At 34.0% G+C, this 71,340-nt stretch overlaps 7 protein-coding genes and 1 long non-coding RNA gene across 11 annotated transcripts; 3 read left to right on the top strand and 5 right to left on the bottom strand.

The window, feature by feature from the left end:
• Positions 1-739: 739 nt before the first annotated feature.
• On the bottom strand, positions 740-6,048 carry LOC121244574 (protein S-acyltransferase 8-like). The gene is made up of 5 exons (XM_041142706.1): positions 5,639-6,048; positions 2,688-2,873; positions 2,248-2,553; positions 1,909-2,145; positions 740-1,558 (listed from the first exon to the last, which is right to left on the bottom strand). The coding sequence occupies exons 1-5, from the start codon at positions 5,675-5,677 to the stop codon at positions 1,046-1,048; spliced, it is 1,281 nt and encodes a 426-aa protein (XP_040998640.1). The 5' UTR covers positions 5,678-6,048; the 3' UTR covers positions 740-1,045.
• Positions 6,049-14,782: 8,734 nt separating this feature from the next.
• On the top strand, positions 14,783-16,520 carry LOC121244684 (phytosulfokine receptor 2). The gene has a single exon (XM_041142856.1). The coding sequence runs from the start codon at positions 15,122-15,124 to the stop codon at positions 16,250-16,252; it is 1,131 nt and encodes a 376-aa protein (XP_040998790.1). The 5' UTR covers positions 14,783-15,121; the 3' UTR covers positions 16,253-16,520.
• A 13,048-nt stretch (positions 16,521-29,568) lies between these two features.
• LOC121244465 (peroxidase 12-like) lies at positions 29,569-32,318 on the top strand. The gene is made up of 3 exons (XM_041142542.1): positions 29,569-29,995; positions 30,479-30,673; positions 31,551-32,318. The coding sequence occupies exons 1-3, from the start codon at positions 29,750-29,752 to the stop codon at positions 32,175-32,177; spliced, it is 1,068 nt and encodes a 355-aa protein (XP_040998476.1). The 5' UTR covers positions 29,569-29,749; the 3' UTR covers positions 32,178-32,318.
• Positions 32,319-41,811: 9,493 nt separating this feature from the next.
• LOC121244968 (probable serine/threonine-protein kinase At1g54610) lies at positions 41,812-46,995 on the bottom strand. The gene is made up of 6 exons (XM_041143226.1): positions 46,421-46,995; positions 45,325-45,921; positions 45,035-45,253; positions 44,600-44,694; positions 43,568-43,673; positions 41,812-42,529 (listed from the first exon to the last, which is right to left on the bottom strand). Exons 1-6 carry the CDS (start codon positions 46,850-46,852, stop codon positions 42,128-42,130), a joined length of 1,851 nt encoding a protein of 616 aa, XP_040999160.1. The 5' UTR covers positions 46,853-46,995; the 3' UTR covers positions 41,812-42,127.
• Positions 46,996-47,417: 422 nt separating this feature from the next.
• LOC121244388 lies at positions 47,418-49,510 on the top strand. The gene is made up of 2 exons (XR_005936412.1): positions 47,418-47,685; positions 49,097-49,510. It is a non-coding gene; the product is annotated as an uncharacterized LOC121244388 (long non-coding RNA).
• Positions 49,511-51,381: 1,871 nt separating this feature from the next.
• LOC121244386 (light-harvesting complex-like protein OHP2, chloroplastic) lies at positions 51,382-53,302 on the bottom strand. Its single transcript, XM_041142445.1, has 2 exons — positions 52,711-53,302; positions 51,382-51,698 (listed from the first exon to the last, which is right to left on the bottom strand). The coding sequence occupies exons 1-2, from the start codon at positions 53,121-53,123 to the stop codon at positions 51,584-51,586; spliced, it is 528 nt and encodes a 175-aa protein (XP_040998379.1). The 5' UTR covers positions 53,124-53,302; the 3' UTR covers positions 51,382-51,583.
• A 417-nt stretch (positions 53,303-53,719) lies between these two features.
• On the bottom strand, positions 53,720-57,387 carry LOC121244384. Of its 4 annotated transcripts, none has more exons than XM_041142442.1 (4): positions 57,129-57,326; positions 56,739-56,791; positions 55,227-55,848; positions 53,720-54,014 (listed from the first exon to the last, which is right to left on the bottom strand). In XM_041142442.1, exons 3-4 carry the CDS (start codon positions 55,772-55,774, stop codon positions 53,942-53,944), a joined length of 621 nt encoding a protein of 206 aa, XP_040998376.1. In that variant the 5' UTR covers positions 55,775-55,848; positions 56,739-56,791; positions 57,129-57,326; the 3' UTR covers positions 53,720-53,941. The 4 variants fall into 4 exon arrangements, with proteins under 4 accessions (XP_040998376.1, XP_040998378.1, XP_040998377.1 ...); XM_041142444.1 differs by having other exon boundaries at positions 55,227-55,845; XM_041142443.1 differs by lacking the exon at positions 56,739-56,791 and having other exon boundaries at positions 57,129-57,387.
• Positions 57,388-60,396: 3,009 nt separating this feature from the next.
• LOC121244383 lies at positions 60,397-64,955 on the bottom strand. Its single transcript, XM_041142440.1, has 3 exons — positions 64,630-64,955; positions 61,995-62,075; positions 60,397-61,111 (listed from the first exon to the last, which is right to left on the bottom strand). Exons 1-3 carry the CDS (start codon positions 64,786-64,788, stop codon positions 60,710-60,712), a joined length of 642 nt encoding a protein of 213 aa, XP_040998374.1. The 5' UTR covers positions 64,789-64,955; the 3' UTR covers positions 60,397-60,709.
• Between the last annotated feature and the right edge of the window lie 6,385 nt (positions 64,956-71,340).

Raw genomic sequence — 71,340 nt, 5'->3', positions numbered from 1 at the left:
TTCATCATCTATTTTCTCATTATCCCATAATGTGACATTAGATTATACGTTCACAAGTAAAAACTATAATATAATAAATAGTCTCCAATCATAAAATGCTACATCATGAGATGATGAGAATAAAGATGATGAGAATTAAGATGATAAATAGTATTACTCTTTATCTTTTAGCCAAAACATGATTTTAATCTTTAATCTGTGTTATAGACCAACTTCGACCCTTTATATATGAAGTATATTACAATCTTAAGTTGTGCAAATCCTGTGTAAAACCTTTATAATAATAAAAAAAAAAACCCATTAAAAAATAGTAATTCATTTTTATATTTTTTCATAATGGGATCTATTGTTTTACAAAGGCACTATACAAGATTTGTATATTTAAGACTGGTACAAATCATTACTCATTTCTTTAATATGCATCTTCAAGATTGTGCAAATCTCGTGTAGAACATTTATAAAAAAAATAATCCCATTAAAAAAAAGTAATTCATTTTTATATCTTTTCATGATGGGATCCATTGTTTTACAAAGGCATTATACAATATTTGTATATTTAAGACTTGCACAAATCATTACTCATTTCTTTAATATGCATCTTCAAGAAGCAGAAGAATGGCTTGATATGGGGAACTGCTTTAAAGCGATGGGATTGTTTGCAACTTGCAAAGAAGAATATAAAGCCAAGCACTAGGGATTTGATCGCAAAAAAAGAAGAGGAAAAAAGAAAAGAAAAACAGTACATAATATCCATATATAACAACAAAAGAATAAAGGGAAAGTGGCAAAAGACACTATCTCCTCATCTCTCAAACTATTACACACATTTCTATGCTTTCTTAAAACAGTAAAGCTAGCATTCCCAGAAAAAAAGAAATAGATCGAAGGTTTATACCTGAAAGGTGAGTAAATTGGAGTCCCCTTGGCAAAATTGTAAATTTCTCATCAATCTCAGCTTCATCCCAAACAGGGAAAAGAACATCAACGTAATCACAAATCACCCAAGTGGCTATCATGCTAAAATCAAATGAACAATTACCCTATCTCACTGACGTGCTTCCTTTGGAGTAACATGGCTTCTGCTTTCAGTTACATTGGAGTTTGTGAAGACCTCTTGCGCAATTTCCCAGCTCCCGCTTCTTCTTCCCCAACTCGAGTGACGAGCATCAGAACGAATGGTAGGAGCTCGATGATCTGAGCCAAAAACGGAATCAGCATCTGATGTATTATGGGGAGGTACGCTGCTCCCTCTGCTGCGAATGTCCTCATCAAGTTCGTCGATATTACGACGCTGGGAGATCTTCAATAAGTCTTCGCCAATCTCAAGATCATCTTCTACCTTTCTACGTGGATCCACACCTAAATCATCTGCTGTTACTCCTTCCCGAGGTGCAGGTGAATGGGGAGGCCTTTGTACCTCCTCTTGAACAAAAGCCCGGAAGTTGTTCTTTGAGGGCTTCACTGCCGTGCAAAATACCTCGAGAAAATTATTCAAACAACCCCGATCATAGACATTGATCCTGTTGTCGGCTCTGTACCGAAAATTTTCATAGGTGGTCTGAAAAACACCAACTAATATTAAATCTAGCTGGTAAAACGTACATTGTTTAAGTACCCTAGCAATATTTCATTCCCATAACTTGGCTAAAATCTCATCAGGTTGGCACTCAAAATTCCCACCAAAAAGATAAATAAATAACAAAAAGTAAAGGATTAAAAAAACCACATACTTTAGATGGGTACAATGTTTCCTCTCTTTTCTGCTCCTTTTTTTCCCATTATATCCACGCCCATTAAGAAAACCTAACAGTGGCTATCTCATTCACATAATAAGCCAATCCTAACACAGACCTCGAATTGCTAACAACAAATCATGCTAGAAGCACAAAAAGATAGGAGGTAACTGACCTGGTTTGTGCCTATAAGGTACGAATGGAAGCCAGTAAGTCCACCAACAAACCACAGACAAATGAAACAATAGGCCATTAGTATCACAGATGCAGGTGATTCTTTCATTGCTTTCCAAACTGTGCCCACATTATCACGATCCATCAGAACCTTGATGTACAGAGCTGACATGGCAAACACGTAGATGCAAAGAAGAGTTGCTGAAGAAACAAACATAAAGAAGTATCGATAATTGCGCTGCACAGACAGAGGCCAGTAACACAACATTAATGACAACAATAACGACACGGATAAATCTCATGAGCACAATAGAATTGATTTTGATGTCAAACAACATACCAGACCAATGCATTGGCCAACCCAAGGGCAATGGTGATCAAAACGCTCAACACAGTTATTGCAAATGGAACAATGGGAACAACGAGGAGGTCGGTATAGCATACAAGTATCGCAATACTTCACCCTCACAGGAAGGCCATTGACCAATACTTCTTTTGTTCGCGGGAACTGAAGACTTGGTGTTTGTCTTCCCCCAACATCAGCTGACACTGAAGAGTCATAACGAAACTCTTCCTCAGGTGGATGTGAATTACGTGGAATAATACCCGGGTCGCGGGCTGAAGTGAGATAAAGAAGCACCAAGACCTACCAACATCAACTAAGGTATTAAGATGATGTCAAAACCCTAGGAAGCAATCATCAGGTAATTACTATCAGAACTCTTCCAATAGATATTTCACAACCAAGAATAATAAGAATAACTGAATAAGCAGGCTTACGTGGATGATAAAAACAACTGCTACCACCAGAATCGTATATCCCACATTATATGGTGAAAATTCATGCCGAAGATGCCTTGCAACAAATACACAAAATATGACAAGTGGGACAATAAGGAGCAATATCGTAACAAGAAGTGATCTAGCATCTGGTCCAAATATCAACCTCCCACCAAGGATAAACTTCTGCAAAAGGTGGAGAGAAAGAGTTGAATACAAAATAGACTGAAAGCATAATATATTTATAAAGAAGCGTATGTTTTGATAGGTTAATAAGGCCATGGATGCGTAGAGAGACTGACGAGAGAAAGACAACTAGAATGATTGAAATGAAGCACCATGTATGATATACTAAATTATGTTAATAAGGCCAGATCCATTTGGATCAATTCAACCCATTTATATTAGACATCTACATTGACACAGATCATGTTTGAGTCAATCCAACAAGACCAATTTACTAAAAGGGTTATATGGGTCACACGACACAATCCATATATTTGATAGGTTGTGTTATGATCGAGTGTATAAATTATTCGAGTTTGCGCTGAGCGATGGGAGGAAAGTTAAAATTAAAATCGACATGAAATCAACATGTATATACACGCAAGCACATGTGTGTGCTCTACTCGCATACAGCTAACATGCAAGAACTTCAATTGATAGTATTACAGCACATCCTAGAGAGGGTACATGGGCTATGCCTATTTCATTCATATATATAATAGTTATCTCTTACTTATCAAAAATAAAAATAAAAAATCCTAGAGAGGAACCACCATGGAAAAAATTAACAGATAATATGTACACTTCTTTTGTACTTAAAAGCAGGCCCAAATGCTAAGTTTGTTGGTTCATCCTAGCGTAATGCTTATGCCAACCATCCCATCCTATACTTGGCAGCACAATCCATAACATGTAGCTTCTTTTTCTTTTTCTTTTTATAAGTAAAATAAGTATTTATTCATCCAATCAACTGTCAATTAACATGTAGCTTCTTTTTCTTACATGACATACTTCATCAGATTGCATGACTTACATTATTTCTCACTAATTGACAACATCTCCCAATGGAGAATGTTTACCTTAGGCAAAAAGGGAAATAAAAAAAAAAAAAAAAAGAACATAGTAAACATAGATTCTATAATGGGGGTAGCCATGATGTAAGCATGGATAACGGAAACCCAATAGCCTTAGGCAAAATGTAATAAATGTTATTAAAGAAGATCAAAATAGGAAAAAAAGTTTGTTGCAAATGCCAAACCATTGGCATTGGTAGAGTTTGTCCCAACTTCAAAAATACTGCTAGCATAAACTACCTGAAAAATATCTAAACAATCATAAGCACCTCAAATCTAATATAATTTACCGCTTTAAAGTGAAGATAAGTATATACACTGGTGCAGAAATAGAAATCTTCTCTAGCATATTTAGCAACAGCAATATATTTGAATGAACAACCATTACTTAACTATAGGGTTTGCTCACTGGATGCCTCTGTAAACCTAAACATAAGCATCCACTTGCCTTGATGAGAGATGTAGCAAATAGAAAAAAGAGAAATGAATTTCAAGTCTCCATCACTGGCAACTCTAGGTAACAAACTACTTGAAATTGAGCATAAACCAAATAACCAGCATGCTGACTTATTGTGGTGGATACCTTCAGGTGGTGTGTTCTCGGTTCGCTCATTCTATAAATCCCTTTCACATGAGCTCCCTATTCAGTTTCCTTGGAAAAGAATTTGGAGACATAAGGCACCTCTCAAAGCAACATTTTTTGTGTGGACCGCTTTCTTGGGTAAGATCCTCACAACGGATAATTTGAGGAAACGAAGGGTGATCATCGCAGATTGGTGTTGTATGTGTAGGAATGGTGGTGAATCTGTGGACCATCTTCTACTACACTGTGAAGTAGCTCGAGGGTTATGGAACAAGGTATTTAGTAGACTAGACTTGGGTTGGGTAATGCCCGAGACAGTAGTGGCAGTTTTGGCTAACTGGACAGATCTAAGAGGAAATCAACAGATCAAGGCAGTATGGAAAATGATTCTTATATGCATCATGTGGTGCGTATGGCAGGAGCACAATGAATGGACGTTCGAGGACAAAGAGAGATCGATGGAGGAACTTATTGCTTTCTTTTTTAGAACCCTTTGTACTTGGGCCTCTACCGTTAATTTTAATGGCCAAGATTTCCATGATTTCCTTGTATCTATTGTCCCTACGTAGTTAGGGCATTCTTTGTACTACACATGGCTTTGCCTATTCTTTTATTAATACACTTTGATTACTTATTAAAAAAAAACTTAAAAATATGGTTTATTTCTACTCCTCCATTTTCTTCACCAAGCAAAGAATAAATGAATAATGTGTACTTTGACCAGAGAACACAACTTGATCCCAAATCGAACTGTAAGCAAAACTGACCATAGAAATTCAGTCCAAAAAAAGTATCTTTTATCGATTTAATTGCCCACCAAGCTCTTCCTCCAAACCAACCCTATCACCTCCGCTAGTTGCTCAGGGGATGTAGAAAGTAAAAGAAAAATCTCAGAAAGGAGTTCTTATTATAATCCTAAATTCTCCATTACCAACCACCCAATCCACTCAACTGGCATAACACATCGATTTCACCGGTTCGCGAATCCAGAAACGAAAAAGAAAAACATGATTTTAATAAACAAATAAGTACAGTGAAAACTCGATTTTCCGAGTAAACAAACAGGTAATTAAGTCCAAGAGACTTAATAACCTAAATCCGCACATTTATGTATCGAAAATAAACAAACCTAGTTACGCGTATTCACCAATCACCGAATCAATACGAACCCAGACCCACTAATTTTCACACAAGCCCAACAATTCTAAACCGCAACCAGATATTTTTTTAAAGCAAGAGTTTCAAATTCAGACGTGAAAAAATAGACAAAATAGCAACGAGTGCCTTACATTACTTCCTTTCCAGGTTTCGTACACGCGCTTTGCCATGAGAGAATCGCACTCTTTTAGTTACCACACTCAAGCAGGAACGGAGTCGAAGACTTGGAACTTGTGACAGTTCATCTCACTTGCATTTAGACCCACTCTCCCCCAGATCACAGTGAAACCACACTCGATTTGCCGGTGATTCCGGGGTTACGATATTGGGGCTCGGAGTCGGACTGTGACCCTCTTCTTGAGGGTTTCCTATTTAATCAGAGAGACAGAGGGTGGGGATTGATATCTAAGATGGCGGTTTGAAAGTTTGGAATTTTCCGAAAGTGTCTTTCTTATTTTCTAGAGAGAGAGAGAGAGAGACGAATGTTCTTCCTAGAGGAAACCTTGTACACCGTATATATTATAGGGTTAAATGAAATCCAATTGAAGAACTTTTCTTCACGTCACCATTTATGGTGAAATGCAATGTCTAATTTACCCCTCATTTTTACCTAGACTTATTTTATGAAAATGACTATTCACCATCACACCTCACATCTTATCAAAAAATACTCTCATATCTTATAAAAAATAAGTAATAATATATACATAACACATTGTACAATATATTACACAATAATATTATAAAATAAGAGTATTTTTATAAAATAATATTACTTTTAAAATATATTTTACAAAAATACATCTCATTTAAAACATAACTGTATAAATTGTTGTAAAAAATATTGTGTAAATCATTTTCAATAAAAAACATTCCCACACATCATAAAAAAATTATAGATGTAAAGAATGTGAATGAATAGTGACTGGTGCATAGCATTCTTCCTTATCTTATATATAAGAAAAATGATATTTAATTTCGAACAATTTTTTACTCACATAAAAAATATGCGGAACTTATATACTTTAAAACTATGACTACGTTTAGTTATACAGATGAGATAAGATAAGTTGAAAGTTAAAATAAAATATTGTTGAAATAATTTTTTAATATAATTTTTGTTTTAGAATTTTTGTTTTTAATATTTTTTGTTGTATTTTATTTGAAAGTTTGCAAAAATTGTAATGATTAAATAAGATAAAATGGTTTGCAAAAACAAACTAGGTCTGTATCTAACATTTTTCTAAATACAAAATAGTATATAAACTATTTCTTTATCACAAGATCTATAATTATTTTTATATTTATGTAGAAATTATTGTGAAAGATTTTTACCTACAAACTAAAATAGAAGGTTTGACATCAGTATTGTATTGAATGGGTTGTTTAAAAGACCTGAAAAATAAAATCCTTCTTTTAATTTTTCTAAATAACCTGCCATGTCAGCAATATTGGTAGTCTTCTGCCACGTGGCAAGATTGGATTGGATGGTAGAAGTACAACAACTGGGATTCTGTTGGGCAATATAGGGAATATAACTATTTTTGGTCTACCATAGAGCCCAACATTGGGAGATAAAACCTTTGTTTTCATCTTCATCATCTTTTTCTTTTTATTATATAATTTCTGTTGGATAAAAGAATAATAAATAAGTGCAAACTCTACACGGATATTCTACAAAAGTGAAATTACAAGTTGACATAACTTGATGTGTAACGTTGTATTTATTTTATAATAATAATAAAAGATTTATAATCTTCGTATTAAGATATATTAGCTCGTAAATTTAATTTTTAAACATTTATTTAAATAAAAATGAAAAGATAGGAGTAACAAGAATCTTAATATAAAGCTCAAATGGTTTGATATTTTGAGATACCTCTCGATTTTATCATTTTTCATTTCTTAGATCAGTTATAGCTCTCTCTCTATTAATAAAAAAAGAGTATTTTTCTTGAAAATATTCGAATTTGTGCAATAATTTGTTTGCATTTTGCTTTGATCTTAACACAAATGTATTTTTCTTTCTATTTGGTGGGTGTTTTCTTTTCTTTTCTATTTTTCTTATATTTTCTCAGCAAAAGGAGATTGGAAAGAAATTGACAAAGAGAGAGTGGGAGAGAGAGCATGTGTAAGGGGACAGCAAAAGCGAGAGTTGATGGCAGATGAGAGAGGCTTTACGGGCGCGGGGGGGCGATGGGCCCAATGACCCAACTCCAAGGTTATACCAAGCCCTTCAGTTTTTTTCTTTTTTTTCTTTTAAAAAAAATACAAAATAGACTGATCATTGAGGTAACGTTAACATATATTTAAAATTTATTATTTTAAAAAAATAAGTAATGATTTAATAATTGATAGACATGTTAGGAGGGTAAATTCTCCCAATAAACCAATCCCAGCAAAAGCTCACCTTTGAATAGGGATGATAATATCTGACACGATTTATGAACTTAACATGAATACGATTCAAAATTAATGAGTTTGAATTTGATGTTAACAGATTTGAGTCAAAATAGGTTGACCCGTTAAGACACGATTTATAAACGGGTCAATAAAAGGTCAACTTATTTAACACGAAATCAATCCATTTTGATCACTTTAAAATTTATTTCAAAATTAAAATTTTATTATTATTAAGTTGTAATATTGATATTTCTTAGTATGCTTATGTTTTTATTTTTGGGATTGTAATTTTAGACCTATACTCATATTTGGTATTGTATAATTTTTAATATTGCTTTTATTATATGTTAAAATTAAAAAAATATTGATACATATATATATTTTAAGATATCGTGGTTATTTATAAATGTATATTTTAGCTTTTATTTGAAATTATGTTAATTAGATCAAATAAGTTATACGTTTTAGTTCAATTCATTTATATAAAACAAACGAGTTTAAATAAGTTGTGTCTTGTTAACATATTTCTAACTAATTATTAAACGAATAAATACGAGTGACATTACACAACCTGTTATCTAAATGAGTTAGGTTAATGTTTGAAAATTTAACACTTTTAACTTAACAGATTGGGTTTGTATTGACCTATATAGTCATATATTCATGACTTGACACGAATACGACCCAAAAATACAATTTGTCACCCATACCTTTGAGAGATAAATGGGAAGAGAGAATGAGACAGAAGGAGGGGACAAGAAAAAACAAGTGTTAGAGGGAAAAGAAGAAGGTGACGGGAAAAAGAGTAAAATAAAAAATGAGAGAAAGTAAGTCAGACATGCAAAGGGATAAAGCTATCATTGATTCATTCCTTACCATTCTCAAAGCCAGGATAAAAAGATATTAGACCGGATGTGAATGAGGCTTATTTGAGATGATTTTTTCAGCTTTTTAAACCTCACGATGAGAGATCCAGGAAAAAAATGATATTATCTTCTTCAGAAAATAGGTTTCCAATCTCTATTGTATAGTAAGAAGTAAGAGATCATGAAGACTGTAAAATACTCATATTTTAGTGGATTACCCTCCAAACGACACGTGGACGTAGGTTTAATGTCGAATCACGTAAATTTATGTGTCTTCATTTCTATTTATTTTTTCAATATTTATTTTCTATTTATTTTTATGGATGTAGGTACGAGCACCGTACAACAACTCTAGACTATCGCCAATAGCTCGAAATCTTACTAATTGAAGCTTGAATCATCGCCGCGGGCCATAAATGATTCTTTCTCCCATTTCTAGCCCATTGTATTATTTTTGGGTATTAACAAGACAGTTTCATTAACAAGACAATTTCGAAACAATATAACATGACTTTTGCAAAAATTTGATGGAATTTTTAAAAGTCAACACGTAGCCAGAGAATTGGTCGAAAAGATCAATTTTTGGTTGAGAGTGAGGCGGAAGGGAAATTAGCATCTACTCATGGCCATGGTTGATTTTTAAGAGTTATTTATTTGTTTTAAAATATTTCCTATGCGCTAGGACTGCACCTTTTTACACTTAAAATTTATAAGAAATGCTTTAATCCTAAAAGAATTGTAAAAAAGTAAAATTATAAATCGACATGACTTAATATGATATTTTATATTATAAAATTATTTGTAATAAAGGATAAATCTACTATATCATATAAAATTAAAATCTCTTTAAAACGCTTCCCAAAATTTATTACTTATCCCAACAGAAGAATAAAATAACATAAAAATTTCAGACCTTTTGAGGGAAGTAAGGCACAAAGATGGTAAAAGTTTAGAATCAGCAAATATGATGAGCATAATTCTTATTTTAAAATTATGTTTAACGCGAAATCAATCTATTTTGACCGCTTCATAATTTATTTTAAAATTAAAATTTTATTATTGTTGAGTTGTAATATTGATATTTCTTAGTATGCTTATATTTTTATTTTTGAGATTGTAATTTTAGACCTATACTCATATTTGGTATTGTATGATTTTTAATATTAGTTTTATTATATGTTAAAATTTAAAAAATATTGATATATATATATTTTAAGATATTGTGGTTATTAATAAATTTATATTTATATTTTTATTTGAAATTATGTTAATTAGGTCAAATAAGTTATACATTTTAGTTCAACTCATTTATATAAAACAAAAGGATTTAAATAATTCATGTTGTGTTAACATATTTCTAATTAATTATTAAATGGATCAAAATGAGTGACATTACACAACATGTTATCTAAATGGGTTGGGCTAGTGATTTAATATGATACTTCATATTATAAAATTACTTATAATAAAAAATAAATCTACTATATTATATGAAATCGAAATCTCTTTAGAATGGTAGCGCTTCTCAAAATTTATTACTTATTCCAACAAAAAAATAAAATAAAATAAAAATCTCAGATCATTTGAGGGAAGTAAGGCACAAAGATGGTAAAACTTTAGAACCAGCAAATATGATGAGCATAATTCTTGTAGTTATCTAACAATGGATAAGGTTCTATGCAGGACATAAATAATGATGCTTTATTCCTTATACAATGAAACACGACCTGCCGTTGAAGAACATGAATGAGAGTGAAAGCCAAGACAGTGTAAATAGGGTACATCTTTATTCCTTAATTGTGAAATGAGTTTTGTTATGTACAATCAAGTTTGTATATCAATCTACGTATTAATATTATTGTCTTTATATTCTAAATTTAAATTAGCACTGTTTTCAATAAAATCTATTTTTTAATTAATTATATTGAATGGGTGCATATATTAATGCACATAATCATTTATAATTAAATTTTTTCTCGTGAAAATAAGTTGCCTGCACTCGTCCAACACCACGAGCATGCATAACCTTCGGAGTGAGACAAACGACAATGGGATCAAGTATTTTTTACAAATTAATTACATATATTAGGCAGTGTGAAATTTATAATATTTGTTTTTTAATAGCCCAAGGTTTTGGTCAACGTTGGGTTATTACGATAAGGGAGAATTTATTTAAAAGTCTTCTTCTTAACACATCCAGCACATCGCTGATGCGGAAGGAAACATCAATAATGCTAAAAATGATTGATGTTTTTTAAGATTATAATAGGTCTCACTTTAAGAAGTGTGCTAACATATAGACTTTTTTGTAACAAAACTCTTACGAGAAAAAGCATGCAACGTCAATTGATCACTATAATAGTTTGTTTTTGTGCACTTTGCTTGCTTAAGGTTCTATTGTTTTTGCGTGTTTATTCATTTTTTTATTATTGAGATAGATGAAAAATAGATGACTTGATATAATCTTGACAATCAAGGCTCGGTTTGGAATGAGAAATACTTTCAACCAATCTCATCTTATCTCATTATTATAACTTTTATAAATTCTCACATAAAATACAGTAAATAATTCAATTTTTTTAAATATTAAAATAATAATAATATTAAAAAATAATATTCTAATAATATTTTATTCAATTTTTTAACTTTTATCTCAACTCACTATCCAAATCTAACCTAAATTTTAATGAAGAGTACAAAATGTCAGTTTTTAGCTAGTAACTTGAGGGTGTAACATGTTGGGTTGGCTTTTAGTGGTTTGAGGGTGTAATAAGTTAAATTTCAGTAGTTTGAAATATAAAATGTAGATTTTAGGAAATGTAAGGGTGTAGAGTTTATGTCATGCAATGAAATTATCATATTTTACATTTTATTTGTCTCATATAAAAGAGTAATATTAGATATAGTCGTAAAATGTGCAAGTATCGTGCATTCATTTTAAAAAAGAGTGGGGTCTACTATTAAAAATTTAAACTTTTTTTCATATAGGTTTCGTATTTTTTCATTTTTTTAAAGTGATTGTACGGTGTTTGCACACTCACGACTGTAATTATCATTTCTCCATATAAAATTATCATATTTAAAATCATTGTTATACACATGTATCATTAAGATTTGATTATCAAGATTACCTATTTGTCTATTTTATTCATAGACTTGAACGAGAATGTAAATGATCACTTTTTTGAAATTTGAAGGGTGTACTATGTCAACCATTCAAATTTTGCATTTTGACACAAAGTGAAAAGTCTTTTATAATTTTATTTGTATCATGTGAAATTGTTGGATTTAAAATCACTTCATATATATATATATAAATATATATTATTTATAAATATATATATATATCTAATTAGGGTTGGGCATTTGAGTTGAATTTTTTACATTGTTTGGTTCTGAATCAGAAAAGCTGGATTCATCCTGGTGGGTATCCAACCTAGTTTTACCTGAACATGTATCCGAACTTCGTACCCGCCTCTATTCAAATGTGGGTACGGTTATATAATATGGGTACGTGTCAATACCGGTTACCCGTAATCAAGTTTTATATTTTAAAAAAGATTTATCTTGTCGTTTTATATTCGTAATCTTCTTCTTTAAAATGATTTTTTGACAAATTCGAATATTTAGTTACAATCCAAATAACTGAATATTTGAATTTTTATAACACGATGATGTTGGATACCTGCCTAGGTTATAAGGAAGCTAATCCATATGGATATTTTATATTGTGTCTGTAATGATGGATAAGTTTTGTTACTTATCATGCTCACATACCATACTTATTTTTATTTTATATATATATATTTTTTATGGTTGTATTTTTCATAAAAAAATTTCCTCATCATTCATAGATCGCACATTTCATAAGAAACAAAAATAAAAAATTTATGTATGGTATATGATATAAAAATGATGAGAAGAATTTTTCAATGATAAATATATAAATGGAACATGATTTCAAATATATATTTTGACTAACGGTGGAGAGAAGTGAAATTAAGCTTATAGTTCACCTTTATCAATCGTTTGAATAGTAAAAGCATTTTATTTTATTATTATAGATTTTTTAAATTTTTATATAAAATATAATAAATAATTTAATATTTTTAATTTTTAAAATAATAATAATATTTTATTTAATTTTTAATTTTTATTCCCACTGTCCAACCTGAATGCATTTGTCCGGCTTCGATTTTTATAATTTTTAATTATAAAAAACCTCACAGAAAGAGAATAGTTCATCCACTACCTGGAAAATTTTTCATTTCTTTGTTTTCATTTTTCTTGACAGCCAAACAAAGCCAGCTTGACATAATACTAAATTCTCCCTATGTTTACCTAAAATTTCTTGGCAACAACTACTGATAAAAAAAAAAGAAAAAAATTCTTGGCAACAACTAGAGGTAACCTAATTATCATGATTGAAAAAGGTAGTGCTCTGAATCAACATAAAGCAAAGATGACACCAAAATTCTCTCGATTAAATAAAATTAGCACCTAAAACCTCAATTATCATTTTCTTTTTAACCTGAATCTTCTTGGCAGCTAAACAGAAAGGGGGCATATATGAGGAACTAATATTAATTGATAATAATAACGTCGAGGAAGAAAGAAGAGCAGGGCCAGCCACGTGAGGAGGTGAGGGAGCTGGTCGGCAAGCTTTCCGACCAAATCGAGCACCTTAGAGGTCCCAGGCTGCGGGGGACCCAAAAGAGGAACCCAGAACAAATGGCAGCCAATCCGGAGTCCACTTCTACTCGATGATCCGATGGATCAGGTCGTCCAGCTTCTTCATCGCATGTTTCATTTTTTTTTTTTTTTAAAAGCCGCTGGTGTTGGGGGTGGAGTGCTGCAACAAGCTGGGGTGCTGCAATGAGCTAGGGGTGAGGGAGAGGTTGTTCATTTCGAGTGTGAGGGAGAAGAGGAGTCTGAGGGAGAAGAGGGAAACGTGATGGGTGAGAGAGAAGAATCGTCACGTGGGCTCCGGGTTCGTGATGGTGTGTGGCGTGCGACCAATAAACCGGGGGTTGAGTAAAATATTTCATGCTGCAATAGTCGTTTGAGACAATGAGGAGTAGGTAGCCAAATACCGTGTGGGGTCCCTTCCACGGAATTTTGCTTCTTAATTTTTCTCAACTCAAATTTCAATGGCCTTTTACGTATTTTCCTCGCGTTTCTGTCTAGAATTCAATACACGTATATCAATTGTCTTCGCTAATGTAAGACCCATCGCAACCGTCAATTATTGAAATAGAGTTCTTCTATTTTTAAATAGAACACATCATTTTCATTTAAATAATAATCTATCTTTTACATTATATTATATTATATAAAAATACTCTACTAAATACATATTGTATACGAATATAACTTTTCTTAAATGAATCATTGCCCTCCTCCCTTTGTCGTTAAATGACATGTGTGTGTCCTTGATGGGCTGTAAATAAATCTAAAAATGTTTATTGAAAACTGTGTTTATCACTGTATATTATTCTAAATAAGTTAATTTTTTTTTAAGAAATTAATTGTTCAAAAAAATTATATTTCAAAGTTTCAAGAAATTCTAATATATATTTTCTTAAAAAATTTATATTATTGATACTCAATATTCATCACTTTTTAAAATATAAAAGATAAAGAAATTTTTTATCTATGAAATAATATTAAAAAATTCTTATAAAATGACGTGGCTTAATATGTTATATTATATTATAAAATATTTTTAGTAAATCTAACCTATCGTATTAAGATATATTTGTAGATAAATTAAGTTGTTTAGAATTCTTTTATTTAGTAGTCTTATACTATACATTTGTTCATGTGAGTTTTTATTTTTTATTTTTTATTTTGTGTATTAAAAGATTGATGAGTAGAATTTTTATTTTTTTAAATCTATTTTCAGACCTAATATATATATTTTTTTTATATAAATGCTTACCATATGAGATATGGGTTAGTAATTTGGAAGAAAATTAAGGCTGTAGTATTTAATAGTTAATTGACGGTTATTGATGAATCTGAGTCATCTGAGCTCTATGATTCTTTCCCCCTACACGATTCTTCCCCGTAGTATTTCTCTATGAACGTTGACTCGTTCAGAGTAGAAAGTTAGAGACTTTAGAAACCACCGACGACTGACCAATCTATCTTCCTGGAAACCTCTCACCCCACCGCATATGGCGGCTCTCTTTTTCCTATACCCAAATTCAAGTACCCTTCCCAGACAAACTCCATCCCCATAATCACCCCGGCCTTTTTACACATCCATATCTCGAACACCCCTCCCCCTCCGCCCTCCCATCGCTTTCACCTTTCTCCTCCTTGAATTCCCCTTGTTTCGCCATGGAAAGCGGTCTCCAAGCTCTTATCGCAGCCGCTGCGAGTTTCCTCATCGTGACCATACTCGTGGCTTTCATGATTATCATCTGTAAACGACACGAGAAGCCTACTCATCGAAGCCGAGCTAACGATCGAGCCCGAGCCCGAGCCCTCTCCAGAGGCAACACCGAGCTTTCCTCCATCACTGTCGACGAGAGCGCGTCCTTCGACCCCAACCTCCGAATCTCCATGATCGAGCTCGTCATCGCCACCAAGAACTTCTCCGCCGACCTGATCGTTGGAGATGGAAGCTTTGGCCTCGTCTATAAGGCGCAGCTTAGTGGCGCCACCGTCGCCGTCAAGAAGCTCGACCCGGACGCTTTTCAAGGGTTTCGGGAGTTTCAGGCCGAGATGGAGACCCTGGAAAAGCTCCGTCACGAAAATATCGTCAAGATTCTCGGGTACTGCGTCTCGGGGTCCGAGAGACTCCTGGTTTACGAGTATATGGAAAAAGGCAGTCTCGACCAATGGTTGCAGGACGCTTCATCAGAAAACGATACCTCGGCAGCGGCCTGGCCAAACTCCGGTGTACGGTTACCGTTATCTTGGGAGACGAGGGTTAAGATTGCCCAGGGTGTGGCTAATGGGCTCGCCTATTTACATGGTTTGGAGGAGCCCATCATTCATCGGGATATAAAAGCTAGCAATGTGTTGTTGGATTCGAAATTTGAGGCTCATATTGCAGACTTTGGGCTTGCAAGAAGGGTCGGCGAGTCGCATTCCCACGTGTCGACGCAAGTTGCGGGCACGATGGGATACATGCCGCCGGAGTACAGGGAGGGACTCACAATGGCGACGGTGAAGGCCGACGTGTATAGTTTTGGAGTATTATTGCTTGAAATTGCGACAGGTATGCGGCCCAATTTACCGGCGGTCGTGGATGGAAAAGAGGTGGTGCTAGTGGAATGGGCAAAAAAAATGGTGGCCCAAAATAGGCAAATGGAAATGTTGGATGCCAATATTATGAGGGAGGAACTATTAGAGGCCAATGTGAAGAAATATTTTGAAATTGCTAGTTCGTGCATAAGTGAGATATCAAGAGATAGGCCAACTATGGCTAAGGTGGTTGAATTGTTGAATCAAATTTCAGGGTGAAATTGCATTTAGTGAATGGTTGAGTGATGTTTAAGTTGTTGTTCAAGTTCTTTGAGAGATTTATAGAGATCATAAAAGGGAAGTAAATAGCTTTCTTGAGCAAGGTATAAATTATGTGCAAGTAGGGTCGTTTAGTCTTGTGCTTTTAAGTAAGACTCTTTGGAATGGACTTGTGCATAAGCCAAGTCCTTGAAATATTGATGGTAATTCAGGGCTTGTTTAAGCTGCTTATTATCACTTTATTATTATAGTTTTCACCCTTACTCTATATTCTATTTCACTTTGAGTTAGATTTTGTATACACCTTGCATGTTGGAATTCATTATTTTCTAGTTGTTACTTGTTTATAGAGTGGAAAATGTAGAAAAGAGAAAGCAGAGCTCATTCTCTTCTCTGCCTTTGCATGGTGTGCATAGGGCATAGGAGAGAAATCCTTTTGGTTTGTTGAGCATATTTCATTCAGAAATATGAGGAATTCTAACTTGTTTTTCAATAACTTACACTAGACTGCATTTGAATGTTGAATTGAGTTAAGTTGAGAGTTAAAAGTTGAATAAAATATTGTTAGAATATTATTTTTAAAATATTATTGTTATTTTAGGATTTGAAAATGTTAAATTGTTTATTATATTTTGTGTGAGAATTTGAAAAAGTTATAATGATGATATGAGATGAGTTTGAGATCCAAACTCAGGCGCTCCGTTTAGAGTATCTCATATAGTTGGTGAATAGTAATTAGATAGTTTATAAATAGTTATTAAATAGTAGTGGACTGTTTGTGAATAGTAATAAAGTAGTTTGAGAAGGTCTATGAACAGTTGTGTTCCCAAACAAAGCTTGAGTATTGTACGAGAATGTTTTAGATTTGTATCCAATATTAATTATATTTTATTTTATTGAAAAACAATTATTTGTTACTATTAGTTTATGAGAACTGCTACAAGTACAAAAAGATTACATAAAAGTAAACTTACAAACTAATATGAGTTTATGGGATTCGTTAGATTTACTTTATAATAAAAATAACTTTATAATCTGACGTATCACATCAAGCTATATTAATTTGTAAATTTATTTTTGTATAATATATTTATAGTTGAAATATTTTTCTTAGTTTATATCCTTTATATCTCACCAATTGTGGCGTACATGGAATGCTTTGTTTTATGCTCAATTATTAAAAAAAAACTATATATTTATTCTCCAAATCATTTAATAAAAGGATGCGAGTATTGGTAGGACTAGGTATAAAATTTGAGCAAGGCTTTGATTTGAAGAACTACTTTAATAATGGAGAGGAGCCTCCACTCGCGAAGTTTGCTAAAAAGACAGAGCACTTTCTTGTCGTTTTTCTTGCGCCAACATGGGACTTGTTTAATCAAATGTATTTCTCTCTGTTTTTTTAATCCTTGTTTTGTCACAATATGAATGGCAAGCCTATCGTTTGGAAGTGGTAGGTGGGTGGTGGTGGTCGACCCAAACGATCGAGGAGGATGGGAGGATAACAACCACAATTATGTCTTATTATTAAATTTATTGATAAGGGAATTTAGGCATGTAGAACAATGAGTTATTCTATGCATATAATGGTGTTAGTTGACCTTTTAACTTTGTTATTACCTATTGCTAAGGAGTGGTGGAGAATTTGGCGAATGTGTGTGGAAGAGAGATATTTGAAGTATGAAATTTTGGGTAAGAAAATAATTTGTATAGTCTTACGATGTGTAAGCTCTATACGCTCATTTTAAAAAAGTAGATAATTTGAGACTCACATGAAAAGTTTTATTTTTTAATAATGGGTCTCACTATTTACGTGACATAATTTAATTTGGAATGTAAGTTTTGAAATTTGAGTCTTACAAATCAAATTATGTCATGTGGATGATGTGTGGTATAAAACATTCAAATAACATTATTCTTTAAAAATAATGTTTGAGTTTGTATACCATAAGACTGTATATAATATTACTCTTCTTGTTATGATAAAGAAGATTTGGAGTGAATTGATGTTTAATCTATCGTTTTGTTCAAGAGTATTGATTGTAACATAGTTTAAAATAATAATAATAATAAAATACACAAGAATTTAGACATGACTCCTCAAGATCGCTTATGTTCAACAGGGGAGAAGACAATGATTTTTAGCCTCTCTTTCTATATGATTCAGACTAATTTGGTATGACATCAAAAGCTTATGGACATGGGCTTTTTATGTACAAGTAAAAAACAAGTATAGGATACCCAAATAGAGAATATATAACTAAACCCGCAATCCAAGTCCATTAAGATTCACAATTCTAAGAGTATTATAGTCACAATCAAAAAAAGAATTTCGTTCGTTTGGATTTAAAAATCATCTTATCCCATCTCATTTTATCTTATCATTATAATTTTTTTCAAAATTTCACACAAAATATAATAAACAATTCAATTTTTTCAAATCTCAAAATAATAATAATATTAAAAAAATAACATTCTAATAATATTTTATTCAACTCATTTAAAACCATCTCATCTCATCTCATCTTACTATTCAAATGAGTAAAGAGATAAAAGAGCAAGAGAAGAACTTGTTTTTCGCCCGGAATTGCAAAACACAGATATGAATGAGAGGTTAAATAGAGCAACGATGGCAGCCTCCGACCGAATCGACTTTTGGTCGATACGAATAGAATTATTTCAAATAAGATTATGTTATATGAATGGCGTGTGTGGTATAAATGTCTTTAAATTCTTTAGGTATATATATATATATATATATATAGATGTTGTTACAAAGAACTCGGATGCAGTAATGGCAGAAACCCCCTCTCAATTCCAAAAGAACTTACACAATAGAGTTCTCAGCAAACTCAAAAATCAAGAGGGAGGATGGGCAGAACATCCTTTGCAACGGATTAATAAGGAAGCAGTTCAACCACAGATCGAACTTTTTCTCTGCAGAATTTATGCCAAAATACATTATATAGCAAACGTTATTGTTATGCCCTTGAATAGTTGAACCATAAACTTCAATTTTTGCATTCAAATTAAAGAAAGTTCCTCATCATTCATGCCTGAGTCATTCTTCAACTAAAGCTTGGTTTCATTACAATTATGCCTTTTTGGAAAGCCAAGAACTAAAGCTTTTAAGAGTTTGGTGCCTAATCTCTGAAATACAGCTCCGAAGTACTGGTGCGGAGATTGTTTTCTGGCAGAGCAACTCAAGCCAACAGCTATTGTTCGGATATAGTTATGTTATATACAGTTATTTTTATATATTTTTTATACATTCAACTGATGTGATTGATCAAAACAGTTATTTTATTTTAAAAGAAGTGATATAACTAATCACATTAGTAAAATGTATAAAATTATTGATTCGGATATTCCCACGAAGGATTTGGCTCAAACTTAATGTAGATGCATGCAGGAACTTAATTTCCTTGTGTCAAAGGTTTCTGCAGGTAAATTAATTTAATTTACGTAATTTCTTTTTCTTTTTTTTTTTCAATTTATGTTTCAACATGTTAAAAGGATTTATGTATCTGCAGAGGATAATTATTATCCATTTTGTGGACCATCTAAATCTTATCCATTTTGGCATTTTCTGTATCCAGATTTGATTGTGAAAGCTAGCAATGAAACTCGTACGTACGATGCATAATTTGTTCAAAAGTCTTATAATTGTCAAAATGTGTTAGTTTAAGAGTAACGTGGCACCCCTTTCATTTTCTTTAATTAGATAATTGAGTACTTTTTTTGAACATTAGGGTGGGGGGTTTGACAGTGAGATGAGATGATTTTAAATAAAAATTAAAAATTAAATAAAATATTGTTAGAATATTATTATTATTTTAAAATTTGAAAAAGTTGAATTATTTATTTTATTTTGTGTAGGAATTTGAGAAAGTTATAATAATGAGATGAGATGAGATAAAACACTTTCATTATCTAAACGAGCCTTAAAAGGTGAGAGGTCCAAGCTAGTCAGGCCTTTGGAGCCTCCTATCCTTCGATGTTATCCTCGTCTTAATATGCGATGCAGCAACCTCTATTGTAGTTTTGTTTCAAATTTGATGCCGAACGTTAGATCATAAATTTATTTTTATTGTAAAATAGATTAACATATCATATAAAATTATGTTAGTTTGTGGATTTATTTTTATAAAATTTTTTTATAATCCTAACACTTTTCGTTTTTAATTTTTTATTGCTTTACTGTGTTTGTTAAGAAAAACAATTAAATATGCTCTCTTGATGAAATTCAAAGGCTGTTTCTTTTCTTCTGTATATTAACACCAACTCTCTCCTCCTTGTGTTTGTTAAGAACATTCGTGGAGTTATATAAATGAACATTTGTGCTTTGGAGGATAATCTCAATTGGACTCTTGAGACACTTTTCCCTAGTAAAAAATCTATTGGTTGCAAATGAGTTTTTAAAACTAAGCTCAAGGTTGATGACTCCATTGAAAGGTATAAAACTTAGCTGGTTGCCAAGAGTTACACTCAGGTTGAAAGCCTTGACTATCATGAGACATTTGCACTGGTTGCCAAAATGATCATTGTTCGTTGCATATTGGCAGTCGTTGCTGCCAAACATTAGGTCATTCATCAACTCAACGTCAACAATGTTTTCTTACATGGCGACTTTGATGAAGAAGTCTACATGACACTACCTCTCAGATATTGTATAAAGGGGGAGACCTGATATGAACCCGTGGGAATGAATTCCCTTGAACCCACAATCAATTTGAAAACACCCCAAGAAAGCCAAAAATCAAGTCAAGGATGGAGAATCTAGACCCGATGAGAACCCGTTTTAAGAACCTAGATTATATTAAAATCTAGACCCGTTGAAGAACCCGTTTCAAGAACCCAGATTACAAAGGAGGAACGCCACAAAGGTTGTGATTTACCTTTGATAAGTTCAAGAGTTCAATCAAGAACAAGAGGAGAAAACTCAACTCACAAATAAAATTCAATATTGTCTGACCTTCAAATGAGGCTACAAGGAGTATTTAAACTAAACATAATTAAAACCCTAGCCAAAATAAAGCCCATTTTTACCCAAAATGCCCCTGATGAACAGTGTCGTGCTACAATACCCGTGGCTACAGTACGGCTACAGTAACGCTACAGTACCTCTTAAAACCCTAATTCCTAAAAAGTAACTTTCCAAATAAGCCCTTGGCCAAAATACAAGGCCTTCTTGAAAACCCTAGTTCATTGAAAATAAGACGTGTGGGTCAGGCATCTTCAAGCCTACTTATTCTAAACTAATAAAATAAATCATTTAACCAAATTTGAAGTCTCCAATAACAATAGGCCCTATATCTAAATCATGTCTTCCACAGCTCGAATCAAGTGGATCAAAGCTGGTTCTCCTTCTTTCAAGCCCATCTTGAGTGTTGGGCTCTTGCTAGCTTCATCCCAAGTGGATTGCACCAATCCGTGCATTGCTTCCTTGATCTTCTTGGCCCTTGATCTTGTAATTGGCCCATCTGAAATTTACAAATGATCTTTAAGACTAGACCCACCTTGGTTCCCATCATTCCCCCTCTCCTCAAAAGGATTCGACCTCGAATCTCCACCTGGATCAAAAGGAAAAATATTAGTAACATTGAAAATAGCAAAAACTTGATACTTACTTGAAAGATCTACTTCACGTGTATTTTCATTAATTTTCTCAAGAAATTGAAAATGTTCATCCAAGCTACTCCTATCATCAACAAGCAAATCCATCAAAGGTAAATGAGTAAGTGGATTAAAACCATAAACAACCTCAAATGGAGAATAAGAAATAGTAGTATGCAAGGTTTTATATGCACACTCTAATAAGGGCAAATGATACTCCCGCAAATGTCCATGTAGCAATTCAATGAATAACAAATGATACTCCCACACACGTTCATGAAACACATCTAAAGTTTTTCTTACACCACTCCAATTATATGCAAACTCAATGAATGGCAAGTAATACTTCCACAAATGTTCATGCAACACGTTAATGAATGACAAATGATACTTCCACAAACATTCATGCAATACGTCAGTGAATGGCAAATGATACTCCCACAAACGTTCATGCAACATATTGAAAGTCTTCCTTACACCAAAGTTACCCAACAAACCACCATGTCTATCACACACAAGCAACTTAAGCATAAAACTAGTTGGCACACAAAATCTATTCTCTCTAAACAAGTACCAATCTAATTTATAGAACTTACCAAACGATGCTTTTTCACATTTTCCATACACACTAGCAGAGTCATCATCATTAGCATGCAATTCCTTATTATATTCAAGTCTCAACAATTTTACATCTAAAATGAAGATAAGGACGTACCTTCTTGCTAAAGCATCAACCACAAAATTTTTCATACCTTGTGTGTATTTGAATACATGAGGAAAAGTCTCAACACAGTCCTCCCGCTTAGCATGCATTATAGTCAACGACTTACCTTGTCCCTTCAAGTGTGAAAAAGACTCATGTTTTTCAAAGAAAGGTCGGTTATGAATTGTCGCACCTGGCACAAAATCAATGTAGTACTTTATCTCCCTAATAGGTGGCAATCCACTAAACACACCTCTAGGAAACATGACCTCATATCCCTGCAACAAAAAGAGAATAACACTAGGCAAAGATACGTCAAGTTCGTTAGTATTAAGACTCGCCTTAGCATAAAAACTCACTTTTCTTTTTGTTTTTCTCTCACTTTCTTCACTCTCTCTTTTCTTTCCACAATTCTTTTCTTTTTCACTCTCTTTTTGCTTTTCACTCTCTTTTTTTCTGTCACTCTCTTTTCTTTCATCTTGTTTTGAACTCTCGACCTGACAACTATTTTTCAACTCATTCTCTCTTTCTCTTGAGGTTTCAGCCTCGCCCTCATCTTTTATCTCTCTCATTTTACTCTCTCTCTCGTTTTCGGCCTCACAATTTCTTTTTTTCTCAATCTCACTTTCACTCTTGCTTTTTAGCTCAATCTCATTTTCACTTTTTCTTTTTTGATCACACTCATTTTCACTCTTTCTTTTTTGAGCAACCTCACTTTTCAGTTTCAAATGGTCCCCATGGACTTGTGTTGGAGTTAAAGGAGCAAGTTTGATTGTTTTTCCATCCTTTTCAAAACTGTACATGTTCCTTAATCCATCATGGATCACCTTCCTATCATACTCCCATGGCTTCCCCAACAAAATATGACCAGCATGCATAGGCACTACATCACAAAGGACCATATCCTGGTATTTTCCAATTGAAAAAGTAACTAGCACTTGCTTATTGACCCTAACCTCCCCACAATCACTCGACCACTGTAACATGTATGGTCTAGGGTGTTTTAAGGTAGGTAAATTTAATTTCTCAACTAAAGTAGTGCTAACCAAATTAATACAACTCCGCAAATCAATGATCATACTACATACCTTGTTGTTGATGTGGCATCTAGTATGAAAAATGTTCTCGCTCTGCTTCTCTGTATCATCCATCTTAATTTGTATATTGAGAGCATGCCTGGCAACAAGAGACTCACCATACTCTTCATTCTTACAGTTATGTTCAATACAAGGTTCACTCCTCCTCCTATCTCTCCTGCCTTATAAATTTCTAATTACCACTTCTTGATGATCCATCCTATTCCTCACTTCACCTAACACGAAGTTCAACAGCTCAAACTGTTGTTGCATGGATTGCAACACAAATGATGAGTTATCTACCATCCCCTTTGGTGAAGAGCCACTCTGATGAGACATTGTAAAGTGCTGCACAAATGAATGTTAGTGGAAAAATCTCACACACTCCCTTACGTGTTTACACTCGAATAATGGCATTCCACTCGTGTTTCACTCCTAATTGGCTTTTCCCCGATAATAGTCTCACACTCTCTTGCCTTTTACCTCAATAGTTTTCCCGCTCAAGTTCTTTAAGAACTAGTTGAACTAAATCAAGACAATACAACCTTGTATTATTCCAACCAGTAATATAGATCCAAGAAACAAGAAACAAGGAAGGAATAAAACGACACGGGACTCAAAGAATTTATATGAGGGAAAGAGTAATTACAGAACAAGATACCAACTAATATGTATTCAGCCCATTTGAGGATAAAACTCAATCAACAAATATTTTTCTTTGTCTTTGTTGTAACTATGTAGCAACCTTTAAATGCTACCTCTCCTTATCTTCTTCTCCTTCTTCTTCTTCTTCTTTTTTTTTTTTTTTTCTTCCCGAATTTTCTTTTCTTTTCTTTTCCTTTCCTTTCCTTTCTTTTCTTTTCCTTTCTTTTCTTTTCTTTTCCTTTCCTTTCCTTTCTTTTCTTTTCTTTTCTTTTCTTTTTTTCTAATTCAATCACAAACAGAAATACTCAATTGTAAAAATCAAGCAATTGAATTGAAGCACACAAGAATTGACAACGAAATAGAAGAGAATCAATGGAACGACATTCCACGCAATTGACAAACTCAGATATGCATTAAACCCTAGAATTTTGAAAACCTAGGTGATGCAAATTTCAGCCAAACCCAAAACCCTTAGAATTTTGGCAGCCTACGTTTTGTTTCTGCAATTTTTTTTTTTTGGCAACTCTAGAACAATGTAGCCCTAGAATTAAATTTAAGGATGCAAGAAATTAAAAGATAGAATCAGACCTGATTGGAAACCTTGCTCTGAATACCAAATGATATGAACCCGTGGGAATGAATTCCCTTGAACCCACAATCAATTTGAAAACACCCCAAGAAAGCCAAAAATCAAGTCAAGGATGGAGAATCTAGACCCGATGAGAACCCGTTTCAAGAACCTAGATTATATTAAAATCTAGACCCGTTGAAGAACCCGTCTCAAGAACCCAGATTACAAAGGAGGAACGCCACAAAGGTTGTGATTTACCTTTGATAAGTTCAAGAGTTCAATCAATAACAAGAGGAGAAAACTCAACTCACAAATAAAATTCAATATTGTCTGACCTTCAAATGAGGCTACAAGGAGTATTTAAACTAAACCTAATTAAAACCCTAGCCAAAATAAAGCCCATTTTTACCCAAAATGCCCCTGATGAACAGTGTCGTGCTACAGTACCCGCGGCTACAGTACGGCTACAGTAACGCTACAGTACCTCTTAAAACCCTAATTCCTAAAAAGTAACTTTCCAAATAAGCCCTTGGCCAAAATACAAGGCCTTCTTGAAAACCCTAGTTCATTGAAAATAAGACGTGTGGGTCAGGCATCTTCAAGCCCACTTATTCTAAACTAATAAAATAAATCATTTAACCAAATTTGAAGTCTCCAATAACAATAGGCCCTATCTCTAAATCATGTCTTCCACAGCTCGAATCAAGTGGATCAAAGCTGGTTCTCCTTCTTTCAAGCCCATCTTGAGTGTTGGGCTCTTGCTAGCTTCATCCCAAGTGGATTGCACCAATCCGTGCATTGCTTCCTTGATCTTCTTGGCCCTTGATCTTGTAATTGGCCCATCTGGAATTTGCAAATGATCTTTAAGACTATGCCCACCTTGGTTCCCATCAAGACCCGTGTCTGTCGGCTCCGAAAATCTCTCTATGGCCTCAAACAAGCCTCCCGCAATTTGTTTTTTAAACTAACATATGTGCTTCTTGATGCAGGTTTCCATCAGTCTCAGACCAATCATTCTTTATTTACTCTTGTCACCTCCACCAACATTATTCTCGTTCTTATTTATGTTGATGATATCTTGGTTGTTGGTAACGATATCTCTCAAATCGAGATTTTCAAAAAACTCCTCTCCACCCATTTCAAAACCAAAGATCTTGATTCTTTGAAATATTTTCTCAAACTTGAAGTTGCTCTCTCTCACAAAGGCATATTTCTCAATCAGCGCGAATATGCTCTTGATATTCTTTCCGACAGTGGACAACTCGTTGCCCTAACTACCCATTTTCTTATGGAACAACACTTGAAATTCAGCACAGAAAACGGCGATCTCCTCCCTAATCCTTGCACTTACAGACGCCTAGTTGGACAACTGATCTATTTGACCATCACCTGTCCTGACATTATCTATGCAATCAATATTCTCAGTTAGTTCATGCATGCTCCTCGGGTTCCTCACATGACTGCCGCTACTCGTGTTCTTCGTTACATCAAAGGTAGTTCAGGCCAAGGTATTTTCTTCTCTTCCTCTAGTAGTATGCATGTCACAACATACACTGATTCTGATTGGGCTAGTTGTCCCACCACCCGTCGTTCCACCACCGGATATTTTATTCAGTTAGGGACTAGTCCAATCTCATGGAGTACAAAGAAAAAGACTACATTAGCAAGGTCTTCCGCTGAACCTAAATATCGAGCTATAGCCGTCACTACTTGTGAACTCAACTGGTTGAAGCAACTTCTCACTGATCTTGGAATTTTTTATCTCGAGTCCTTCACCCACCTTACATTGTGACAACCAATCCGCTCTCTACATTGCGCACAACCCCATGTTCCTTAAGCGTACCAAACACATTGAGATTGATTGTCACATTGTTCATGATAAAATTTACTCGAGTCTCCTTACAGCCGTTCACACTTCTTCCACTGAACAAGTTGTCGATATCTTCACCAAAGCCTTAGGACGGGAACTTTTTCATCATTTTGCACGCAAGTTAGGCATTACGGATCTCCATACGCCAACTTAAGGGGAGAGTATTGATAGTTGCCATATTTTCCAGATTCTCTATCTCCAGAAAATCAGTCACCTTAATTCTAAAAATCTATCTAATTTATATAATTAATCTACTTACCTTTTATACATGTTTTCATATTTAGTCTCTTGTACATCTATATATTTATAAAGTGATATACAAATAAATATACAGTTTTGAATGAAAATCACTCTCGCTCTCAATTTTAACAATAAACAAGCCCTAATCTAGACCACAAGGAGAGAGTTGCTGGAAAATGGCATCTTTTGACCAATATTTGCTTTTCAAAATTTCTTTGTGCTGTTTTCTATTGTGTTTTGTCTGTAAAAGGGTGATTTTCCATCCTTTTTATTCCCGTACCTCAGATAATATTCCAGTAAGATTATCCTATTTTCCATATTTTGGACGATATTCCAATGAAAATATCATGCTGGTCGTCTCCAAACATAAACTTTTTGGGCCTATCCAGAAAATAATTTTTGTTTCTGCCACTTGTTTTTGCAATTTGAAAATCTTTACACCATATATCATTCATATAATATAAATTAATTTGTAAAATTTAGATTTTAAAATTTATTTTTTAAATTAAATTATATCATATAAATAATATACCATATAAAGTCCTTCAAATAAAAATTATTCTCGGCGGATATTCTTTATTGCCGCAGTTCTATCTTGAGTGCTTTTGGGCTCTTTTGGGTTTACCACTTTATTGGACTTTAATGGCCTTAAAGAATTTCTATGTAAATATCACAGTTTTTGGTAGTTTAGGAAAAAGACGCACATGGGCTGCTACATTTTTAACTCGGAGGAATCCATGTGCCATGAAAAAATAAATAAATAAAAAAAAATAAAAAAATACTGTAAAGCATGGAAGTTCCCTAGAAAGTTGCTCCTATAAAGTTAGTCATTTGGAGTCTTGCTTAGGCAATTATGACTTCAGATTATTCAATACTATAATCAATCTCTCTCTCTTTTTATTTATTTATTTATTATTTTATAAAGAATAATATTAAGTATAATTATTTTTTAAAAAAATAAGATTTATTATTAACAATTAAATTTTTTTTATATAAATCTTATATTTATTTATTCTTTTAAAGAGATTACACGACGTTTATATATTTTATGATTGTAGATATCATTTTTTTTAAATATTTATTGTAATGAGGTATTTTATTATTAAATCGATGTATAGATTTCATTGTCTATTTAATTTAAATACTAAGATTTGATGGGGTTTTTTTTTTTTTTTAATTGCAAGTATATTTTAAGAAAGTATGATGACATCAAATTTAAAAGTTATCCAATGACGTTATCCATATAAAAAGAAAAAGGTTATCCAATGACGCATAGATCAGACTAAAGAAAGGCACAATGTAAGAAAGAGGATTGAGAAATTATTATTTTTGCTCTAAATATTTTTATTCTAAAATAATTAAAATACATTATCTTGATTTTAGTGACAAAATCTAAAATAATCTCTCACAAAAATTTCCTTTTTAAAAAATATTTCGATGGCCTATCTAAAAAATCTAAGAAATTTTATTACTTCAAACACAATTCTAATATACACCGTTAATTTTACAAAATTCTATAAATTAATATGTTACTCAAAATTTTCTAACAAGTATTTCAAAAAAAAAAAAAAAAAATTGCATAAAAGAATCTCCCAAAATCTCACAAAAAGTAGTAGAAAAACAAATCCGACTGGCTAGCATGTTTGTTACCTGCAGAGGGTGTTGTTTTGAAGGTGTCTCAGTTCTCAACCACTTTTTAAAGTAAAAATGGTGGATCATTAATTGTACAGTGACGCGTTATCTTATTTGGCATATTTGCCCATAAAATTGGAGTAAATTTGATGGGGCCGGCCAATTACCTGAAAGCAGAGATCACTCAGCATGATTAATCTCATTGTTAATCTGCATTACAAATATGGAAATAGGGAAAGGATATTTATAGTCCGAAAATCTCACGTATTTTTTTTTTAAATTATATAAATTTGATACTCATGAAAAAAAAATTAGTTTTTTTATTAATAAATCATATTTTTTTTTTTCAAAAAGAGTGCGCAAACTTACAAATCATAAGATTATATCTAATAAGAAAATTCTATACAATATATTAACATCTCACTTTCATCTCATTAAGTATGATGTGATATATTTATCACTATTAAATAATTATTTATTACATGTTTCTTTATCATTTAATGGTGATTAATGTGTCACATATCACTTAATATGATCAAAATAGAATGAGAGTGTAGTATATAATATTACTCGATATGAGATGAGATTATTTTAGATAAAAGTAAAAAGTTGAAAAAAATATTATTTTTAATATTAATACTATTATAAAATTATAAAAAATTGAATTATTTATTATATTTAATATGAAAATTTAAAAAAATTATAATGATATTTTTAAATTTTATTTTTCGTGTCCCTATTTCCTAAACAAAGGAGTGTGCCGCTTGTCCACTAACAACGTCTATTTTTCTCTTGGTTGCCAAATTTGATTAGATTTGGTAGAAAATAGAAAAAAAAAATGTTATCTGCTTTTTTTATGCTGTTAATGTTTTGCCAGTCTTAACAGTAACGGATAAGATTTCGAATCTTGTGAACTCCACACGCTTTTTTATATTCCAAGTTGCAAACTTGCAGTGTGAAAGTGTTACAATAATCCATGGCTTTTTGGACATTTTGAGGTACCCTTCCCATTCCCTTGAAAAGTCCAAGGTGAGACTATTCAAATATCTTGTACTGTAATCGTCTGCAAGCTTACCATCTAAGCTGTCTGGTTTTTATATAAAGCTCCCCCATTTGCTCTTTCTCTGCACAATCAAAACCCACCATGGCTGGTTTTACTTCTTTTTCCTCTGTGCTTTTGATTTCTTCTCTTTTACTGGTTTCCTATGCTTTTGCCGCAGAGGTAAAATCCTCCGTCCCTATAGTGAAAGGGCTCTCATGGTCATTCTACGACTCTAAATGCCCTAAGCTTGAATCCATCGTCAGAAAGCAGCTCAAGAAGGTTTTCAAGGAGGATATCGGCCAAGCTGCAGGCTTGCTGCGCCTCCATTTCCATGACTGCTTTGTTCAGGTAACAAAACTAGTCTAGCTTAAGCTCATCATCAGAAGATTATGCACTTGAACGCTTTAAAAATCATTGCAAAACTCTGTAGAAAAAGTGTTTTGACAGCATAAAAAATAATGGGTGACTGCTTTTCCTCCATGAAAAGCTTTCTATCTTACTAATAGCCCTAATCTTGATCGATCTTCTCAATTTTAGTTCCTTGATCATGTCTGCAAATAGGAAATAGGACTTCTCCATGACTTCCAGTATCTATAGAGAAGAAAAGTCTGGACTTGTCCTTTTCACATGGGCCATTCTAATACAAGAAAAGACAACTTCATCTCAGGCTAAACTTACTTGCTAATCAAACAAAGTTTATTAGCCTTAACCAAAACTTTTTTTTTGGGTTTTTTATGGCATGTTTCGGTAGCAAACAACATTTTGTGAGCATTTCTTAGCCATATTAAACTGTTTTATTCCTTAAATTTTTGCATCTCACTTTCGATGCAGGGATGTGATGCTTCTGTGTTGCTTGATGGATCAGCCAGTGGTCCGAGCGAGCAGGATGCGCCTCCAAACCTCACCTTGAGAGCTAAGGCTTTTGAGATCATCAGTGATCTCCGTGACCTCGTCCATGACAAGTGCGGAAGGGTCGTTTCTTGCGCGGACATCACTGCTCTTGCTGCGCGTGATGCTGTTTTTCTGGTGCTTACTGCTTACCTTTGGTCCTTTAGTACATCCTCTTTACTTTTTTGTCGCACTGCATAGAATCTAGACAGCTAATTCACCACCAAACGCCAGTTTGTCACTTATATTCTTCGTACTCTCCTCTCCATCTTCTTCTTTTTCTTCTCCCTCCTCTTTTTTTTTTCTTTTTTTTTTTCCTGTTTTTTTTAATTTTTTAATTGAAGAAAGAGAAATATTTAAGAATAAAAGAAATAAAAGAATCATATAAAAATAAATTTATAAATAGAAATACTTTATCAACAAAAGAATCATATAAAATTAAATTTATAACCTTTAATGTAGTCCGTCGTATTGTAAAATTATTTTTATTATAAAATACATTTAACTCATCTCAGGAAGTCACATCAATTTTTAAATATATTTTTATATAATCTCTTTGTGATTGGAACGAATCTCTTTAAAAAATAATTTAATACAAAAAATATCATAAAAATAAACTAACCAATTATTTAATATGATATATTAAATTAAAAAATTAATTTTATTATAAAATATATCTAATATAAAACTATGTCAATAAGGAGATTTATTTTTATAGTATCTCATTATTTTTTTTAATCTAATAAAAGTCAGTAATTCCATAATTGAAGCAACAACTAAATTAGCTATAAAAATTGACATAAAAATAAAATTTATTTTATTTGTTTATTTCTCTGCGAGATTTGAGATTTGTATCTTCTGTTGGACCAGCAACTAGATGAAATTATTTGCAGTTCTGCAATGAAGCTTGGAAATCAATTAGAGAAACTATATTTTTTTTCATAAACATGCATTAGTAGGTATTGCCTTGGAAAATATTTCATGTAACTTATGCTGAACCTCTTACTCCCTGCAGTCAGGAGGCCCCGATTATGCCGTGCCACTTGGAAGGCGGGACGGACTAAACTTTGCAACACAGGAAGTAACATTGGCCAACCTCCCCCCACCTACAAGCACCACCAGTGACCTTCTTGCCAACCTGTCCTCCAAAAACTTTGACGCCACCGATATCGTAGCCCTCTCCGGTGGTCACACCATCGGCGTCGGTCACTGTGCCGGCTTCACTGGTCGCCTCTACCCGACTCAAGACTCTACCATGGACAAGACCTTCGCCAAAGACCTCAAGGAAATATGTCCCACATTGGATTCCAATGGCTCCACAGTTTTGGATATCCGGTCCCCCAACAAGTTTGATAATAAGTACTATGTTGATCTCATGAATCGCCAAGGCTTGTTCACCTCAGACCAAGATTTGTACACTGATAAAAGGACAAGGGACATTGTCACTAGCTTTGCTGTTGATGAGGAGCTCTTCTTTGAGAAGTTTGTTGATTTCATGACCAAGATGGGGCAACTTAGCGTGTTGACTGGCACGAAAGGAGAAGTTCGTGCAAATTGCTCCGTGAGGAACTCTGATAATGTAAAACTGAAAACTTTGGTGGAAGAAGAAGAAGAGGAGGCAGCTGCTCATTATGAGTTGTAGGGTTGTTTGCCTGTTTCCATTTCTTAACTTGGTTTATGTATTTCTATTTTCTTTTTTGTCGAGCTTTTGTATTTCAGGGTTTCAAGGGATCAGTACACTGCTTGTGATCTAATGTTAATAAGACTGTTTTTCTTTGACAAATTTGAGGATAATTCTGTCGGTTGGATTAGATCAAAGTAAGATCCTATATTAGTGTCTAAATCATATATATATTAGTTTATTATTATTATTATTGTGGATAAAATATAATTTATTAAATTAACAAATGCAGGCGGTGGATCATGGGGAGGAGATTGCAATAAATTATACCTAAAAGCAATTAATATGGAGAGACAAAACACATTAATAATTAATGGCTCGTTGAATTGGTCTCATATTGCTTAGCTTGATGCCAAAATGAAAACACTTTTAAATTCCATGTTGGATGGATGGAGGAAGATAGAAATGAATGAATATATATGAATGATGAAAGTGGGTTGAATGTCAAGTTTTATATTATTTCTTCATTAGATAGAACTATATGTTACATGTGATAAAATTATAGGGAGATTTAATAAAAGTAAATAATTTATAAGTTGATGATCTTATCCGTTATATTTATTTTAAAATAAAAGTAATTTTATAATTTAACGTAACCCTTCAAAACACGTCAATTAGGAAGTTTATTTTGATAAATTTTTTTGTAACTAAAGTATTTCTTTATAATAGTTATAATCATGATCTCACTTATAATACATGTTGACTGATATTTTAAAGTACACTAGAATATATATGCTAAATATTTAATGATAGTTGTAGTTGTGAGTGTAAAAATAACGCGCAATTACTTTTAAAAAAATGAATAAATATAGGATTCACATAAAAGAAAATTAAATTTTTAATAGTAGATCTCACTCTTTTTCAAATAACTGTATAGTACTTGTGCATTTCACGAATATATGTAGCATTATTCTTAATTTTATTTTTAATTTTAATTTAAAAATGATACTCATAGTTTTACGGGTGTAAATTCTAGACTGTTTTTTTTTTAAAAAAATAAATAAATAAAAAACGTACATGAAAAAAAATATGGATTCGACTCTCTGAAAAAATAAGTGTGCAGAACTTACACATGGTAAAACTTAAATTTAGTATTACTTTATTAATTTAGTTTTTCAAAATAATATTTATTAAAGTTATCACTTATCAATTTTATATACTGAATAAATTATATGCTCAATTAATGTTAAAGGTAGTCCTTCACATAGAACGTGTTTAAAAAGTCGTATTTCTTTATTAGCCATCGTTGTTTTTCTAAGTAAATGGGCATTATTTTATCATTCACTGGTCTTTAAAGATGTCGTGACCTACATTAATTACTGGCTGGTCTATACCTGCCACGGCATTGAACTATCCTGTAAGTCATCAAATAACAACCAAAGACATTGAATTGTCTTAAAATACTAATTATTTTTATGTTTGAAAAACAGTGTCTTGACTAATTAATGAAATCTGATCAGGTGAGTTAGGTATGGCTCACTGGTGGACACGAGCCCTTTACTTGCAACAGACTGCATATGTTTCTGTTGCACGATCATACAAATATAGTGTTACAGTAAAAAAAAAAAATTATAAAAAAATAATATAATAAATTAATATAATTTTATATTATTTGTTAAATTTATTTTATAATAAAAATAATTTTATAATTTGATAAATTATCATCAAATCATATCAGTTTGATTTTTATGTAATTCTTTTATAAATAAAATATTTACTCTTTTACAAAAGGATAATGTTATGATGCATACAAAATGTGAACTCCAAATATACACATGAGTATAAATAGTTTTTTTCTTTTTTTTTTTAAAAAAAGTATTTTTAAAACATTCTCAATCATTAAGAAAAAATTAAAAAAAATATAAATTTAGTAATCGTTACTTTTTAACCATTAAAAAAATAAAATATATAAATAGTAGTACTTGACATTTTGCTCTTAAATACGCAAGAAAATTGACCCATTCCTAACCTAATAATATAGTAATTGACGCATGCAGCTCAGTGGTAAATGCAAGTAGAGGGCGGGCGTGGGCTATATATATATATGTAGGTCTGATCAATTTTCAACAATGTTGGAAAAATGTGGTATTCCTATCTAATTCTTATATCAATTTAACAACTTTAAATAAGAGACATACAAATATTATAAAACTTACTTAATCTTTTCTCTCCAACGGATAATATTATTGTAAATCAGACGGACAAAGACTTTCTTCCACTTGTCTTACTTTGCATCTCCTAATTAATTTAGTTGCTATGACTTTTCCTCGCAATTTAGGCTATGTAATTTAGATCGATGTTGAGACGATCTTAGATAATCTATAAATAACAATAAAAAATAATATAAAAGAATAATAAACTGTTTCTAGTATGGATAAGGCTACTATACCGCCCAGCGTTTACAATTGAACGTGCTGCTCAATCATTTTTTTTAATATTTTTTAATATATTTAAATATTTTTTAAAAATTAAAAAATATATCAATATATTTAAAATTATTTTCTTAACTACTAAGTCAAAAATAAAAAAATAAAAAAAAGACCAGAAGTCAGTTTGAGCGATCAAACCTGGAGGGCATAGAAGCTTTTCCCATACAGTATACGTAAGCCTAGTTGCAGGGTGAAACAGTGAGAACCGTACCGGGGTTTGTGGCATAAACGTGGATGCGGAACGCGGTATGCAACGTCGTCGTCTAACATTTAATAATATGTTTCGAGGCATCCATAAATTCCTCGCAAGCTGTCTAAAGCCATACTTAAATTTTATTTGTTGTTGATTTGCAGACTAATTAAGCTTGTAAATATTTCCCGTACGACGCTTAAAAACACTTGATCATGCGAAGAATATCGAGAGATATTTTCATTGTGGCTTCGACCCTTTTAAAAACACTTGATGTACGTATTGAATATTAATTAGACATGACTATATATATATATATATAAATAATTATATTTGAAAGCTTTTATAACACACATCATTCACATGATATAATAATTTAAGTGATAAATTTTAAAATTTAAATTTTATAAATCAAATTATATCATATAAATAGTGTGTGGTGTAAAAGTTTTCAAATAGCACTAGTAGTACTTCTCCTATATATGTGTGAAAAATGATATTTACAGGTTTATAGTATGCAATTTCATGCACTCTCTTTAAAAAAATAAATAAATCTAATCCACATGATAAAAAATTATTTTTTTAATAGTAGATCTCACTTTTTTTTCAAAGAGATCAGTGCGTGAAACTTACACACTAGATTGTATCTAGCATTACTCTATATGTATTGATCACAGTACTTATTTTCTTATAATTAATATATTGTAATTTGTATGTTTGTTTATGTCCTACCCATATACTAATGTGAGCCTTGTTTTTATTAGTTTAGACAAATTATTGCTGAGAAGAAAAAAAAGAAGATATTTGATGCAAAAATTTGTGGGAGTAGACAGTTAACTCTGTCCCTGCATGGGCTCTTGCCCATATGGCAATTGCAAGCGCAAAGTCTTGGTGATTCACAAAAGTTAATAATTCACTCAACACCATAGTCAGACTTATTTTCCAAATAATTTATCCAATTAATCATGACCCCATAGTTGAATTGATGAGCTAGCTAGAGGTACTTTAGGTTAAGGTGATGGGAAATGCCAAGTCTTAAGTCATTTTTAATCCTAATTACTTAAACACAAAAAGTAATAATAAAAATACAATTAATATAATTACTACAACGAAAATCTTTCCATAGCAAGGCCATATATCTATCTATATATATATATAGAGAGAGAGAGAGAGAGAGAGAGAGAGAGAGTACCTTAAATATTCATGGATCGGATTGAAGAAACAGATCATATATATATATATATATATATAGGGACCTGATCTTCTATATTATAGATATGGATCTTGATTTTATGTGTTAATGACTCATGCAAAAATCACCCTTCATGAGTAGAGAGCCTTCAATGACGAGAGAGAACAGAAACAAAAAAGAGAAAAAGAGAAAGAGAAGTGTTATTGCTACAAAGTATAATTAATATGTTTCATTTCCTATATAATTTATAATGGGTATTCATGATCGATCGAAAGTCTTTCAGCATAATGAACTTGGATTTAAGTTCTTACCAATTCTCCCCAAAGTTCTTGTTTGTATAGATATGTAGAAGGACAGACATATATAAGCTAGCTAGGCAGATCATGATCGTCTTGATACTCACCATTATAAGTACTATTTATCTGGCCCGCGTGGTACTAATTAATATATATATATATATTTATATATAAGCTACAACAATATTAAACCCTATAGAAAATCTGAATCCGCTAGAAAATAGAGAAAAAAGTGATCTCTTAATATATAACTCAAGTTTATATAATTGCACCAAAAGATTCAAGATGAGTACGTAAGAATATATAGAATTCTTGAACATGTATTGACAATATTATTGGCTACGTACCTCGATGATCAAATAGCTAGCCTAGGTCTAGCTAGTAACGTACGTACCAAAATCCTCTCGGGTTGTCGATCGTATTTCGAACTGATTAATTTCTTCCTTAAATCTTTTTCTTTTAATTTATTTAAAGGAGGTGATTCTTTTCCTAGTACATCATATATAAGCTAGCTAGGATTAATTCATTGCATTGCATGAAAAAGTTGAAATATGAATTTTTATTTGTTTATTTATTTCATGAGGAGTCATGTACATGGGCTATATATTATTTATAGAGATCAATCTGTATAGTTCTGAATGGCTGAGATCGAAGTGGCCACGACATGAAGCCAAGAAAAACTTATTTGCAAGCTGTAATAATCAATTGCAAATGTGTGTGTGTGAGTGTGTGTGTGTGTGTGTGAGAGAGAGAGAGAGAGAGAGAGAGAGAGAGAGAGAGAGAGAGAGAGATGTTCAATTTGATAATATTTTTTGGATGGCGATCAGGAACTCAAACTCATTAATCACTGTAGAGCGCAGAGCTTGAATAATCCAACAAGTGATTGGTTGTACAAGATTGGATTGTACTGAGACATGTTGGGACTGGGGAGCCGAGATTCCAGACATGTTTTCAGATATTTGGCTTCGAAGTATGCATACATATATGACTGTGACCATCACCCTGCATGGCCGCATGCATGTCCCCGTGAGATCATGTTGACGAGAACTTCCTACCTAGCTCGATCCTTGCAAGGAAATCGGATCGACCCTTTCAATGGGGTACCCCGCAATTATGTCAAAACTATAATTAGCTACAATTGGGATCAATGGCTCTCTCTCTCTCTCTCTTTCTCTCTCTCTCTCTCTCTCTATTAAAAATCTTCATGTAAGTTAAGATCATTAACTTGGACAAAACTTTAGGGACATGCATGCATGCCAAAACAACATTAGCAACATCAAAGTACTGATAATTTAGATATGATGAACATGAAGGCCGCAGCTGGCAGCATGTTGGTTGTTAAGTATGATTTTATGTTTCTCAAAAGATTTTGTTTGGGACCACGAAATTATTAAATCTTTAATTATTTACCCTAAATATTAAGTTTATAATAAACGCATGCATGCTAGGTTTTATATAGCTAGATTAATGATTTGGACCCAACATGTCGGATTCCAGTCTACAATATAAGCCCCATTGAACGCTATCATGCATGAACAACTCCAGGCCGGTGGCCATGCTCTCACTATCATAATTAACGGAAGTAAGCAACAAAGTAGTTGAACGTAGCTAACTCGCTATTAATACTGTATGTAGGGTGATGGATGATCTATTTCATCAATTCAGTTATCTTTTCTTTCTACTACTACTTTTAGATCTTGAAATTCAAACAAAACTCTTAAGACAGGGAATATGACTAGCTAGGGCGCCTAATCTCACTGCATGATTCATTTATTTTTGATCAGGTATATCCAAAGTGGCCGATATTGCAAATGAATACTACTTAATGATCTTTATATTTCTCCATTTCTTTCTTCAATTTTTTTTTTTATTATTTATATCTGATCATTTCACTTTTTATATGATTAAGTTTAATTAAGAACATGAATTTCCATAAAAAAATGTAACAAAAATTGGAAAATCTTGAACTTGAAGGTGCTGGTACATGGTGCATGAATATTAATTGTTGACAATGTCAGCAATAATTGGTACAAAATTAATCAGCCTTTTGAATCAACGCATGAAGCATTGAATCTGAAACCCAATAACGTGTTTGAGAATATAATGTCCACAAAGCAAATATATATAGCGGGTTGTGTTCAGATTGACCTAATTTCCACATAGATCTTTAATATTTTAAGTTGAGCTTGCGAGATTCATGCATGCACCAACCAAGCCATATATACATGATGAGTCCCACACATCAGTACCAAGCCATGACTTGAGAGTCCCCCACGTTGTTGCCTCTAATCTATGCTCTATATGTTTGAGAAATGTTTTGTGCAACTTCTAAATAGACAAGGTTCGTGCAATCTCTCTGTAAAATAGTGGGCCCACCTTAAAAAGTATATAAAAAAAACTTAATATTTTTTAGTGGAGTCTACTTTTTTTACAAAAAACTTGAATGTGTGAGCTAGGCTTATTTATTTGAAACTTGTACGTAACATTACTCATATCTACTATCACACACACCGCTATATATAGCTTACTCCTTGGTCATGGCTCTGCCGAATCTATCCATCCTAGCCCCTCCACCTCCGACACATGAACCCTACACACATTACTACCATGCACGGGTGTCTCTCCGGTTTATTGTCAAAATCCAGTTTGGTCCATTCATATCTATATATCCAATTGCGTTCTCGCTTTCTCTTAACAACAATTTGGAATTGGATCGAAGTGAGAAAGCTAGATCTATTAAAATCATCCAAACAGACAACTACAATGCCTCTCTTTCGGTTGTTGCTTTAAAATGCTGCTCTATAGACCACTATAATTTGGATTCCATACAGACCGTCATTTTAGACAATCCCTGGCTGGAGTACTATATTATAATGTGGTCCAATGTAATTCTTTTACTTTTATTTTAACCATTGTGTCTTGTACGTACGTGTAATGATATTGTTGTTAGGCAGCATTTGAAAAGAAATAAGAAACCCACTAAGACATTCAAAGCACAATAACATGTGATCACCTACTATCTTAGTCCATACTTTTACAAGAAATGATTGAACTTGATTATCACAGCTTCCAATAAAGGAAGAGGCCACTAGCATAAATTAATATCGAGTGGTTTTTTCAATATAAGAGGTAAAAACCGATCGATATACAGAGATGTCAGCCTACATATATAGTAGTTTTCCTTTTATTAAGTCGATTATAGATCTCTAAATTATATGAAATCACTACTTATTTCAAAAGTTTAAACTGATGGTAAGAGTTAGATTCTGTTATTTATTTTATATCTTAACGGATCATTTACAGTACTCTACATTGAGTCTAAGCGCGCAATCATATGTAGACAATGGTGGGACTTGCATACGAAGAGGATCCTCATGAAGTTTAGGGAGCACATTTCATAGATATACCACAATTACTAAAGTTCGTGCTTGTTCCTAACAGAAACTTGCACGAGATTATCCCCACCACAAAAAATATATATATTCTGCATTAAGAATAACCAGAGAGATATATGCAAGAAAGTAGAGTGAACATGATAATGCCCTAATGCATGCATGAAACAGGAAGGCCCCACAGAGCACCAAGCCAGCAAAAGTAGGGCATAAAGTGGGGAGATCATGACTCCATATTGCTTTTCATAAAGATTAGGTAATTAGCTTATTTCTACTGTTCCTATAAATTGACACAGCAATATATATATATGTGTGTATATATATATATATATATATATATATATATATATATATATTCTTATCCCCCCATGCAAAAAGGAATTCAAGCGCATCCCCCCAAATTGGCCAAACTAAACCTTCTTAAAGTGGATGATCCCCACCACCATCGATCACTCTCAACCTTGTGAACTCATTTTTGCTAATTAAGCTAATTAATGGCATCTATACCCCACACCCACTGGCCCTCATGATTCCCAACAGTCACAAAAACCCTAAAGCAGCCTTCCTTCCAACATCACACATGGACCACCACCACACCGAATCATTAATGACGCTGATCACAACCCTTTCTCTAGCTAGCATTTCTGATACTTCTCGAGTCTCGACCGACGAGTCGACGACCCTATATATATATATAACACAGAGAATACATTTTCCTAGCAAATTGAGTTAGTTTATGGCCATGGAAAAGAGCAGGTCATTCCCAGAATACTCCTCGTCATATTCCGGGGAATTTGGGTTCCAGGATCGGGAACAAGCAAACTCCTACAACTTTAATGGGCCGTGTGAAAAGGGAAACGGCTTCGCTGTCTCGAGTGATCCAGAGCTGAAGAGGAAAAGGAGAATTGCTTCTTATAACGTCTTCACCTTGGAAGGTAGGCTTAAGTCTAATGTAAGGAACAGCCTCAAGTGGATCAAAGGCAAGCTAAGCGATATACGTTATGGTGTGTGATGATCAGTCATGTAATTTAGAGTACTCTGATCTGTAACCTCTCTCTCTCTCTTTCTTCTCTCTCTGAGGTCTCACTTCTCATTCTCTGTATATTTTGTTTCGTGGTCTTGTTTGATATTTGGTGATCGAGGGAAATTTTCTTCAAAAGAGTGGAGAAAAAAGGAAGACATCTTGAGAGGAATTATTCCCTCATTGAAAAACATCATTTCAAAAGTGGCATGATGTTTGATCATATTACAAGTGTGAAACGTCCCTTTGTGTCGAAAAATGAATGCCATGCATCACATGAGTACGAGAGTACGGTATTGGGGTGTAATATGGTTTTTGGTGAAATATATTAGTTGTGTTTTAATTTCGTTCTTTTCCTTTTTCTCTTATATATGATTAGGAATAAAAAAAACCAAAAATTAGAACGATTTTATTAACGATCCTTCAGAGTTTTTTCTTTTCAAAACTAGTTTTAACCGTTTTCTGTTCACTGTTCTATGTATATATGCAAAAGTGATGGACACAAAAATTGAATTAATATGGAGGTCAATCAATTTAATTGGGTCGTGATCACACGCCTAATTCATGTCATCAAGCCACGATGATCTTATCTATATATATATATATATATATATATATATGATCATGGAGCTGACAGAAGTTGGAGCTATTAAATTATAAGGAAGATCACAATCTAATCATGAAGACAGAAATTAAAGGGTGATGAGATAAGGAGTTTCATTCCTGCAAATTTTTTCAAGCCTGGGCAAAGGCCAGGGGGGCAAACCAAAACTCATCGTCTCCTGGATTTGGGTATACTTTGGGTTCAGATTTGGCAACACACAAGTACTTTAGCCTAAGCTTTGACAGACCTGGATTATGTTTATTCATACGGAAACTCAAGACATGATCATAAATGTCTTGATGATGATGTTGATATCTAGGGGGAAAACAGTAATAACGAAGTACAATAGTAATTCGGCCTCACTCCTATATATTTTGATTTTGCTGTCTGTTGGACTCAAGCCTATCATGAGTTAAATCTCAATTAAATTGCACCGACATGGTTGATTGGGATAAAACGGCAAGGAGCAGATTTTTTTTTTACTTTCTAAGCAAGGCACTAGTTTAAGCAGGATGGTAATTGATATTTTTTAGCCAGGTGGTAAGGGAAGGTCATTGATCTTGTGCATGTCATATTAAACAAAAAAGCAGAACATTGTCACGTCTGAATCTACAATATCACCAAAAACAGGTGACCACTTGTAGCATAATATCTTCTGACTAACAACATATGTTTATTCGTTTTGGCCCAGAAAGAAGAAAACAAAAATGGTTATGAAACTCACAGATAGTCTGTAATAACTTAAGAAAAAATACTTGTCTGAACTATTTATAGTCACTCAAGTGACCTAATCATCAATTGCATAGACATGATCAAAATGATTTCCTAGACCTGTTTTTCTGAAATCTCTTGTGGATGCAGACCTATGGACACGCTTAAACCTGAACATGTCATTGTCTTTCACTGCAGAGGTGGGCAGTGGAGGCAGGTTCCTGGTGTTCTTGCTAGAATTGGGATGAACCTCATGATGTGTATTCAGTAACATTCTTGGATTGAAAGAAACATCTGGGGAGAGCGAGAAATATGGGCTCGCTGTTTGGCTGGAGAGCTTTACACCAGACGAGGTACTACTTGTAGTTAAAGTTGGGCTCTCTGTACGGCTTGCTGGCTTTACACCAGAGGAAGCACTGCTGGTAGTGCTATCCGGCTCTTGGAACTGTACATCTGGCTCTGCAATCTTCTCCTGCTCCTGGAACAACAGATTTTAGACATGACACATTAATTCTAACATATTTAAGTCATTGCAATTGCAACCTTAAATCAACAATGATTCATGCATAATAGCATTGTACAAAAGCAGTGGCAAAGGGAAGGGGAGATGGGGTTTGATCTATCTTTTTCTCCAAAATCTAGAGATGGCCCCCTTGATTGTTTTCGTGTCCCTTTCGTTGATAAATACTAGATGAGCCACTGTTGAAACATAGTGCACACTTGGAATATATGCATTAAATATGATTTGTGAGATGTGTTATCTTTCCACTCGATTGTTGTGTGGTACCAACAAACATCCTTGATCCACCACCCACGTCTCATTCCCTTTCAAAAACAAAAAAGAACCGCACTAAGAAAAAGTTTGCTGGCTTAAAAAACACTAAAGTTCACCTTTGCACCGTGTGCCTATCCTCACAAAATTTAGTTGCTCGCTCTTGTGGATTAGGTGTTGACAGAATGCGTTTTTTTTTTCGTTTACTTTGATAGATCTTGATTAAGTGGCTGTTATTGGATTTGCACACCATCTGGTCCAGCATGATCGAACAAAAAATATTGAAATAGGCACACACTTTAGTAAGGAGGAACTGCCTGAAGGCATTATCTGTAAACCTTACGCGAAGACTGGAGAACAGCTTGCAGACATCTTGACTTTCATTATTTTGTTGGCTCTCATTATTTATGTTTTGATTTTTAGGTGTTTGTATAAACAACAGAATACATATTAGGATGTTTTTCTTACAGTTTGAGCATTCTAAGCTTAGGATGTTTTTCTTCCTTTGGGATGTGCTGGAGAAGTGAAAGGATATTCAAATGAGCATCAAGCAGAATGTTCCTAGGTGCTGTTGACAGTGTGGAAGGGTGTATCGTTTTTTTCCATCTTTAGACTAGTTTTGGATATAGGTGTAGCTCCCACCCTCATGTGAGCTGACATATGATAACTCTTCCTTTTCTTCATTAGTAGGTGTGTATGTGTGTGTGTGTGTGTGTGTGTTGGTTTCAAGGCTTATTTTTTTACCTTCGGAGGATATTCTTTATCTTCCTTAGGCTTGTCATTGGCTAGATCTTTTCTCCTGCGCTCACGAACTGTCCTGGACTGATGTTTCATTCGAGAATTCCTGTACCTGAAAAAATAAGCAATTGGATTTCAATTCTGATCACTAAAGCCTGCACTGGTTTATGTTTATGGAGAATTTAGAAGTACAGCATGATAAAGCTACATGAAAGCAATAGAAAGTGCTGATTAATAGGTTGCAGTTATTACAAGGGGAAGAAGCATAAACTTTCATGAGGACAGGGTGCCTGGTGCCAGCATGCAACTGATTCAAATGCCAAGTTGATTTTGAAATTTAATTGGCAACGTTACCATAATTATAAAATAGCTATTGCAATGTAGTTAGGTCCGCCTGAATACTTTCATGGCCCAAGATTCACAGATTTTGTGTGCTTTTCCATCTAGATATCTCAAATCAGTGTCATTGAATTTGTGTTCATAGAAGGATCATCAATGAGTGTGTGTGGGTTCATGCATTCCTGAAAATCCATATCAAACATGTCCTAGAAGTTTAACATCATATAAAACGACAAAAATTTAGTTCTAACTGTCAAACATTCAAGTTTTGATACAAAAAGGGTGGATAAGGGTTATACAGGGAAGTTCTCTTGATTAAAAAACAGCAACATCCATGCATCCGATCCTTTCTTCTATCAAAGAAAAATTCTACTCATTATCCTCACACCACACACTACACATGATTTTTTTATTTTTTATTTTTTTCTCCATACCAAATGTGTGATATATGGATGATGAGTAGAAGAACTCTATAGTTTAGAAGGAATAAAACCAAAAAAAATTAAAATAAATTAACATAAATAAAAATAAGTGTGGTGTGTGGTGTGATGAGAAGCAAAGCTCGACAATTTGAGAACACCGACACTGTTTATTCAAATACATAAAAGTTTATTTTGAGAAAACTACTACTGTGCTGTTAGAAAATTTTGTTACATGAGAGAAAAGGCACTTTGTTTGGTAAGTAGGAAAGGCACTCACTTTCTCTCTTCATTGGCTTCCTTCAGTTCATCATCTTTGCTGTGGATTACAGGCAGATCTGAAAGGGCGCATGCCAATGGACTTGTGTAAAAGAACTGCAAAAGTAGAATGTACTTCCAGTCAGAATGGTCTTCTTAATTAGCTTGACATTTCCAGTAAAAATGAACTCTGCTCTGCAATCTAGTATATGGTCTTTTGGGATCCTCAATATTAAAAACTTCAGTAAAATTTTGACAATAAAGTGAAACCATGCAAGACAGGGTCATGTTATGTAAGTTTAAATAAGAGTCTTTTTGTAGAACTCTTATTTGCCAAGCATGTTAATTGTCACAAAAAGAAGAAAATTAAAATCATTAAGCATTGAAAAGGGCCCAGTTAAACATATTTACTTTTAACAAGTTTATATATAGCAGAAATCTTGTGCTTAGTACTTACTTCATTTTGGAGAGCCAAGGATGCACAGCCCCTATATGCTGGGTCCAGAGCAAGAAGAGTGTTCAACAGACCCAAAGAAGATGCAGGGAACTCGCTGAAAGTCTCTGTAAGACTAGGTCTGAACTGTGGAATTCTGAATTTCGAAGATAGTTTCAACTTTTTCCAATACTCATCTGAAGGTGTGCCACATAGCTTGAAAATCCGGTGAAGTTGCTCAACCTAAAATGCACAGAAAAAATGATGATCTGAAAAACCTGCAACCCATGATTATGATTGGACTGGAATATTACCTCTGTTCTAGCCGGCATTATTGGGCTCCCAGAAAACATTTCTGCAAAGAGGCATCCAGCACTCCAAAGATCAATACCAACACCATAATCAGTAGCTCCTAATAACAGCTCAGGGGCTCTGTACCAAAGTGTCACAACTCGGTTTGTAAGACGACGATTTCGAGTGTAATAATTTGCAAGCCCAAAATCTGCAATCTTTAGCATCCCATTTTTATCTATCAATAAATTTGCTCCCTTTATGTCTCGATGCAAAATTCCCTTATCGTGGCAGTGCTGCAGCCCTGAGAGCAGTTGATGCATATAGCATTTGACCTGCGCTTCAGTAAGCTTTCCTTCAGGACGAGAGATGATTGTTGCCAAATCCGTCTGCATGAAATCGAAAACCAGATACAGACTGTATAGCAGTCTTGAAGTAGCCAATCCTTCTAGTTTTATTATGTTGGGGTGATCGAGCTGCTGCAATATCATTATCTCTCGCGCCATGAATTTAACACTCTCAGGTTCAGACGTGTCAAAACGGACTTTCTTTAGAGCAACAATCTTGTTGGTGTCTCTATCTCGAGCTTTATACACATTGCTGTAAGTTCCCTGTCCCACCTGTAATACCAAAAATTTGCGAAAAATCAACCCTTCTTCCGAGGCAAGTTAAACCAAACAGTTTTTCTGCAGTTTGGTTGCGATGGATATGAAGGAAGAGAAGAGAAAACCAAACTTAAGATCGTTTGCTTTTGAAAATGAGGTGTAGTTTCTTTCTTTTTGCTTCCAATGATTCATTCATCATTCAGACAGGGCCACTTCTCGGTACAGAGAAATTTCTGAGGACACAATAGACTGTCTAGAACTAAAATGCATATCCGACCTTTCAAATTCTTTGAATTAACAACAACAACTAGAGATTTAACACAGACAGGGAACCCTATTATCAGTAACCAAGAATAAAATATATACTTCAGTTCATATTGCACCATTACTCATGATTTTTAGCAAAGAGACCATTCATATTAATGTATACCAGCAATCAGTCTAACCATGTGCGTTTGGAACAACAGAAAATAATACTGAAATCGAACACATGCACATGCACATGCACACATACCTTAGTAAGCATAACATAGGAGTCGGCACTCCTTGGAACAAAACCAGTCAGAACCTGTCTTGGAATATTATCAGTGAGCCATTTTGGCCATCCATCCACCAACTCAATCTCTTCGATTGGCTTCAACCACGATATTCTCTGTGACATACTTCCACCATTACCACCACCATCTCCGTCTCTTTCTCTACCAATTAACTTCCCTTCTCCTCCAACATCTCCTACACCCCCATTTTTATTACCATAAGAAACATGTTGCTTCCTGGACTCGGCCCTATTGTACTCCTTTCCAGAGCCCCTATGCATGTCCCTTTGACCCGTTGATCGTCGATGATCCGCAAATCCACCTCTTCCGACGTAGCCATTTTCTTGTTTAAACTTGCCTAAGCCTCTAGATTCTGAGCTCTCTGGAGCCTTGGCCTGAACGCAGCCCATGCCTTTCAGGTTCTAGTCCGCGTAGTAGTAGTACTCTCCGTTGCTGACAATTTAAGATAGTATAGAAGAAACATAACATCATGAAGGAAAAGAAAAATGAGAGAAAAAAGAAAAGAATGACACCTGGGGATACTCTGAGAGAGAGAGAGAGAGTAGCAAGGAGGTTGGCCGTCCTGGCCGGCTTTTTTGGAATCATTCTACGTGGAAGAAGCAGAAGACCTTTTCTTGATCTTTATAGCTTTCTCCGCTTGAGTGCAAAGAAGACTTTCCAAATAAAGAACTCGATTCCCGAGAATTATAAACTTCATAAGAAACATGTATCCAATCATAAATTCTACGTATGAAAGCATTTCTATATACAATAAGGAAAATTCAACGTATCAGAAAATGGAAATGAAAACATACGAAAGGGTCGTGCATTACAGCCAAAAAGTGTTAACAGTTATTATTACAGCCAACTGGTACGAAACACGTTAGTGGCTAAGCCACGTGTCTTTTCACGTGCATCGGAAACAGGTGGCCTAATAGGACGACCAGAAAGCCTCCAAACACTTTGACACTTCAGCATCTGGGTCCCATGACAGTGTGTGTCTGATCTGGTGTGGAGGGATGTGGGCAATGGCACTATGGCAGTGCAGTACTATAGAGAAGGATATTCATTTCACTCCGTCTCGGTTGCTTCAATTCGGGTGAAAAGTTCTCTCTTTCACGTTTTCTATTTGGCGTTCTTTCTTGGCTAGAAACCTTGAAACATTGAGAAAAGTTTGGGACGTCGGGGCCGCGGAATTTCGTGGAGAAAGAAAATCTGGGTTCGCTCTTTTTGGGTGTCAAAGGTGTGTGTGCTTTAGTTCTTTCTCTCTCTCTCTCTCTCTCTCTCTCTCTCTCTTTCTGGGTTCTGAGATTAGAATGAATTGGCATATATTTTCTTTGCTAGCCTTACTTAGGCTTTGTTCGGTTGCTGCGAAAGCCTTGGAAAATTTCACTTACTTGGTTGGAAATTTATTTTTTATTATTATTTTTTTTTCAAGCAACCTCAAAACGAAAAAAAAAATTGCAAGACAAGTGTTCTTTTTACTGAAACTATTTTCAGAGTCCATTATCGTTGATGCCTTTTTTGTTTGAAATCACTTTGCGTGTGATTACCTGAATTTTATAGTACAAAGTACAAATGGCATGAACTGCCTAATATCTTGAATTTCTTTGTTGAGCACCAGCCATTTCACCTGAAATTGTTTCCATAGTTTCTGTCTTTGGTCTAATTAGTCAGAGAAACTAATTATGTCTGCCTGCTTCAAATAGCTACTAACTCAAACGCTAATAAAATTTCGGCTTGACACAGAGAATGGAAAGAGTGGAAAATACAATTAAAAAAATCAACTTCAGTAATATGAAATAGAAAAAAGCTATTGCTACAATGGTTTTGGGCAAGCTTTGATCTAGTTTGGGAGCGTGGGGCAAGTCTGGAGAGAGAGAGAGAGAGAGAGAGAGAGAGAGAGAGAGAGAGAGAGAGAGATGTTCAAAGTTCAAACATTAAAGGAAATGATGAAGATACCTCTAACAGTGCAGAGATTTTGACTCTTTGCAGACTTTCCCCGCGATTGAATAGGATTCTGATCAAAATGTTAACATGGGTTTTTTTTCTCAATTAGTATTCTTTTTATTTCTCTTCAAAATCTTGGAGAAAAAAGGTCAAAATAAAGAATTTGGCTGCATAATTTCAACAATTTTTTAATCCTATTCAGTTTAAAATTTTCAGTGTAGCCCTGTCAGATTAGAAGAGTGGCTTGGTTAGCTCTTTGTGGGCGATATACTCTTATAAGGATCTTTTAGCTTGTGGAACATTGTCATTTAACTAGATGTGATCAAAGAAGTATAAGCAAGGGATGCAAAAGTGGAAAATATTTTAGTAATGTGAGATGCTTGTGGAATATATCGTGGTTATGAAGTATATATGTAGCACTTGAGCTAAAATTCTAGGCATTTATACATTTAATATCCAAGATTGTTTAACATATCGAAAAAAATCCAAATTGAGTGGCATTCATTTGAATTACTACCTGGTATTATGGCATGACCAACCATCATCCGATTCATAACAATCAAACAGCTATTGGCAAAAATAAATATGTGGTGTTAAGTATATGAAGCCAAGTTGGGTTACATGCTTGTTAAGATTAGGGTTAGATTAACTATAAAATGGGCATTTTGAGACATCTCAATTGTAAAAATTGATTGTTATTACAGGAAGCTGTCAATTGAAATGTGCCGCTATCAACCATGGGAAGATACTCCACCCCATGGTGAAGATTTTCCACAAAGAACTGGAAATGGCATAGAGCATATGGAGGCTAGGTGGGAAACCCGGTTGGCAATGTTAGAGGCACGAATAGCAAGAGTCGAGGCTCGGGTGGAAAAACTAGAGACAACAATGCTGCAAATGCGAAGGGGGATGCGTGCTGTATGCGTACTGCTTTTGGTTGCTGTGGTGTATTCTATATGCAAATAGATACTAGTGATGATTGGACTCATTATTCATTACTGTATTTCTCGCATATGAAATGTATAATAGGTATTTGATGCATATATAGACTGAAGAATCTTCATGTAAGGATGTCTATACAAAAAGAATCTTAATGTAAAGATGTACGTTTAGAAAAATCGTCTTGTTTCCCTTTATGCACTTGGAGCTGCTGCCATATTTAGCAATATGGAAAAGTAATGTCATCCTATTTATGCATGTCACCAAATGTAGGTCTTTAAGTATGAAAATTCAAACGTCATGGTATATCAGTCATGACTTTTGCGATTGAAAATGATTGATGATATGTAGATATTTTTGGCTAAAGGGGATCTCCGGAGAGCACCAAGAGTTATGCACATTTATATCAAATACAAAATCAATCATTTCCTAAATTGTGCACACAATCAACATTGACTACCATTGTCTGCAAGTTGTTTAGCTGCTTCTAGCACTTGGACCATGAAATGGAGGTCAAATATCTTCTCAAGGAAGAAATAACGGGTTTTTCCAGCGCAAGAACTTCTTCAGGGGACAAAGCTGTCAAGCCATGCCATTCTCCTTCCGAGGGTAGGAGAAGATGCCAACTGACGATGTTTGTAGGCTCCAGCTCAATTCACAGAACTCTCCCATAATGTCCCAGTTGAGCTAAAAGAAGCTCAAGCTTGATTGCAAGTTCTACCCCAACTAGTGTAACAGATTTTAGCTTTGTAAACCGTGGGCAACATAACGCAGTCTGTCATCACGAAGATTGCTCGTGAGGCTATGCATACTTATTATTTGAATTGATATCGTGGTGCATGCAAAATTGACTATAACAAAGGTATAATCTTCAAGATCTCCTGGAATTCTTACTTGAATACTTACAGGAGAAAAATAGATGTATATAGACGTGATATACAGATCTCACAAACGTAAATTGAGAAATATTTTAACCACAAATAAATTATACAAAAGTAATCCTAAAAACTGATGTGTCTTCATGTAATTCGTCAGATTAAAAAGTTATTTTTATTGTAAAGTAGATCTAATGAATCATATGAAATTACGTTAATTTGTAGAATTATTTTTGTGTAATTTATTTGTAACTATAGCAGTCCTCACGTAAATTATTAAGACGTCATGGGTAAAAATAAATGTTTTAAGACTTTCAATTTAGGTCCTAATGTTTGGACAAGGATCTCAATCTGAGTTTCAAGTATTTACAAGCATGGCTGATGGCTCGTAGTGTTAAGTTACACAAGTTTGCATCTTCATAGACAAAAATATTACAGTAAGGCAATGATCAAGTCACGTTTGTTCACCCCGACTCAAGAAACTGCTTACATGTGACGCAAAACGGATCATTAACCGAGCATTTGAAAGTGAAATTTCGTTATTCTGCGTAGTTGGTTGTGCGAGATTGATAATGAGGAATGCGATCATGGAAGGTCCTGCAGTACAGGTGCCATCCTTAAATCCACTGCAAAACGGGCAAATTAAAAGTGCTTCTCTCTTGAAACAACAGCTGCAGAGGAGAGAGAGAGAGAGAGAGAGAGAGAGAGAGAGAGAGAGGTTCCAAAACAAGTTTTCATATGCTGATTTGGAAGAACCACCGCTTTCCATGAGTATAGTAACAACACATGCAAATTCTTATAGCCATATATTAACAGGAGTTAACATGCTATATAACCATAGAATGCAAAATTGGACAAAAAAAATCTATTTAACAGCATGTTCTTTTCTTCTTCTTTTCTTTTTCTTTTTTTTTTTTTTTATAACCGAGGGTGTCCGGGCCAGCTTGCGCGATGTAACAGCATATTCTGTAATCCTGTTTCTGCTATTTTATGCACTTGCCCTTGATAGAAAGAATGAATGTGAAATGCGCTCATCCAACTGCCTTGAGATTGTAAAAGTGGATCACTTCGGCCATTCAGTTGTCTTGGGTTGTCTTTCCCACTTGCAGTCCCAAAACAACTAACAATAAGTACATTTTATCTCTGACATAGGCGTCACTGGTCTACTGAAAATGTGAAGGAAAAAAGTAACTAACTTGTATTGATGAGATTCTGGTAAGCACGTGTAGTGAAGATACAGCTATATGAGAAGAGATTGAAATTAAACAAATAACTCAACAGGGTCGCAGATCAAGCAATGGTTGTGACTACAGGCGCTATTACAACAACAATCAGAAAGAATCGATGGCATTGATGCCATTGAACATCGAGAAAGAGTCATTCCAGATCTACTATCCCGAAATTGGAGAGAAGGATCTTTACTTGGTCAACAAAGTCCGATCCCATTGCATACTCGGTTAGCATCCCAACAGCAAAACCAAACATTGCCCATCTGTTTGTTTGACCAAAATCCCAGATACAGAAAAACGACGATCCCGGATCAAAAGTCATTAAGTTAGATATAAAATAAATAAATAAATAAAAAATCCTGAAATGTTAAAAAAACTATATAGACCAAAATGACCAAAGTAGGTAACATAACTGAAATGAGTGGGGCTCATTCATGCACTCATATAAGAACTGAATCATTTTGGATATGCATATCACTATAGCCATCAGATTTAATGTATAATTACCGGGTACCACGAAAGCCTTGCTGTCATTTGCAATGCAGAGGCGTTGTTACAAAGAAGAAAACACTAGACAACACATGCATACAAGGAAAAGTATTTTTGCTAACTTAATTAATTAATGGTTCTGATTCATAAGATTGATTCAACGGGCAAGGCAGATGGAGAGGCATAATGAATGAGTTTTCCGTTGAACAAGTCTGGCACTGTTTGAAGAGTGCAGAAACAAAGACAACCCTCTTGCTTAAGGGGTTTTTTATTAGTCTGTTGCATTGCTATTGCATTGCCTAAGGAGTTTTCTGTTCAACATCAACAAGCTATTGCATTGCCCTGCCGACTTGATATGACGGACACCCTTGGTACAATATATTCACAATCCACAGAGATTCTCTCAGTGAATGTCCATTTAGCTATCTCATCTTTCACGAATCCAATCCCCTTCTGACAGTAAAAGAAGATGTGGGTCTTTCTAGAAGTATGTTTTTTATTTATAATTACTACTTTCAACTGTCAAGATTTAGATGCCATCTATTTGCTTTAGGACGTTATGCCAAACTACAGATACCTTCGAAGTTATTTTGTTGTAATAATCTCCTTTCGCTACCTTAACTATATTCTCTAAAAGCAATCTACTTGAATCTCATATAGGTCTAACCTCCCGTGAATATTACATCATGAACAAGACTAAAAAATGAAAGTTTACCTTCCGTTGGCAATCACATTGAAAGAGTATCATAATTTGCATAAACCCAGAATAGAAAACGAAAGCTTTACCTTCCGTTGGCAATCTCATTCTTCCCAATGAACCCAAAGAACGGACCTTGATCTGCATCCTCAAGCTTCTTCTGCTTAAAGTAATCCTGAAGCTCCTTACCCTTCTGCCTCTGAAACTCCAAAGTTATCACATTCCTGTCATCCCCAACAAGCACCGCAGCCGGCTTCTGCGGCGGAGCCACCGTAGACGATGGAGAAGGAGAAGGAGGGGGAGAGGGTTCTCTGACAGAAGGAGCCACAGGTCTTCTCAAAGGTCCATCGGTTTGAGAATTCCTAATGGTGAATACATGAGGCTTTGTTGAATAGAATCTAAAAGGGAAAGAAGAAGAGCTGGAAAAAGAAGATGAAGATGGCGAGGGAGAGGGAGAGGGAGTTTTGATTTTGATGCATGGGATTGAGGATGTCACTGACATTTTCCCTCTTTACAGTTTTGGGTTTCGGATTATGAGTTTGGTTTTGTTCGGTGGTGGGTGATCAGAATCAGAATCAGATTCAGAATTAGAAATAGGAGTGTTGAAAAGGCGTGCGCGTGGGTAAGTTATGGCCAAGTTTCAACAGCAACATGGCCAGAGAGCATTCACAATCGCTGACTAAGGTTCAAAAAATAGTTTTTATTTTTATTTTTATTAACACTGGGTGTTAATGTAATTTTCTCTTCTATATTTCTCACTAGGTCACACTATTTTCTTTTCAAGAGAGCAAAAGGGTAGAAAAATTGTGGTAAATACTAATAGTTTAAAACAAATATTCGGGAAAAATTTAGGATTTTTAGTAGAAAAATTATATTCTTTTAATTTTTTTTTTATTTTTTTTAGAAAAAGAAAAAGAAATGATGTTACAGCAATTTAAGCCGCCATTCACTTTTCCAGTGTGTCAATGGCTTCAAACCTCCACGGCATCTTTAATTTATAAAACAAGATAAATTGGATCCAATAAGATAAGGATGAAAAAGAATGACATATTAATTTAGGACGAAACAATTGACAATGGAAGTCACACCCAAAACAAAAAACCAGCAGCAATCTAATATAGACACAAAATTAACAGTCGTGGCCAGAGATGAAACTCCTCTTCTGTAGGATTTGCCCATACGGCTCAAACACTTACATTTTTCTTTTTCCCAGAAAAGAAAATTTGAGCAAAAGGAGGAAACAAGAAACTTTGCTGGCAATTGCATCGTTACATTTAACCTGAAGTTGAGCCAACAGCTGCATCTTTGGGTAAATCCACGCTACATAATTGTGCACGAACAATTTCTTTCATCATTCTCATTGTCAAATTCGTCATCTGACCCATCCACTTCACTGCAATTGGTTCAATTTTCAAAGTCAGCAAAATTGTGTCATTCAGGGAATCAAAGGGAAACAAACCAGAAAGAAGAAGAAACAAAAGAAACAGAGCAGAATGTAGGGGAAAACAAATGGAGGCCAGGGGTGATCTCCTTCTACTCCTTGTATATAGTACATCCATCAAGTACTCAATTGCATAAAGAACAAGCGTGAAGTATGAAGCAAAGGATACAATCAAATCTAACATTCAATTGGAAACATTTAATATTAACTGGTTTTTAAGCGCATATTTCCCCATTAAAAAAATTCTATTTATCATCCATTTTACCATTATCCTCTCAACATTTCATAAGTTGGACATAACAAATAGTCTCCAACCATTTAATACCACATGATGAGATGGTGGGAGGATGATGATAAAAGGGATAGTGGGTAGCATTACTCTTCCCATTAATGATGTCTAAACCTCATAATTTAAATCTTACAAAAAATCACCGAGTTTTGATCCATCCAACTAACCAGCTATTTTGTCATGTCTCCTCAATTTGCAATTATCTCACATGGAGGTTTTCATTACTTGTACCACTGCTGCTTCTGTTTCATAACTGTCTCTTTCTCTATATGTCTCAGATCTTCTACTATTTTCTCCCAACTTATTTGCCTCTCAAATTTGCTGTCTTGATCTTTTAAACTTATTTTCCCATCTCCAGATTACTTTATCTCCTATATTTCCAGCATCCCTTCACCTCCTCCTCTTGTTTGATTTCCCAGCGTGTTTTTATCTCAACAATAACTTATGGCATTCTTGAGAAACCCTCAATGCATAAGCTAAAAAGTAGTGGAATTGGCTCCCATTTGTAGTAAATAGAACTCTACACTGAGTTGTAATTTTAAGAATATAGGGAGCCCAAATCCCACATTCAAGTACATCATTAGGACCAACAGAAAAAGTAAGCAATGTTATATATTGAGGAATGATCACCAGAGCTTTTGGGCCAAGAACTAGCTCAGAGAACTAATAGTGATTGCTATAATCTGAGAAGTCCTAGACACAACTTATTAGTGTAGCACCAATGGCACGGATATGTACATATCAGGACTTGACATACACTACCACAGCATCATTTGGGGGTGGGAAGGACAAAACTGCTACCATTACTTACAACACAAATAAATTAAGAATTATTCACATTTCTTTGAAAAGAAGAATAGAAACAATTTCCATACCTGGGCTCAAATTCCCTAATCTGAACGAGCTCACTCCCACGTGCATCTGTCCACTGCACTTTCCTCCTTTCCATATGACCAGGGATATCATCACCTTTTGCACCCAATGCTCCACGTTCATTAGCATTCTCAAAAGAAATAGGGGGTTTGTCTGATGGCCTCTTCAAGCTACTTCTAAGATCAACCTTTCTAGTATCATTATCATAACCTGGATCAGTACCATCCTTTCCCTCGTCAGAAGTAGGAGGCTCTGGCAAGACATCTTGCTGTTGGGCAGGGCCCACTTTAAGGGGAGACGGAGTGTCAAGCCCTGCGGAAGTGCGACCGAAGCAGACAAAGGAAGCGCACCCGCGGGGAATCCAGTTCTTTGTGGAAGCCAGCTGGAGGTTAGGATTGGATTCTCGGTCCACCAACTGGTAGTGATTCCACGGCGAAACTCTCATGGGTTTATCTTCGTTCTTATGACCCAAGAGAAGGAGGGTCAGGCCCTTGCTATACCCAGAAGCTGAAGAAGAGAAGAACCCTCCACCTTCTACTGCCAATAACATCAGTTCTGCACATTGGGGCACCCAAGAGGAATTTCTTTACAGCTTCCTCCCCTTAGAAGGACCAAATTAACCTGCTATAACTATCAAAAGTATCAGCATTGGCATGTTGAAAGAATGCTCAAAACAAATACAGTTCTCAAATTTTCTCCCTTCCTGATTTTCTTGCACTGATGTCCAGTCAAACCATTGTTAATCTTTCTAACCATAGATAATGGTAATTACAAAACTCATGTTATGGTACAGGTAAAAATTCCAAATTCCAAGAAACACTAAAACTGGCGTAAACAAAAGAGGAGATTCACATAAACTTTGAACCGATTAGTTAAAAAATCCCGAATTGCATAAAGTTTCTGACTAGAATAATTATTGTAAAAAATTATCTAGGGAAGCTGATCATTATGGGAAAATTACTTAGATGCTTTTGCAAGGACTAGTTTCAGAATAAATCGGCAATAATAGAAAAAATAAAAAGGGGAAAATAGCAAGATTGGGGGGAGAAAAAGAGAGGGGGGGGGGGGGGGAGGGAGGGCTGGAAGGCGGGTCAATTAAGCTAGGAAGTAACGGCTAAGAGGAAAGAAGATTTAAAAAAAAAAAAAAAAAAAACAGAAAAAGAACGAAAATTTTACCCTAATGTAGATATAAATTAACTCTCGTTTATTTTCCACATCAACCATCATCAGATTAATCAAAATTTAACTAAGATTATCACGTAAACAACACAGCAGTTCTACAGAGGATTTTCTACATCGATCCATAGTTGGGGGAAAAAGAATCAACAGAAATTAAAAAAAAAAAAAAAAAAAATTAAGTTGAAAGGAAAAACTTAGCTATGTCATGACGATAGTTAACAAAAATCCATATTTTATAAAGTCGCCAAAAAAAAGGCAAGGCGTAGTTGAAGATATCCTTACTTCAATTCAGTAACAGTATAAAGAAAATAAATTACACTTCGTTACCAACTCACCAGCAAAGTCCCATTACAAAATACTAGTTTACTTACCATTCCAAGAACTACTTCTGCACAAACCATTACATGAACTAGGATTTGCAGGAAAAAAGCATATAATCTACTTAACTAACAAAGAAAAGAAAAGAAAGAGGTAAATGTTAGCACTTCAATTAACTCTGTTTGTTAGCAGAAAAAATGCAGGAAAAGAGACCAAATTCAGATCTTCAATCTTGTTTTCTTTTCTTTTTTATTCCGTGATCGAATTGATTGAACAAAAAAAACCACCACTTCATGATTCTTGGTTAAACTATTTGATTCATAGAACTGAATCCTCACGTTTTTTAGACTAAAAAGGAACAAAGAAAAAAATACATCAGCAAGCATGAAATTGAGAAATTTTCTTACTCAGTTTCTCGAGAAGCCGGATCAAACCAGAAGGAAACGTTACACTTGAACGGCGAGTAAAATCCGAGTGAGACCCCCGTCGATTAAATCTGCGGCTGCGAGCGGTCAAATCGGCGGCTGCGGAATATCTGATCGCGGGTTGTACGAAAAAGTTGCCGAAGAATTGAGAGAGGGAAAAAATATTAATTAAATAAATAAAAGATTTTTGTAAACATCTGGACAGAGTTATTTAAAAGGAGGATAGGGATAGTGACTCCCCAAGGCGTATGATAGCGATGGGTCCCCTATTTATAAAAGAAAATAATAAATAGATATTATTTTTCACAACATTTTATATAATAATATTTTAAAGAGAGAGATATTTTTATAAAATTAATATTATTTTATAAAAAAAATTTCTTATTTTTTAAAATATATTATGAAATATATTATGTAGATATTATTATTTTTTATAAAAACATATATATATATATATACAAAATTTAGTTTTACATCATTTTAAAAAATTGAATAAAAATGAAAGTTTTTTTCTAGAAGATATTTGGAAGTAGTCATCTTGACTGATCTTTGAATATGTATAATTCAATATATTTGGATATAATTGAATAAAAATGGAAGTTTTTTCTAGAAGATATTTGTAAGTAGTCATCTTGACTAATCTTTGAATATGTATAATTCTCTTTAGTTAACAAATTATAATACAGAAATGATATTTCCAGTAGCGGTCAAATCATGTATACTTTTTTAAAAAAAAAAAAAAAATTTAAAATTTATATGAAAAAATTATTTTTTTAATAATAAAACTTACTTTTTCTTCAAGAGAATACGCATGATTTAAACACGTTAAAATTATATATCTAGTATTCCTCAAAATCATTTTTAATAGATACCATGCGAACCATGTTGCTGGCGTGCTGAGATTGATGATTGAGGATGATTGAGTTCCATCATTTTGATGAATTTCATTTATGAGATCTAAAGCACAAATTGCATGATTTCATTATTTATCCGCGACAACTTTCTTTCTTCGATCTGTCAATTTCCGAACTTTTTTTGTTGTTGCTGTTTTTTTTTTTTTTCCCCCAAAAGAAAGAGGTGTTAATTTTATTTTTTTAAAAAAAAAAATAATTGATATTGCTTGAGACACCAATTGGCCAGATGGCCACGTTTAGATATTGAGCTGAATTGAATTATTTATGAATAGTAATGAGTTGAGATAGTAGAGTGAGTTTTGTGGAGGCCACCTAAAATGAGTTTAAATGTGTTTGGATATTAATATGAGTTTAGATATATTTACGAGAAATTGAAAAAGGTTATGGGGTCTCACGCGTAAATAAATGTTGAGTTGAAAAAGGTTGTGGATCTCAAATGTAAAGAGGTTTTGAGTTGAGATAAGTTTAATAATTTGAAAGTTAGATATTTAGATATTAGACTCGCCTTAAAATTAGATTGAACTGAATTGATCTCAATTTAGTCTATGTTCCAAACGAGACCTTAATTTTTTAACTACAGTGACAAAAATGTTGAATATTGAGTAATTATTAAATACATTCTACTTTGACCTTATCAAATAATATCACATGAGAAATGATTTAGTTCCAAAAAAATCTTATGAAAGTAAACTCACAAAATGACATGACTTGATGTGATATGTTAGATTGTAAATCTACTTTTTATTGTAAGGTATATCTAAGGTAATCTATAAAATCATGTCAGTTTGTGAATTTATTTTTATACAATCATTTTATGGTTATAACATTTCTCATATCATATCATTATATATCCAATATTAAAAAGACCTAATAAATTTAACTTCTTTCCAGTTTTTTCAAGGATTTTCTTGATGGACAAGAAATGTTAAAAGGTTTAATGAAATCAAGTAATTTTCTGAATTCTTTTTTTTTTAATAGAATAAAATGAGTTGCATTGAAACCAACTAGCCATCAAGTAATGTCCCTCTAAAGTGGGAACCTCACTCTTTCAGAAGCTTTTCTTTTTGGGATGTTTGTACCATAATTTGCAGCCAAACAAAAAGTAGAAGACAAAGAAAAAGGGGAAAGAAAAGTGAATCAAAAGATGAATTATAAAACTCCCTCAAATTGCATTAGTTTTGAGACAGATAAATCATGTACTGCAGAAAGAGTAAACTCCAACCAGCCATATTCACTGAACATGAAAAAGGAACAACCGAAACAACTATATGTCAACATTTATGGCAAAGACTGGCCTTAGATGGATACGACCCATCACAAAAAGATTCAGGTCTAGACAGTAAGTTGATATTAGATGAAAATTAAAAGTTGAAATATTATTTTTTAATATTATTTTATTTTATTTGAAAAAGTTAAATTATTTATTATATTTTATTTGAAAGTTTGAAAAAGTTGTAATATATTTTTTTTTTTACGCTTTTTCATGACGGGATCAACTTTTTTATAAAGAGACTGCATGAGTCTTATATATTTGAGATTTGTACAAATCATTACTCTTTATATTATTGGTATAAGACATTTTTACAAAATGAGTCTTATATGAACATTTAATATTGTGTATATTTCTCTACATTAGACTATTGAATTCGATTAATGGCTATACAAGTTCAATGTATGGTAGTTGATGATGGGTCAAGGAGGGAGGCTTCATTTGAACACTTACAACTTTGATTCAAATTTGTTTGAGCTTGAATCCCACCAACCAAAAGGCTAAAAACTTGTTTATAACATAAAGGGTGGGGGACAAAGTCAGAAAGGTTAGATGGCTAGTAACACATTTCTCAATTTTTCATTTAAGTCGTATGTAGAACTGGCCTTGTTTATTTTTATAACTCATCTCAATTAATCTCATCTCATCTAATCAACTTTTCCAAATTTCTTCACGAAATAAAATAAACAATTCAACTTTTTTAAATCTCAAAACAAAAATAATATTAAAATATATATTCTAACAATATTTTATTTAACTTTTAACTTTAATCTCAACTCATCTTATCTCGTCTGCAAAAACAAACGATATTTACACTAAAAATCGTGCATGCTTGGTTAATGAAATTTTGAGAATTTCTTAGATTCTTTTCTAAAAATTTTGTATAGACAACTGGGAAGAAATATCTTTTTAAAATATGTTTTGTACTGAGTTTTATGAAAGTGAAGGAGAAGAATTGAGAATTTATTTAGATAGAATAATTTTCTTAAGATGGTGAACTCTAGAAGCGATTTGTCATATAAATTATAAAGCAGACCAATAGAATAATATATATACAAAGAGAGCATTGAACTTAAATAAGATTTCCTAATTAAAAAACATAAAACATGTTTAAAGAAAACAGAAACAACAAAACAACAAGACGACAAAACCATAGGAGCCAACTTAAATGTTCCAGATACATTCAACACAAAGGCTTTACAGAAGATACAATAATAGACCCAAACTTGACAGAAGTAAGATATAAGGTTATAGCATCAGTTCCCTCCTGTGCTTTCTCTCATTAATGGAAATGCAGGAAAGAGCCTTGTAATCACCAATATAGTTCTTCCAAGCTTTTGACAACTCCATGGCAAGAGACGAAGTAAAGATGGGAAATTTCAGTAAGTGGATTCATGAGCAGGACTATCTGCATGCATATCCATGGCAGAATCGTTGGAACTGAGAGCACTAGAATCCCTGCTCTGGTTATGAAGAAAGGTGGGTTCGGTGTTCCTATTTGGAGAGTAACCTCCCCGAGTAATATGATAGTGTTGAAGACTCTGGCGGAGAGGGCTTGATAAAGCATTGGAGAAGACTGAATTCTTGGATTGATGATCACAGTGCTCGGAGCGAATTCCCTGCCCAGCGGTTGTCGCTGCTCCCTGCCCAGCGGTTGTTAGGCCAGTTGAGACTGAAGAGGCTTGGAAACCCTGCATTGCAGGTTGAGACTGCTGATGATGCTGTTGCACTGGAGCTCTTGGGGACATTGATGGCTCTTCCCCACTGTAGTCCAGCTCATTCTACACACAGGACATAACGGTTCCAATTCTTAAATATACCCAAAACAAAACAAACTGCAAACAAATGTTAAAATTCTCAATGCAAAAGAAGAAAACACCTTCCGGCTATATTTTAATGTGGCGTAGACATACCTTTATATAGTCTCTCTCTCTCTCTCTCTCTCATATATATATATGAGAGAGAGAGAGAGAGAGAGAGAGAAGTACACCCATGCAGATATGGATTTAACTATGTGCTGTAATGGCGTTTAATATATGAGAGAGAGAGAGAGAGAGAGAGAGAAGTACACCCATGCAGATATGGATTTAACTATGTGCTGTAATGGCGTCTAAATTCAGGAAAAGGATCCACCGACTTCATGTGTGAAAGAAATTTAAAAAAATGTAATCTCTAATTATTTACTTACACGTTCCTAGTGGATTAAGGGCCATGAATAGACAAAATCTGGGGCAGTGCTTTCAATCCAGGCTATTACGTTATCGGTTCATTTGTATGCAGAAACGGAGTAGGCATTCTTGTAGAGAGCTATTATGATTTGAGGACTATCTATTCTCGATGGGAGAGTATCTCGCATGTCTTAAACCCGAGATATTAAAGTCATATGAGAATTAGGTATGCTAGCACAAGGAAAGCAAGAAACACAAGAAAGAGCAATGACACAATGTTAATGAGGTCAAATCGTGAAAATGTGCACAGAAAAAATGTCACACTCGATCAGGGATGTCAAATACTGAGGCTGTTTCTTGGTGGCCTCTTATATTGCATTGCCTAATATCATTTTGTCAATTCAAACTGCATACATGTTAACCATGTTATAAAAATATGCTTACAATCGCAATAGAAGGTTAAAAAAAATCAGGCAGGGTGAATGCTTAACAATACCTGAAGGTAATTGATAATATCCACTGTTAAAACCCTAGAACCTTCCTCTTGTTGCCTCCGGATCCATTGATAGAGTTTTTCCTGAGAACAAAACCACCAGGCTACCTCAACAAAATGGGTCAAGGCCATAAAGGCCAAAGACTTAACCGAAACAATATAAGTAATATTACAGCTAAAAGCTTCAGAGCCTGTGGCGGCTACCGCTGGTACAAGAAAATTCAAATAAGGATTAAACCAAACCACAAAAATACAAATGCAAAGAACATATAAATGTGAAAGACACATATAGATTGAAAAAATAAAAATAGTAAGGAAGATTAGTGGCAAAATTATATCCTTAAACTGAATACAAACAAAACGTAACCTCCCAACACTCTTATTATGTTTCAACAGCTAGAAACCAAATTAATCCCTCTCAATTTTAACACATGGTTGACAACAATAAATATGCCTCAGTGACAAGTATTTTTATTAAGATAAGAGAAATTTTCTATTATAAGTTTAATGCCAAACAACCTGATAATGCTTAAGAAGGTAATAGTGCCTGTTTGCTTGTGATATTTAAGCCACTATGTATACACAATTAAAAATAGTAAACACAAAGACGATGCACCTGCAAAGGGCTTTGTTATTGAGACCCATATATATATATATATATATATATATATATATATATATATATTTCAGACATTTAAGTGCCAATATGCAACAGAATTAAAAGGGGAAGGAAAGCAAGAAGCACCTGTAAAGCAATCTGTCAGTATACATTTTCACAAAAAGATGACCATCAAGTAGATAAGTCCTAAAAATGGACAAGAATGTGATTTTGTGCTTCTATTGAACAACTGATGATCATATAGAGAACAACTACCAAAAACATCATTATGAAGCAAAAGAGAGAGATGAAGAAGAGGTTACAAAAGTTGCACTACTGAAAATTTCATTATGAAGTAAAAGAGAAAGGTGAAGTAGCAGTAATACTGAAAGTTTACAGAATTCTCGCATTCTAAGCTTGGTTCAAGAAACATAACAACAACCAGAAGGGGTGGAGTGTATTTCAACTTCAAAAATGTTTTGTTGTTTCTCTTTCTTTCTTTGTTAAGAGAAAAGATCAATTTATCTTGTTCCCATAACGTGCTTAACACCCCATTAATCAGCCTATTGCTTGATCCTTGGAAAGCACCTATAAGTAAGAGACATGGAGGAAATAGATATATACAAACGGTCTACATCATGTTATAAACACTTTATATTCATCATACTTCTAAAAACTCCAACTTGTAACTTATTAATAAAGCTAAGAACTTCTAACTAGGAAGGAGTTCTGTCAAACAAAATATTTACTTATAGACACAAGAACATAACCCACTTATTGTTCAAGAAACTAAATCCTCTAGAAACCACACAACTCTTAAAATAGAACTATTTCCTAACCCAAATGCTGACAAAAATTTGCATCTGACTACAATAATTTTGTGAGAAACTCGGTCTTTGATCCAAAGCTTCTAAAGCTATGTCTCAAGCATCTTCAATAATTTTATTGCAATGGAAAGAGATGTAATGGCCATAAGTGGTAACTTCCTAAGAAAATGAAAATTCAGGTTCAACCAGTCACCGAAATTCTCAATATTTACTTTTGGGAACTTGTACTTTTTCTTTTGATTAAATTCAAGGCCCACTTCTTTGTTTCTTCAACTTCCAAGACATCTTCTTGCTCTTTCAACATTTATGAGCCACCATCCAAGTCATCTAATAAATACCTATTAGCACAACGTTTTTACACCAGGAGCAGTATTATAATTCTACATACCATGAATAATGCTCTTGATATCTCATATCATCAAATACTCTTTAAGATTTTTTTCCTTTAAATTCCCGATGTCCCCAATGCATGTAGCCACAATTTAAAAGGGAAAAAAAACCAGTAGCCACAATGCCAAATCGCTAGCTGATCCTTTGAGAACTTCAAAACTAATCCTTAGCTAAAGGCACTTAAATTAGAACTCTTTCCCCACTTTTACATTTAGCATTCAGAAATCACCTTGGTATTTTCATACAGCTAAGCGTATTTCAGTTCCAATCACTACTTCCTATATAAGCAAAAAAGGTCACGCGTCAATTACAAGAAATTCCAAACGAGGGCCACATGGTGTGCCCAAAAAAAAAAACGTTTGTCCACACTCTTGAGATTAACACTATGCTTGTCCAGATTTTGACAAAATGGCTATTGATTCTTGCTTAATTAGCATTCTAACACCCCTCAAGTATCCCATACTCCTATAATAATACCATTATTGACAAAATTGGAGATTTTCTAATTCCGATGCTCTCTCCACCGCTCTCTCACCTGAAGTACAATTCACCCAAGTATAATCAAAACTTCAAGAGAAAAAAAAATGACAATCGAATAGATAAGATACACTCCATTAATTAAATTAACTCAATCCAATTAATAATCCAAATATAAACGAGACAATCCAAAGCCAAAACTCAGAAAAAAAATTTACATATCTATATTTACTTTTTTTCGTCCGTCGTACATAGATAAACCACAATCGCACAGCCAAAATACATCGAACGTCATCGAAACCAGAATAAGACGTGAAAAATCAAAGAGAGGAAGAGTGATACATACAAGGCCATGGCGTTCGCCGGCTTGGAAGGAGAACTTCTGGTGGTTCATGGCGTGGGTATAGAGCTGGGAGAGGGAGTTGGCCGCGCTACAAAACGACGCGTACATGGTCCGATCCACCTCGTCGAGGCTGGTCGCTATGGACTTCCTCTTCTTCGCCATCGCCGTGTATATGATTTCGATTCGACTGGGCGATCAGAGTTTTGTGAAATCGGAGGCTTTCGGAATCAGATGAGAGAAGGCCAACGCGACAGAGAGGAAGAAGGGGGGGGCCTTTTTTGTAGTCTTGGGGGCAATAGTTGCAGAGGAAGGGAGGGACACATGGTAGATATCGTGCCAATACGTCCCACGTCACAATCGCCTCCATACGTTATTGTACAAGGCCCATGGTTGGGTGGATGGTAATAGTATACCACTTTTTTTTTGGGTTAATTTCTTCTTTAGTTTTATTTAATGAGATGAAAAATTTATGAATAATAATAAGATAGTTTATAAATAATAATGAAATAATTTGAATTAACATATTTTATGTTATTTTTAAAAATGAGAGAGAAAAAATTAAATAAAAATATTTTAAAGTTAAAATATTATTAAAATAGTATTTTTTTAATATTATTTTTGTTTTGGAATTTGAAAAAGTTGAATTATTTTTTATGTTTTGTATGGAAGTTTGGAAAAATTGTAATGAGTTGATGAAAAAAAGTTAAAAATTTAAAATCGAAAAGTGTTTGTATTTAAATGATGTTTAGATATTGAGATGAAATAAAATGAGTTGAGACCATCTATAAAACCAAAATAAGCCAAGTATAATATTACTTGGTTTGTATTATTATACATGTGTACGTTTGCTGTGTATATAAAAGGACATATATTGTAATTAACTTTAATTTGATTTTCAATAATATTTGGCTTTCCCTTTTCATATGGTATCAAACATTTCTCGAACTTAGATTTTCTCTCAAACATGGCATCTTCCGCTTCCTTCTCTTCCACTAAGGATGATTATTCAAAATTCAAACCCTTACTTCCTCGCCAATGCAAATGGCCCTGGTTCTATCATTGTTACACAACCTCTCACAGGTGACAATTACCATACATGGTCTCGTTCGATGCTTATGGCTTTACGAGCCAAGAATAAACTAGGGTTTGTCACTAGCTCAATTTCACAACCTCCAGCTAATGATCCGATGTTTAGGGCTTGGGAGCGGTGCAATAACACCTTGCTTTCGTGGATTATGAACTCCTTATCAAAGGAGATTGCAACCAATGTTATTTACGCTTCTTCTACCTCTGAAGTTTGGTCAGATCTTCAAGAGCGTTTTGATCAAGGTAATGACCCTCGGATCTATCAATAGGAGAAATAATTTCCATCTCTCACTCAAGGTCATATCTATGTAAGTTCCTATTATACTCGTATGAAGGGGATTTGGGATGAATTGGCAAATTATTCCCATGTTCTGCATTGTTCATGTGGTGCTTTAAAAACATTACTAGATTATCAACAATGCCAGTATGTTTTTCTTTTTCTTATGGGACTTAAATGAGAATTTTTCACACGTTCGTGGTCAGATTCTGTTAATGGAACTCTTGCCATCCATTAACAAGGTCTTTTCTCTTGAAGAAAAAAGCAACAATTGTCTATTTCGACTCCTATGTTTGAGTCTGCTGTTCTGCTTACCAAAACTAATGTCTATATGATTGCTTCTGGTAAACTTAATATTCGCAAAGATAGACCTCTTTGCTCTCATTGTGGTGTTGCTGGACATACTATTGATAAGTGCTATAAATTGCACAGGTATCCTCCTAGTTTTCAATCCAAGTTTAAGAAATCCCCTACTACAAATCAGGTTACTCAGGAGTATCCAGATCATGGATCTTTCTCATCTACAGTGGCTATTCTCAATTGCTTATATCTCTGGAGTAATGTCAACAGTTGTTGGTTTTTCTCACTGCTCAAAACTCATTGCTCATTGAAACTCCTAATTTATCTAGCTCAAAGGCTGCGAATGTAGTCTCCGATGTTTCCACTTCTTCATCCCTGTCAAGTATATCTCACTCTGTTTTTTCCTTCAATCAAATTCCTGACACTTCAATTCATTCTCACACTTAGATCATTGATACTGGTGCAACTAACCATATCATTTCTTCAATTTCTTTTTATACTACTATCATCTCCACAGTCGATATTGCTGTTAGATTGCCTAATGGTTCCAGTGTAAATGTGACTCATATTGGTATTGTAAAACTCTCAAAACTTTGATTTTTATAGATGTTTTATGTGTACCCTCTTTTCGCTTTAATTTACTGTCTGTTAGTAAACTCGCAACTTCATCCTCTTATTTCTTTCTTTTTCTTTCCAATTGTTCTTTTATTCAGGACCTCATCCATTGGAGGACGATTGGCTTGGGTAGCAAAAGAGGCAATTTGTATGTTCTGTAGCAGTTATCTCATTCTTCTATACCTGTCGTTTCTACAGTTTCCAATCATCCGTTTCCATTAATAAAGACTCATGTTGATCTTTGGCATGTTAGATTAAGTCATCCTTCTTTTTCTAAGTTGGATGTTCTACACAAATCTGTATTTGACATTCCTTCATCTTGTAATAAAACGTTTCATTGTCCTATATGTCCTATTGCCAAACAAAAGCGTTTACCTTTTCCCCACAGTGCACATACTGCTACATCTATTTTTGCTTTAATTCATTGTGATATTTAGGGTCCATTTTCTACTTATATATTTGATGGTTTCAATTATTTCCTATCCATTGTTGATGATTACTCCAAGGCTACTTGGGTATACTTGATGAAACAAAAATCAGATACTCGATCCCTATTACAACCAAAATCAGATACTCGATCCGTATTACAGTCTTTCTTTACCCTTGTTGAAATTTAATTCAACACAAAAACTCAGATCATTCGAACAGACAATGGTAAAGAGTTTGATATGTCAAGTTTCTTCACCCTCAAATGTGTAATTCATCATCGTAGTTGTGTTGCTATCCCCTAATAAAATTATGTGATTGAAAAAAAAACATCAACATCTTCTCAATGTTGCTAGATCATTGAGATTTCAAGCTAATCTTCATCTTTCTTTTTTGGGTGAGTGTGTTTTACATGCTGCTCATCTCATCAATAGGCTTCAAACACCTGTTTTGTGTAACAAAATCTCCATATGAAATTTTATACAATAAAATTCCTTGTTATTCTCATCTTAAAGTGTTTGGATGTTTATTCTATGCATCTACTCTTTCTCACATTCGATCTAAGTTTGATGTTCGAGCTACACCTTGTCTCTATTGGATATCCTTATGGTGTCAAGGGTTATAAGTTGTATGACCTAATCCATAAATCTTTTTTATCTCCCGAGATGTTACATTCCATGAAGACATTTTTCCTTATCATGATTTTCACAGTCAAATTTCTACCCACTCTTCTAATCATCCTGTTTTACCTTGCCCTCTTGTTGACATTCCTACTACTTCCAACACTATTTCTCTTTTAAATATACATCCTTCTCCATTTGTTCCTACCTTACCTAAAAGTTCCTCTAGAACACATCGACCACCTGGCTATTTGCAGAATTATTACTACCATAATGGCTCGGATTCTACCTCAACTTGTTGTCCTTCTTTGTCTGCAGGTCCAGGTAAACCTTATCCTATTTCCCATTCCCTTTCATATTCAAATCTTTCTTCTGCACACAAACATTACATTCCTTTCAAACAACTTAGAACCCACCTCTTTTACTCAAGCAATGAAATTCTCTCATTGGAAAGAGGCTATGACAACTGAAATAACTGCTTTAGAGGAGAATAATACTTGGTCTATTACTCATTTGCCTCCTGGTAAGCATCATATAGGCTATAAATGGGTCTATAAGATCAAGTATAAGTCGGATGGTTCCGTTGAGTGATATAAGGCGAGACTGCTTGCAAAAGGTTATACACAGAGGGAAGGTTTGGATTATCTTGAAACATTTTCCGCTGTAGCCAAAATGGTCACTGTTCGTTGTCTTCTTGCCCTTGCTGCTATTCATGGTTGGTCTCTTGTTCAATTGGATGTTAATAATGCTTTTTGTATGATTCCTTATATGAAGAAGTTTACATGAAATTACCTCCTGGATTTACTCATAAAGGGGAGAATCACGTATGCAAACTGAACAAGTCTCTTTATAACTTGAAACAAGCCTCCAGGCAGTGGTTTTCAAAATTTTCTGCCACCTTACTTGATCATGGTTTCTCTCAATCCAAAAATGATTTCTCTTTGTTTACAAGAACTCAAGGTTCTTCATTCATTGCCCTTCTAGTATATGTTGATGATATAGTCATTGCCAGTAATGATGATGTTGTTGTTTCAGCTCTAAAAGTTTTTCTTCATTCCCAATTCAAGCTCAAGGACTTAGGTCCTCTCAAGTATTTCTTAGGTCTTGAGGTTGCACATTCCACCAAAGGTATTACTGTTTGCCAAAACAAATATGCATTGGATATTTTTAATAACACTAGTTTTCTTGGGGCCAAACCAGTGTATTGGGAGACTCTTGTATCTAACTCTTCTAGACCTAATCTCACATATTCCGTCCACACTTTGAGTTAGTTTCTTGACCAACCACGTGACTCTCATTTACATGCAACTCATCATATTCTAAGATACATCAAGGCTTCTTCTGGTTTAGGCCTTTTTTTTTATCGAAGTCAGACATCCATCTTAAAGGTTTTGCAGACTCAGATTGGGCAGCTTGTCCTGACTCCCGTCGTTCCATCACGGGCTTTTGTGTGTTCTTTGGTGACTCACTTTTGGCTTGGAAATTAAAAAAAAAAAAAAAACACACACAACATACAGTCTCTCATTCTTTTACTGAAGCTGAGTATCAAGCAATGACATCCGCAGTTTGTGAGTTATCTTGGCTTCATTCTCTTTTACTTGACTTCTCTGTTTCACATTCTCAACCTGCGCTCTTATTTTGTGACAATAAAGTTGCTCTACACATAGCTGCAAATTCCGTGTTTCATGAGCGAACGAAACACATTGAAATCGATTGTCATCTTATCCGTGATAAGCTCCAGGCTGCTCTCATACGTACACTGCATGTTTCTTCCACTAATCAGTTGGCAAATATTCTTACTAAACCTCTTGGGTTTACAGCATTTTCTGCTTTGACATGCAAGATGAGTCTCCTCATCATTTATTTCCCATCTCGAGGGGAGTATTCAAGAATAGTTACTTTTTTTTTACTTGGTTTGTATTATTATACACGTGTACGTTTGCTGTGTATATAAAAGGACATATATTGTAATTAATTTTAATTTGATTTTCAATAATATTTGACTTTCCCTTTTCACAATGATCCAACCCGAAAGGTCAGATGGGATCTGTAAGAAAAACAAAAAAATGCTAAAGAGACTGATGAGTTGCACCAACTGTATATTTTTATTTTTTTAAAAATATTAAAAAAAAACAACAAACAACAAAAATACACTATCATGTAGAAGGACACGAGAAAAACTCTATATAGTGTTAGGAAATGAACTCGGATCACCTCTTATGTCTATCAATCTTTATTTTTACCTGATCGGCCCTTATTATCAGAGCTCCTCACCTCTCCTCTAAACATGCTCTGATCTCTATCCACCTCTCCTTCATTTTGGCTTGACAACATATATGGTGAGAGTTTAATGCTAATGATGTTTAACAACTTCTATCCTAACATCAATTGCAAGTGTGGAGATCTCATACTCTCAATGCTAGATTTTATGATGTGGTGTACCACATTGCTCATATTGATAAATTGACTAACTAGCCATTCATTGAGCATTTGACAATTTATGCATGTGGTAATATATTATTAATGTAAAAAATATTAGTTTGATTTATTTTTTTTATTTTAATTTTTAATCCATCACTCGTCATTTATCAAATTGTAAAGTTGTTGTTGCCAACCAAAAAATAGTAACAAATGTCAATCCATAACCTTGATGTTAGGGGTAGTCTCTACAACATAAATTCTATGTGATTTCTTTACAATATAATTTTATTTTTTATTTTCTTGCAACATTTTGTATATAATCCAAGAAATCTTACAAAGAGTAAACTAATAAATTGATATGATTTCATGTAATATATTAAATCTACTTTATAATAAAAATAACTTTATAATCTAACATATTATATCAAATCATGTCAGTTTATAAATTTATCTCTGTATAATTTATTTGTGAGAGCAAATTTGGTATGATATGATCAAATAATAATAACAATACCAAATATGTGTTATAATTAGGGGTGTAAATTTAAACCGGAAAACTGGAAAACCGGACCGGACCAGTTGGTCCGGTTTTGAACCGGTCCGGTCCGGAACCGGTTCCTATATTATGAAAACCGGCCGGAACCGGTTCGGTTTTGGTTCCGTAGTTTCCAGAACCGGACCAGACCGAACCAGACTGGTTGTAAAAAATATATATATAAAAATTAATTTTATATATTATACAAAAAAAAAATATATATATATATAAGTTTTATATATAATATATAATTACATATTAAATTTTTATATATAATATATAATTATATATCATATATAAAATAATTTCATATTATAATTTATAAATTATAACATAAAATGTTAATCTTAAATATGAATATTTGTAACTTTTTTGATCATATGTTATTAATATAATTATATATAAGATAATTTTATTATAATTTATAAAATAAA

The sequence above is a fragment of the Juglans microcarpa x Juglans regia genome, chromosome 8S (assembly GCF_004785595.1).
Source record: "Juglans microcarpa x Juglans regia isolate MS1-56 chromosome 8S, Jm3101_v1.0, whole genome shotgun sequence".
Taxonomy (NCBI): Eukaryota; Viridiplantae; Streptophyta; class Magnoliopsida; order Fagales; family Juglandaceae; genus Juglans; species Juglans microcarpa x Juglans regia.
The sequence above is the reverse complement of the archived record's forward strand: the minus strand, read 5'-3'. Positions and strand labels throughout refer to the sequence as shown.

What these genes read in the sequence shown, in the direction of transcription:
- LOC121244574 (XM_041142706.1), bottom strand. Translation starts at nt 5,677, where the DNA reads ATGGCAAAGCGCGTGTACGAAACCTGGAAAGGAAGTAAT. An exon ending in TTGGCCAATGCATTGGTCTG is followed by an intron (nt 2,146 to 2,247) that starts GTATGTTGTTTG and finishes CTGTCTGTGCAG; the next exon opens with CGCAATTATCGATACTTCTT. An exon ending in ACCTTATAGGCACAAACCAG is followed by an intron (nt 1,559 to 1,908) that starts GTCAGTTACCTC and finishes GGTGTTTTTCAG; the next exon opens with ACCACCTATGAAAATTTTCG.
- LOC121244684 (XM_041142856.1), top strand. Translation starts at nt 15,122, where the DNA reads ATGGAAAGCGGTCTCCAAGCTCTTATCGCAGCCGCTGCGAGTTTCCTC.
- LOC121244465 (XM_041142542.1), top strand. Translation starts at nt 29,750, where the DNA reads ATGGCTGGTTTTACTTCTTTTTCCTCTGTGCTTTTGATTTCTTCTCTT. An exon ending in TCCATGACTGCTTTGTTCAG is followed by an intron (nt 29,996 to 30,478) that starts GTAACAAAACTA and finishes CTTTCGATGCAG; the next exon opens with GGATGTGATGCTTCTGTGTT. An exon ending in CGCGTGATGCTGTTTTTCTG is followed by an intron (nt 30,674 to 31,550) that starts GTGCTTACTGCT and finishes TACTCCCTGCAG; the next exon opens with TCAGGAGGCCCCGATTATGC.
- LOC121244968 (XM_041143226.1), bottom strand. Translation starts at nt 46,852, where the DNA reads ATGGGCTGCGTTCAGGCCAAGGCTCCAGAGAGCTCAGAATCTAGAGGC. An exon ending in CCTATGTTATGCTTACTAAG is followed by an intron (nt 45,922 to 46,420) that starts GTATGTGTGCAT and finishes TTGGTATTACAG; the next exon opens with GTGGGACAGGGAACTTACAG. An exon ending in ATAAAGAATATCCTCCGAAG is followed by an intron (nt 42,530 to 43,567) that starts GTAAAAAAATAA and finishes CTGTTGTTCCAG; the next exon opens with GAGCAGGAGAAGATTGCAGA.
- LOC121244386 (XM_041142445.1), bottom strand. Translation starts at nt 53,123, where the DNA reads ATGTCAGTGACATCCTCAATCCCATGCATCAAAATCAAAACTCCCTCT. An exon ending in AATGAGATTGCCAACGGAAG is followed by an intron (nt 51,699 to 52,710) that starts GTAAAGCTTTCG and finishes TCAAACAAACAG; the next exon opens with ATGGGCAATGTTTGGTTTTG.
- LOC121244384 (XM_041142443.1), bottom strand. Translation starts at nt 55,774, where the DNA reads ATGTTATTGGCAGTAGAAGGTGGAGGGTTCTTCTCTTCTTCAGCTTCT. An exon ending in ATTAGGGAATTTGAGCCCAG is followed by an intron (nt 54,015 to 55,226) that starts GTATGGAAATTG and finishes AACCAATTGCAG; the next exon opens with TGAAGTGGATGGGTCAGATG.
- LOC121244383 (XM_041142440.1), bottom strand. Translation starts at nt 64,788, where the DNA reads ATGGCGAAGAAGAGGAAGTCCATAGCGACCAGCCTCGACGAGGTGGAT. An exon ending in CCGGCGAACGCCATGGCCTT is followed by an intron (nt 62,076 to 64,629) that starts GTATGTATCACT and finishes TTTTGTTCTCAG; the next exon opens with GAAAAACTCTATCAATGGAT. An exon ending in ATATTATCAATTACCTTCAG is followed by an intron (nt 61,112 to 61,994) that starts GTATTGTTAAGC and finishes TCCTGTGTGTAG; the next exon opens with AATGAGCTGGACTACAGTGG.